Source organism: Chenopodium album, chromosome 9 (genome assembly GCF_948465745.1).
Source record: "Chenopodium album chromosome 9, dcCheAlbu1.1, whole genome shotgun sequence".
Taxonomy (NCBI): domain Eukaryota; kingdom Viridiplantae; phylum Streptophyta; class Magnoliopsida; order Caryophyllales; family Amaranthaceae; genus Chenopodium; species Chenopodium album.
In genome coordinates, this window is record NC_137842.1 from 71,148,849 (window position 1) to 71,206,306 (window position 57,458).

Consider the following 57,458-nt stretch of genomic DNA (forward strand, 5'->3'; position numbering starts at 1 on the left):
AATAATGCATGGAATTTATACCCATAAATATATTTGTTTATGTATTTTTCTCATTAAAAAGTTGTCAAGAACTAAATTTGTAATGTAAGGTTAAATTGAATGAGATTTTGGGTATAACTAGCTATTGCGCCCGCGTTAGCTGCCCTAGTCAATAGAAATTTTGGACAAAGATGAAATTCCACAAAGGTAAGCAAGGAGGGAATAGTTTCCAAAAGGTACTAAACATGCCTTTATTCGAACTTAGCGACACGAGAACTCGTGAAGGACAGACTTGAAAGAGTCTTTAACTTATTAAGAGCATAATCATAAGACTATGTAGGTAACTATTCCGGCTTATGAGATATACTGTGGTAGTGAAAGCTTTCGAGCTATTGCGTATTACGGCTAATTTAGTGTTTCACGAGTGTACAAAATCTTTTACTTTAATAAGGTTGTTAAATATTTTAAATGAACTTATTTCTTAAAAGAGTTACTCTATATTTGTCTAAAATTAAGGTTTTCAAAATTTATTTTACTACTCCGATTTTAAACCTTTTTTTTTACAACCGTTACTACATGTAATTAAATGGGTTAAAATTCTTTTATAAAAAAAAAATGGTAGTAGCGGAGCGCAATTTCTACCTTACTCCTGGAGTACTGTGAGCATGATACTCCAGGGGTCAAACGATGTCGTTCTATTATCTATCCCTACCTTCTTCTTTGTTTTCCCCTTTTTCTTCTTGCTATACTTTGTTTCCTGTATTTTTTTTCAATTTCAGTGAATTTCTTCATCCCTATTTTCCTCTTTTTCTTTCTGCTATTCTTTTTTTTCCTCTATTTTCTTTCAATTTCTGTGAATTCAATCAATTTTTTTCTTTCAATTGCAATTTTTGAAAAATAAAAATAGCACTAATTTAAAATAGAATAACAGAAGATATGGTTTATTTGAATATCACATGTTTAGAACAAAATAACAATAGACTTTAAATAGAATAACATCAATTTGTGTACAAAGTAACACAAAGTTTAACCTAAAATAACACATAACTTGATAACTGAATAACTTAAACTTCTATTGAAAATAACATAAGATATTAAACAAAATAACAACTTTACTCAAAGGTTAAGTAGAATAATAAAGGATACATTAAAATAACAAAACAGCACAAATTTAGGATTTTATTAAGATAACACATAATAAAAATAAAATAACATTAGGCTTAAAACAAAATATCATCATTTATGTAACAAATTAAAAAAAATGGTATTTTAGAAAAACGTTAAATAATTCTGCCAAAACAAATCTACTTTCAAAAACTAAAACAACACATGATGATCAACCCAAAATAACATTAGATTTTAAGTAAAATAACATTAGATATTAAGCAAAATAACATCATTTTAAAGAATAATATTAACAAATTAAAACACATTTTAGAAATATAGATCTGACTTCACAATCAAAATAACATAATATGCGATGCTGAATAACATAAGCCTAGAAACAAAATTGATCAAAATAATAAGAACTTATCTATAATTTTTGTTTTCAAATATGCAATTTCATCTAGTTTTTCAATATCATTTAATTGGTTTACCATACTTGCTTGTTGTAATTGCAAATTTCATGTTATAAATGTACAATTGCAAAATAATTTATAGATAAAATTAAACAAATACTTACTTCCCTTGATATGCATTTCGCTAATTTATGTTGTTTTTGGACATGATCTTGAAGTTGAATCTGGCCTTTAATGGACAAGAAATTTGCAGGAATAGTTCAAATGGAGAGAGAAAGTGAAAGTAGTGGAGTAGAAATGAAATGATTTAATTTTTTTCATCTACCTTTCTTTTATATATGGAGTTAGTTTCATGTTATTTGCTTTTCCTAAGTTGCTATTTTGTCAAATTAGCCTTGCATGCTTTAATTTCGTTTACTGGGTTTTAATCCCATATATTAGATTGGGCTGGGCCCTGGAGTACAAGAGTACCTAATACTAATTGCAGTAATTTAAGATGAAATACACAGGAAATACAGAAGAATGTTTCCTCTTCATCGTGTTCTTGAATATAGCGTACTCTAATTTCTCCATTGTAGCGGCTTGTGAGCTTTCTTTCCTCCATTGAAGCAGTTTCTGAGGTTAGATGTTTTCTTTTTTTTTAAATCATCGAATAATCAATTTAGGGTTCTTCTAAAATGAATTATTGAACTATTATAACTGAAAGATTTTAACTTTAGTTTTTAGAATTTTGCTATTCATATTCTTTGGCAAAAAGACATAATCTTGATAAATGAGTCAAATTTTGTTGCTATTTGTCCAGGTTTTTTATTTTTAATAATGGCTGGTGATTCGAAGGCTAAAACTGGGGACCCAAAGGCTGGTGAGTTTGTGATTCTTCGATGCTAATTGCTATGTATTTAGTTATTAATGGAGGGTTAATGTAGTTGTTAATAATCTGGAATTGTAGCCGGGAAGAAGAAGAAGAAGGAGGTGAAGAAAGAAACTGGATTAGGGTTAACTTTCAAGAAGGATGAGAATTTTGGGGAGTGGTATTCTGAGGTATTTTGATTTATAATTCTATATTAGGGTAAATTTATACTAGTATCTGGTAATTTGAGTTCTTGGGTTGAAATGCTATGTGTGATTGATAATGCAGGTTGTTGTGAATTCGGAAATGATAGAGTATTATGATATTTCCGGGTGTTACATTCTGAGGCCGTGGACTATGGCGATTTGGGAGGCTATGCAAGTGAGTAGCTATCATCTTTGATTTCAATAAGATGCCGAAACTTGTTGTAGAAAGAAACTGTGAATGCCTTTAGCAATCGACTTACTTTAGTGGTTGGGATATTTTATTGATGAATGAGTTAGGGTTTTGTGAGCTTGTCAATTTGTAAAACGAACTTTTATTGAATGTTTGGCTGCAATATAGCATTACTACTCCAAATTTGGATAGGACTATAGGAGGTAGGGTTCCTGGTTGCCTTTTCAATTATATTTTTGCTGCTGTTTGTGTTTATACATTTCAAAGTTATGTTGCAAGCTCTTTTAAGGAAGGACTATGGTGACTTAGTGTATTAGCGTGATGTATTAATTTAAGGATTATGTACATGATATGTTATTAGAAGTATTTGAGAAGGATATAAATAAAGTTATTTATTTATTTTCTGAAATTTGCCAGAGTGATTGAGGGATGGATTCAGTTTTTGGTTGAAGTGAACTAATTAGATGGTCTAGGAGTTTTTTTTTTTATCATGCTGGACAAAATTTTAGGGTCAATTTGAAATATTCTTAGTTGCACTAAGAATCAAAGGTCGTTGCCTTACTTAAAGCTACTCCAGTCTCAATGCCTCATTGCCTCCTTGATCTCATGTTGTTTTTGAATGATAATTGCTGCTTGATTGAAGCTTCACTGAATATCTGCCAACAACCATTGGGGAAATTTCTACTTTTCTCAATCTAGAGAGTAGAGTCAGTAGAGTTAGGGTATGAAACAAGCTGATTTTAGGCTTTTACTGTCACCTTTAAAAGTTGATTGCAGGATAAACGAGCTCATATCAACTGAGAAAAAGGATCATTAAGCTTTGATACGTTTAGATTAGTTTAATTCAACTCCTGACTTGTCGATAAAGCTCAATGTAGGTATAAGTTTTCAGGGTTAAAGAACAAGTCTTTGCTGAGGACTATTGATTTAATTATAGAGATACGGACATCTTCCCTAATTATTATGTCATTCTATATTTTCAAAATCTTAGGAATTTTTTGATGCGGAAATCAAGAAGATGAAGATTAAAAATTGCTACTTCCCACTGTTCGTCTCTCCTGGTGTTTTGGAGAAGGAAAAAGATCACATTGAAGGTTTTGCCCCTGAGGTAAGTTTATATGAGCGCATTTATTTTATTGAGCAATAGCTTTCAAAGGAATGCTGGCTTTGTTGCTAGTTTGGACCAGGCCGGCAGAGCTGTTATTAAATTTTTTTGGGGGGTTTTTATGCTCATTGTTGAACTTTTTGGAATATTGCATGCTTCTAATAGATTTTTTTTTCATCAGGTTGCATGGGTAACAAATTCTGGGCAATCTGACTTGGAGGTGCCTATTGCTATTCGTCCCACTAGTGAGACTGTTATGTACCCATATTATTCAAAGTGGATTAGGGGACACCGTGACTTGCCTCTAAGACTGAATCAGTGGTGTAATGTTGTTCGTTGGGAATTTAGCAATCCTACTCCTTTTATCAGGTAGTATAATGTATACTTTTCTACAAAATGCCTTTTAGTTCCATTAAGTAATACATATATTTTTTTCGTGTCTTTTTAAAGACTAATATAAAGATCCATATAGTGGTTGAAAAAAAAAAGAAGCTATCCTGTAGGTCTGATAATTATTGAAAGTTTGAAACTATTATGAAGCGTGTTGGAGTTATACTTTTCAGCTACCATTTATTTTTCAATGTTACTATCTACTAACTTGTGATTGTAATATCAAGGCCACTATATCTGCAAAGTGTATGTATGTAAGTAATTAAGTATAGAAAGCAGTATTCTTTTAGTCAAGAATTTTGATTTTCCATTTTGAGCTGTTATAATTTGTATAGTCAAGAGCAAGTCTAGATGACATTCTATCAGGTAGTTGGAAGAAAGATTCGGACATACTTCTTTGAATGATATACAAAGGGTCAAAGGCTATTTTTAATCTGTTAAAAACAAAGGTAGAAGTACTATAGAAAGGATAATAGCTAATTTGTTTGTCAGGAACAAAAGTATTTTCTAAGAAATCGGTCTTGTGAGAGAGAAAAGTAGGTCTTAATAATCTTTGTTACATGCAAATGATCTTCTATATAAAAGCTTATATATGCTTGTTCTTGTGTTTGTAGGAGTCGTGAATTTCTCTGGCAAGAAGGCCATACAGCTTTTGCAACACAGGAAGAGGCAGATGCTGAGGTATGAGCACATGATAGTGTACTTTGCTAACTATTGCAAGTTTAACTAAATACTTTATTGTATTGGCTTATTGGCATTGGCAAATGATGTATAAGATTAATAAGAAATCAAGACCTGAATTGCAATTTACTGCCCTGAGTGGATTAATAATTTAATACTTCCAGCAGCCCCTAACCCCCCACCCCACCCCCACCCCCACCCCCTAGAATTCTGACTTAGGTCATATGCTCCAATTCTCAATACATTTGCAAGCCAATTCACTGTAGTATGTGATCCAGTTCATCTAGATTTGCTTGCTGAAAAACTTGGGGCTTTTGTCATTTTGGATCTATTATCTAGTCGGCTATAAGTTATCTTCTCTGGTTAGCTTTGTCATGGGGATAATGGATGTAGCAAAAAATCAAGAGAACAAATAATCTAGATCATAAAGGCATTATATTAAACAGAATGAAAATGTAGTTTTATGGCTATTGGTTATTGGAGTGATGTGATTCCGTCAATACCCGTTAATTATGCTGGGCTGCTGGCTACCTGTGCTCAGGCATGTTGTACCGTTGCAGGGAGGGAGTGGTGGAGAGACAGGGAGTTGGGTTAGTTTGAGTTGGGAAGGAAAAAGTAACTTTAAAAAAAGTACTATTTTTTTTAATATTTTAATTCTATTATTTTTTAAAAGTAATCTTATCTATTATTAGAGATTTAGCTATCAATTTTCTAGACAAAAATCCTTTCTCAATTTCTCTCACCTCAGCCTATACAGGGCCTGGGCCATGTCATCTGACACCATATTATGATCTGAATAACCATGTTGACCAGAACCCCCAAATGTATGATAAACTCCCAACAAGTGTATTGCAATCTTGTCCTCATTACACATAACAAAGCGTACTACGTTAATAGGTAACCTGGTCCCAACTACAATCTGTTTGTGCTGTTCTTTGAACTACTTTTTTCAAGAGTTTGTCACATCCTGTGAAAGCTGATAGAGTTTGGTGTTTTCTCTGTATACAAATTCTGTTGGATGTTGGAGAGTAACTAGTAACATCCTTTTGTACATTTCTTTTTTCTTTTCAAATCACATGGTTTTAAAGTGGTCTTGATCATCCATTAGTCTCCAAAACAAAAACTTGATGTTACCACATATTTTGATTGCTGCTTTAGGTTCTTGATATATTGGAACTCTACCGGCGAATATATGAAGAATTTTTGGCTGTTCCGGTGGTCAAGGGCAAGAAAAGTGAAATGGAGAAGTTTGCAGGTGGATATTACACGACAAGTGTTGAAGTATGTGAGAGTTGAAGCTGCTTTTTATTTGAGTTTTTATTTGTTGATTATTGGAATCACAATGAGTGTTGTATTATGTAATTTGGGACGTATTTTTGTCTTGTTGCATTAAAAATCCTAAATTGTATATCATTTTCCTATTCCAGGCATTTATTCCAAACACTGGACGTGGTGTTCAAGGTGCAACCTCACATTGTTTGGGTCAAAATTTTGCAAAGATGTTTGAAATCACTTATGAAAATGAGAAAGGAGAGAAGGCAATGGTGTGGCAGAACTCATGGGCATACAGTACCAGAACGGTTTGCTTTCCACTATTTGCTATTTTTGTTTTAAGTTGTTTGATTGGAGCTTTTGTGCAACTTCCCCATCTACAGCATCATGGTACTATTCTGTTGGAACACTGTAGACTGTTTCCAAGAGATAGGAAGGGCTGAGAGCTAGTCAGCTAATGTATACTAATTTGATCATTGAGGATCTTATCATACATTCTCAATGTGGAACAATACCAATGAGGGTTTTTAAGGAGGCAAGAGGCGGTGAAATTGTTTGTTGAATATGATCCCTTTAATTGACGAAAGGCCTTTTCAAATCTTAATTTATATTCCTTTTATTTGCAGATAGGGGTTATGGTGATGACACATGGTGATGACAAAGGCTTAGTTTTGCCACCTAAAGTAGCAGCTGTCCAAGTCATTGTGGTGCCTGTTCCTTTCAAAGATGCCGATACACAAGGAATTTTCGATGCTTGTGCTTCTACTGTCAAAACTTTGAGTGAAGCAGGCATTCGGGCTGAGTGTGATCTTAGGGATAACTATTCTCCAGGCTGGAAGTACTCACACTGGGAGATGAAAGGTGTTCCATTGAGGCTTGAGATTGGACCAAAGGATTTGGCCAATAGTCAGGTAATCTGATGCATGTCTCTTTCAAGTTGTTATATTTCATGATCTATGTATTTCTTATCTAAAAATTACTATTTTTGGTTTATCCGATCAATGGTTTATGTGATGGTACGGAGAATTGTTGAGAGTGTTTTTCTCTTATTATGTGTTTCATTACCATATGTGCCGATAGAGCTGTCAAAAGTTGACCCGACCCGAAATACTGCTCAAACCCGATTATTAACCGACCCATCTGAACCCGAAAAAATGGTGACCCTAACCTGACCTCACCCGACCTGAAACCAACCCTAGACCCGAGTTGACCCGAGTATGTGAGACCCGAACCCGAACATGATCTGACCTAGAGATGACCCGACCCGAATGTAACCCGTAAATTATTAACCTGAACCAAACCCGACTTGAAACGAAATTGACCCAAACCCGTTTTAACCCGTCAAAACTTGAATTTAACCCGACTTGTTACTAACCTGACCTAAATTCAACCCGATCCGTTCCTAACCCAACCCGAATTTAACTCAACCTTTTACAAACCCGACCCGAAATCAACCTGACTTGTTATTGACCTGATCCAAATTCAACCCGGCTTGTTATTGACCCGACCCGAATTTTACCAGACCTATTAGGCTATTACTAACCCGACCCTAAAATTCAACCCGATTTGTTACTAACCCGACTCAAAATCAACACGACTTGTTATTGACCTGACCTAAATTCAACCCAAATTGTTCCTGACCCGATTTCAAATCACCTTAAATGAAATTTAGACCACTTTATTATTGTTGATCAAAGCATTTTGTCTAGGGAGACCAAGTCGGTCCACGCCAGCAAAAGAAAGGAGCATTATCCTCAAATTTAAGAGTTAAATATAGTATATATTTGTTGTATGGTCAAAGGAGATAATTATCTTCCTAAATTATAGACTATAGTTCCCTAGTATATTGTCATATATATTATAGTCAAAGGAAATAATTAGCTTTATAAAAATGATAATTATCTATTTATAGTTAGTTGAACCCGAATATGACCTGACTTGGAAATGACCCGACCTGATTGTAACCAGCAAATTATTGACTTGAACATAACACAACTTGAATCCGAGAATGACCCGACTTGGAAATGACCCAACCTAATTATAACCCGCAAATTATTGATTTGAACCGAACCCGACTTAAACTCGAGAATGACCCGACTTGAAAATGACTCGACCTGATTATAACCCGTAAATTATTAACTTGACCAAAACCAACCCTACTCAAACCTGAGAATGACCCGACCTGATTATAACCCGCAAAATATTCACTTGAACCGTCCCAACTCGAACTTGAGAATTACCCTAACCCATTTTAACCCGTGAAAACCCGAATTAAACCCGACATATTGTCCACCAGACTCGAATGTAACCCCACCTTTTTATTAACCCGACCTAAACCTGACCCAAACCCGATAAGAAGTATGAACTAATATGACCCGACTCAAGCATGACCCAACCCAAACCCCACCCGCATAGGTTATGGAATTAATCCGAATTGACCCGACCCACTCTTATTGTCCCAAACCTGACCCGCTTAACCGAATTGACAGCTCTACCCGAAACCTCCAAAATTTCTCAAAAAGCTTGAATTTTTTTTTTTACCTTTTTTCACCGGGAAATAAAAATTATCGAAATATCTACCATGGTCCCTAATACGCCATGGGAGTCTAATTGGCTCGGTGAAACCATCCAATTTGCCATGAAACGACCAATTTAACGGTTTACAACTTGCACCGATTTCATTAACTCACGCCTACCACGAACATTTATGACAACACATAATGATTATATATGGTTCCAAACGGCATTATATGACCAAGAGATATATCCCCTAAAATATCAAGGCTTTTCGTCAACGGGCCCAAAACCTCCAAAATTTCTTAAAAAGCGAGGATAGTATACTTTAATTTTGGAATTTTTTGACTTTTTCTCGCCTGGATATAAAAATTGCCGAAATGTTTACCAAGGTCCCTAATACCCTCCTTGAGTCCATTTGGGTGGGTGGAACTATCCAATTTGCCTTTAATTGACCAATTTACCGGTTTACAACTTGTACCGATTTCATTAATTCAAGCCTACCACAAACATTTATGACAACAAATAATGATCATATATGGTTCTAAACGACATTATATGACCCCGAGATGTATTCCCTAGAATTTCAAGACTTTTTGACATCGGGCCCTAAAGACTCTCAAAAAGCGTGGATATAGTCTTCAATTTATGAATTTTTTGACTTTTTTTCGTCTGGAAAATAATTGCCGAAATGTTTATCATGGTGTCTAATACCCTCCGGAAGTCTAATTGGGTGGGTTTAACCATCCAATTTGCCTTTAAACTGCCAATTTACCGGTTTACAACTTGCGCCGATTTCATTAAATCAAGTCTACCACAAACATTTATGACAACATATGATGGTCATATATGGTTCCAAACGACATTATATGACCCCGAGATGCATCCCCTATAATCTAAGGGTTTTCGACACCGGGCCCCGAAACCTCTAAAGCCTTCATATTTGGATTTTTTTTTTTTTTTTTTTTTTTTTTTTTTTTTTTACTTTTTTTCGCTCGGAAACAAAAATGCCGAAATGTTTATCATTGTCCCTAATACCCTTCGGCAGTCCAATTGGGTGGTTGGAACTATCCTATTTGCCTTTAAACAGCCAATTTACCGGTTTACAACTTGCACTGATTTAAGTCTAATATGAACATTTATGACAACATATAATAATCATATATGGTTCTAAATGAAATTATATGACCCCTGATGTATTCCACAAAATCTCAAAATATTTCGACACCGGGGTCTCGAAACATCCCAAATTTCTCAAAAAGTATGGATATCAATTTTGGAATTTTTTTGACTTTTTTTCGCCCGGAAATAATAATTGCCGAAATGTTTACTATGGCCCTAATACCCTCCGGGAGTCCAATTAGGTTGGTGGAACAATCCAATTTGCCTTTAAACGACAAATTTACCGGTTTAAAACTTGCACCGATTTCATTAACTCAAGCCTACCACGAACATTTATGACAACAAATAATGATCATATATGGTTCCAAACGGCATTATATCAATCAATCAATCAAAGCCTTAATCCCAAAAGTGGGGTCGGCATTATATGACCTAGAAATATATCCCTAGATTTTCAAGACTTTTCGCCACCAGGCCTCGAAACGTCTAAAATTTCTCAAAAAGTGTAAATATTAGCCTTCAATTTTGGAATTTTTTTAACTTTTTTTCCCCAGCAAATAAAAATTGCCGAAATGCTTACCATGGTACCAAATACCCTCCGGGAGTCCAATTGGGTGGGTGGAACCATCAAAGTTGCCTTTAAACGACCAACTTCCCAATTTACAACTTTCACCGATTTCATAAATTCAAGCCTAACTCGAAAATTTATTACAACTTATAATGATCATATATGGTTCCAAACGACATTATATGACCCCGAGATATATCCCCTAGAATTTCAAGACTTTTCGATACCAGGCTCCGAATCCTCCAAAATTTCTCAAAAAGCGTGGATATTAGCCTTCAATTTTGAAATTTTTGACTTTTTTACGCATGGAAATAAAAATTGCCGAAATGTTTCCCATGATCCCTAATACCGTCTTGGAGTTCCATTGGGTGGGTGGAACCATCCAAATTGCTTTTAAACGACCAATTTACCGGTTTACAAATAGCACCGATTCCATTAACTCAAGCCTACAACGAACATTCATGACAACAAATAGTGATAATAAATGGTTCCAAATGGCATTATGTGACCCCGAGATGTATCCCCTAGAATTTCAAGACTTTTCGACACCGGGCATTGGGTCCTCAAAAATTTCTCAAAAAGCGTGGATATTAGCCTTCAATTATTGAAAATTTTGACTTTTTTTCTTCCAGAAGTTAAAATTAACGAAATGTTTACCATTGTCCCTAATATCATCCAGGGTCCAATTGGGTCGGTGGAACAGTCCAAATAGCCTTTAAAAGGCCAATTTACCGGTTTACAATTTGCACGGATTTCATTAACTTAAGCCTACTACAAACATTTACGACAACATATAATGATCGTATATGGTTCCAAACGGCATTATATAACCCCGAGATGTATCCCCTAAAATAGCAAGACTTTTCTAAACCGGGCCCCGAAACCTTCGAAATTTCTCAAAAAGCGTGGATAGTAGTATCCTTCAATTTTGGAATTTTTGACTTTTTTTCTCCCGGAAATAAAAATTGCCTAAATGTTTACCGTGGTCCTGAATACCCTCCAACAATCCAATTGGGTGGGTGGAACCATCCAATTTTCCTTTAAAAAACCAATTTACCGGTTTACAACTTGCATCGATTTCATTAACTCAAGCCTACCACGAACATTCATGACAAGAAATAATTATTACATATGGTTTCAAACGACATTATGTGACACCGGGATGTATTCCTCAGAATTTCAAGACTTTTAGAAACCGAGCTCCGAAGGCTCCAAAATTTCTCTAAAAGGTGGATATTAGCCTTCAATTTTTGAATTTTTTTACTTTTTTACACTTGAAATAAAAATTGCCGAAATGTTTATCATGCTCCCTAATACCCTCCAACAGTCCAATTGGGTGGGTGGAACCATCCAATTTTCCTTTAAAAAACCAATTTACCGGTTTACAACTTGCATTGATTTCATTAACTCAAGCCTACCACGAACATTTATGACAACAAATAATTATTACATATGGTTTCAAACGACATTATGTGACCTCGAGATGTATCCCCTAAAATCTTATTTCTTTTCGACACCGGGTCCCAAAACCTTCAAAATTTCTCAAAAAGCTTGGATATTAGGCTTCAATTTTGAAATTTTTTGACTTTTTTTCGCACGGAAATAAAAATTGCTAAAACGTTTACTATGGTCCCTATTACCCCTAGGGAGTCCGATTGGATGGGTGGAACCATCCGATTGACCTTAAAACGACCAATTTACCGGTTTACAACCTGCACCGATTTCATTAACTCAAGCCTAACACAAACATTTCTGACAACAAATAATGATCATATATGGTGCTAAACGACATTATATGACCACGAGATGTATTCCCTAAAATATCAAGACTTTTCTACACTCGGCCCCGAAACCTTCCAATTTTTTTAAAAAACGAGGATATTAGCCTTCAATTTTGGAATTTTTTTACTTATTTTCGCATGGAAAAAAAAATTGCCGAAATGTTTATCATGGTCCCTAATATCCTTCGGGAGTCCAATTAGGTGGGTGGAACCATTCAATTTGCCTTTAAACGACCAATTTTTCGGTTTACAACTAGTACGGATTTCATTAACTCATGCCTACCACGAACATCTATGACAACATATAATGATCATATATGGTTCCAAACGGCATTATATGACCCTCATATATATTCCCCAAAATCTCAAAACTTTGCGACACCAGGCCCCTAAACCTCCAAAATTTCTCAAAAAGCTTGGACATTAGCTTTCAATTTTGGAAATTTTTGACTTTTTTTTGGCTCGAAAATAAAAATTGTAGAAATGTTTACCATGGTCCTTAATACCCTTCGGTAGTCCAATTAGGTGGGTGGAACTATCCAATTTGCCTTTAAACGGCCAATTTACTGTTTACAACTTGCACCAATTTCATTAACTCAAGCCTACCACGAACATTTATGACAACAAGTAATGATCATATATGGTTCCAAACAACAGTATATGACCCCGAGATGTATTCCTTAGAATCTCAAGGCTTTTCGATACCGGGCCCTGAAACCTCCAAAAATTTTCAAAAAGCGTGGATATTAGCCTTTATTTTTAGAATTTTTAGACTTTTTTCTCCCGGAAATAATAATTGCCGAAATGTTTACCATGATCCCTAATACCCTTTGTGAGTCCAATTTGGGTGGGTGGAACCATCCAATTTGCCTTTAAACAGCCTATTTACATGTTTATAACTTGCACCGATTTCATTAATCAAGCCTACCACGAACATTTATGACAACATATATTGATCATAAATGGTTTCAAACAGCATTATATGACCCTGAGATGTATCTCCTGGAATTTCAAGACTTTTCGACACCAGGCCCCGAATCCTCAAAAAAAATTTCAAAACACGTGAATATTAGGCTTCAATTTTGAAATTTTTGACTTTTTTTGGCCCGGAAATAAAAATTGTTGAAATGTTTACCATGATCCCTAATACCGTTCGGGAGTCCCATTGGGTGGGTGGAGCCATTCAATTTGCATTTAAACGACCAATTTACCGTCTTACAACTTGGGTCGATTTTATTAATTCAAGCCTACCACAAAAATTTATGACAACAAATAATGATCATATATGGTTCCAAACGGCATTATATGACCTTGAGATGTATCTCCTGGAATTTTAAGAATTTTAAGACTTTTCGACACTGGACCCCAAAATCTTTAAAATTTCTCAAAAAACGTGGATATCAGTCTTCAATTTTGGAACTTTTTGACTTTTTTTTTGCCAGGTGAAATGTTTACCGTGGTCTCTTTCCAATTGGGTTGGTGGAACCATCCAATTTGTATTTAAACGGCCAATTTACCGGTTTACAACTTGTACGGATTTCATTAACTCAAGTATACTACGAACATTTATGACAACATATAATGATCATAAATGGTTCCAAACGGCATTATATGATCCTGAGATATATCTCTTAGAATTTGAAGAGTTTTCAAACACCGGGTCCCGAATCTTCTAAAATTTTAAAAAAGCGTGGATATTAGCCTTCAATTTTGAAATTTTTGACTTTTTTTTTTGCTCGAAAATAAAAATCGCCGAAATGTTTCCCATGATCTCTAATACCATCCGGAAGTCCCATTGGGTCGGTGGAACCATCCAATTTGCCTTTAATCGACTAATTTACCTGATTACAACTTGCACCAATTTCATTAACTCATGCCTACCATGAACATTTATGACAACAAATAATGTTCGTATATGGTTCTAAACGACATTATATGACCCTGAGATTTATTCTCTAGAATTTCATGACTTTTCGACACCGGGTTCCGAAACCTACAATATTTCTCAAAAAGCGTGGATATTAGTATTCAATTTTGGGAGTTTTTGACTTTTTCGCCAGGAAATTAAAATTGTCGAAATGTTTACCATGGTCCATAATATCCTCCGGGAGTCCAATTGGGATGGCGGAACCATCCAATTTGCCTTTAAACGACCAATTTACCGGTTTATCACTTGCACAGATTTCATTAATTAAGCATACTACGAACAATTATGACAACATATAATGATCATATGTGGTTCCAAACGGCATTATATGACCCCGAGATATGTCCCCTAAAATATTAAGACTTTCTACACTGGGCTCCGAAACCTCCAAAATTTCTCAAAAAGCGTGGATATTAGCCTTCAGTTTTGGAATCTTTGGACTTTTTTTTGCACGGAAATATAAATTGGCGAAATGTTTACCATGGTCCTTAATATCTTTCGGGAGTCCAATTGGGTGTGTGGAACCATCCAATTTGTTGTTAAACGGCCGATTTACCGGTTTAGAACTTGCACCGATTATTGACTTGAACCGAACCCGACTCGAACCCGACTCGAATTACCCTAACCCGTGAAAACCCGAATTAAACCCGACCTATTGTTCACCCAACCCGAATGTAACCCGACCTATTATTAACCCGACCTAAACCCGAGCCAAACCCGATGAGAAGTATGACCCGACATAACTCGACTCAAGCATGACCCAACCTAAACCCGACCCGCATAGGCTATGGAATTAATCCGAATTGACTTGACCCGACTCACTCTTACCCGACTCAAAGCCGACCTGTTTACCCGAATTGACAGCTCTATGTGCCAAGTCCCTCTGCCCCTTTTTTGCTGGAATAGTTTGCAAACATTACAGATATTTGGTCACTGAGGATCTGAAATAGCATTGTAAATGAACAAAAATCTTTCAAGTTCCCTTGGGGTGGAATTGAATAAACTTCAATTTGATTTGTTTTAGTGACAGCTTGTGGTGGCTGGTGCAGTAATGTGATGGACTATTTGTTACAGAAAGTTATGGATTTTTGTGTTTTTGAGAAGAACATTGTATTGATTTATTGTGTAGAAATATGATTTTGTGGTCAATGTTCTGATATGGTTGTGACTTGTGAGGCATTCTGAATGGTAAATGGCCCCATTGGACCAACTTCAGCATGGTTGTATAGCTGCTGTGACAAAATGTTTGTTTGAGGGGCAATGAATACTAGCACTGCTCCCTTTTTTTTTTCTTTCTTTTTCCTTTCTATATCATCACTGAAATCAAATCGTTCAAAGTACAGGTACTAGTCCCTTTGGCCTTTTTAACTCATGTCTTGCTGGCAAAGGAGTGCCTTGTTAAAATGTCTGCTTTTTTTTTTTATTATTATTATTATTATTATTATTATTTTTATTTTCATTTTTTTTTTTTGTAAAAATATTGACAACTTGATTTCCCAGGATAACTTTAGTAGTGGTGCATCACTTGTGGTTCTAATACAGCCATTGCCACAACAGTTTTATTGTCAGTTTCATAATTTTAGAAGCTAACAAATTTATCAACTTTTAGGCTCGTGCTGTTCGACGTGACAATTCGGCCAAGAAGGATTTGCCAATGACAAATCTGGTCGATCAGGTGAGAGAATTATTGGACACAATTCAACAAAACTTGTTTGATGTTGCAAAGGAGAAGAGAGATGCCTGTGTTAAACAAGTTAGGACGTGGGAAGAGTTTGTTGAAGCATTAGCACAAAAGAAACTTATATTAGCTCCTTGGTGTGATGAAGAGGTAACATGGATTTTACTTGATATTTGAGTTCATATTTTCTGAAAGTTCTTCACTTTATCTTCATTCTTCTGATTTTTTCAAGTTAGTATAGATGTTACTTTCTCATGATTGGAATAATCATCTTGATCACGTTCTTTGCATGGAGTATTTGATGGTTTGATGTAATCTAATTGATTCAACTTAAGTAAAATCTAATACATGGTGTCCCCCCCCCCCCCCCCCTCCCAAAAAAAAAAAAAACACAGAAAGAAAAGCTCAAGATCCACCAAATGTGATTTTGAAAGTGCTGCAACTTAGATTGTTTTTTCGTCTCTTCAGGAAGTTGAGAAAGATGTCAAAGCGCGGACAAAAGGAGAGATAGGGGCCGCGAAGACTTTGTGCTCACCATTTGATCAGCCAGCACTGGAAGAAGGTACAAGCTCTTTTCTTGTCATTTCTTTAGACAACTTTATGGCTGATTCTAAGCTCCTGCACTGTAGTGACTCGTCTGATCTTAGAACTGATTATTTTTTTTCTACATTGGTGCTCATTTAATTATAGTGTTCTTTTGCTGTCTTAATATAGTGGAAGTGATTTATACCATTTCTCAGGTACCCTTTGCTTCGCTTCTGGAAAGCCAGCTAAGAAGTGGTCGTATTGGGGCAGAAGTTACTAAATTATGATCATTGTTATTTTGGACATACTGAAGGATGGATTGAAGATTTACAACTTTTTTTCTTTCTTTCTTTTTGTACGGCATCTCTCCCAGTGTTTCAAAGTCTACTAGACTGTCTAACCCAAATTCGAGTTAGGATAAGTCCCAAGTGTTGCTACATTTGCAGGGATTACACTTGCGACGTTCGATTAGGCTAAAACAATTGTTACCAACTGGTCCAAGCATTCTTAGAAACATGTCCATCATCCTTATCAACACACATTAACCTGTACATATTTGTTGTTTAAATTCATCTTCTCCATTCATTTACTCCCTAGATATGGTTGCTATAACTTATTTCATTACTTCATCGTCAAATTTTGATTTTAAGAAAACCTTTAAACCTGATTTTATTTAAACATAATATGAGCGTCCTTACCCTTTAACCCTTTCTGGCAAATAACTTCAGAATCATGAAAGTTTTCCTACGTAGTATTGGTCAAAGGCATTTTGTTATTTTAGAAACATGTTCAGATTATAGTACTAGTATATGACATGTTTCTAATAGAGTACAAGAAACATGTATAGATTACCAGTATAAAAGAAGGCAACAATATCGGTTTTAGAGAAGCTTATCCTATATATTGTAATTACAATTAGAGCTGTTTGTATTGGTACAAAATGTATGAAAAATGAAGTGAAAAATTCAAAGAATTTAGATTCCATTAAAAATGAGACATCTCTGCTGTACAACAAAAGAAGTGAAAACTGAGTCCGTGTGATTGATGAGAATGCAAGAGCTTGCTTCAGAAAAAGATATCAGATTGCTTCGATTGTGCTTTAAGGTCTTTCAATTTCTTCAAAATGTTGGTGAAATAATCTTGCAAGTATTTTTCCAAAGTAACGATGTCTTTTGGATCCACTCCAAGAAGTTGATAGGTCTCTGCCATTGGAGCTGAGAACACCATGTCGCTCGAGAGTACCTAACAGTTTCCAAGTAGGTGGTTAATTGCCTCAGTACTGATTTCAAGTAACAGCAAACTGTAAATGCAAAGCAAAATTATAATAGCTGATCTTATCAGTTATCTCCATTAATTTCTGTATTTTTTATTCCCCATTTGGTGACTATTTCCATGTTTGTGGAGTTTATTAAACCCTTTTATCAGATAATACGATTAAAGAAAAAAGAACGAAAGTGAAAGACAAATTGAATCTACTACAAGTTCCCATGCATTTGAATCCACCAGAATAAGTGAGAGCAACTGAGCAAGATAGGGCCATGTTGCCACCCTTACTGACAAACAATAATAAAATTACCCCAGAAATGTTTTTACCTCTGAAAAGGCCAATCTATCGGCAACGTCACTAGTCCACTGAAAGAATCGAGTCAGCTGGCGAGTTGTTTTTAAGACGGAAACAGGGACTGTCGTCACATTGGCATCCTGTCCTGCTAGCCTCTCACATAGCGTTATCACCTAGTAACAGCAAGACCTTTTTCAGTAAATATCATCCCACATAAAAATTTAAAAAGGAACTCATTCATATCATTGAGGATTTGAGTCCAACCAATTTATTCAATAACAATAGAGTTTCTTATTATGCAATTTTCTTTGGGGTGATCTTGTAAAAAAAATGCGTAATTTGAAAAGAGAATGGGGAGATAAAGAAGGCATTGCTACCGCAAGCAAGGATGAGAGTACAAATAAAGAATCACCTACTGACCATTGATGAAACTCACAGACAACTAATGTTCTCAAACCAAAGACATAATTTAAGTACCTCTTGTGTTGTCCATGCACGAGGTCCAGCAAACGTGAGAAGCTTCCCTTTAAGATTCTCATTGCGCAAGGCAATGAATGTTAGTCGAGCTATATCCTGGGAAATAAGGTTAATTAAGTTAAAATGATCAAAAGAATCTTGTCTAGTAGAATACAAGAGATGTGGGAATCAAGTAATCGACTCCTCTGTAAAAAGACCTGAGTGTCCATATAAGCTATCCTTGTTGGGGCATCAGTTCCCCAGACAGACTTCTCTTCTAATATTGGCACAGCATACTGCCCAATAAGGCCCTGAAAATTGGAAGAACAGTGGCAAAGTTAAAACTGATGGCTGCGAAAGTCAACTTGGTATGGGCACTTGCACTTCCGAAGCCAGGTTTAAAAAGATGTAGAGGTATACATTTTTACAGTATTCTTGCCAAAAATAACTCATTTTCAGAATACCACAAGTAAAAATAATATTCTATCAATATTTCAAATTTCGTAATAGTAAGGGGAAGAGATAATAGTCCCAAAAATGTCATTAGGGCTAATTTCTACCAAATACTTTTCTATGTCCAAGTTTTAGATAAAGAATAGTAGTATAATAGTTGGTGTGTCAAAGGTACAGAGACCAAACAATTCTACGTAAACAATTACTTGAAAATTAAAGCCATCCAGTTGATTTATAATCTTGCCATATGAAAATTTAATCATCCTCTTAAGCTTTACTCTTTTCTGACTTTACCTGCATGAAGCCGCATAATCTTATTGTAATATGGTTCAATCCAGAATCTTGAAGAAATTTCTCAGTGCAATACTTGATCTCCATTAAAGGTACTTCAGGATGCTTGTCACAGTTGTGAATAGAAAAGAACACATACTTTTGGATTCCCATTGCTTTTGCACATTGTATGAGAGCAACTTTGCCTTCCCAATCTACCTAAATTGACCAAGAAACTCAGTTAAGGTTGAAAGTCCATAAAGGTATGCAGGGGGGAAATGATAGCTCATGAAGTCAAACATCAGACTCTACAGCTAATTACAAGCTTCGTACATTAGATGCCAATTTCTTAAACACAGCTATTTATCTGTCTGTTACTAGACACAAAGCAGAACAGGATAGTATTGCTTTTAAAAGTGCCTAATATCCCTTTACTCAATATGCATGTAAAAAAATTTAAATCAGCAAACTAGACCACTAAGCAGAGAAAGGAAGGGAGTTGCGTCTGGCAAGAAAATCCTAATTCAGTCCAGATTTTGGGAAAAATATTTTAATACGGGATGAGTAAATCAACAGTCAACTCCAAAAGTCCAAAGGCACCAAAACTCTTGTTTCACGAGCAAATAAACAGTTGGTAAAACCCTTGGATACATACTGTTTTAATAGGCTCTTCAGGACGTCCAGTGGCACAATCGATAATCGTATGAACCCCCACCAGTGTTGCTGGTATTGTCTCTGGTTTGCTCAGGTCTGCCTGTGCAAACATTAATCTGTTATCAGTGTACAAAGAATAGGAGCATAACTTAAAAATTAGGTTGTGCTGACTAAATTACGTATTTTAATAAGAAAGAAACTCCAATATAAGTTCCAGCACCAATTTGTTTTTTGGGGGGAGGGTAGGGAGGACCTTGTCTTCCCTGGGGAAAACTCAGAAAAGTGAGTCCTTCCAAAAGATAGGCAAGTCATTTATTATATGAAATAGAGTGTCTTACATTGACAACAATTGCACCCCAGTCACGAAGGAAATCAGCAGGAGCAGGTCGAGGCCTCACAAGACAGCGTACATCATAGCCTTCATCCAGTGCCCGTCTTACAACTTGCCTTCCAAGAGTCCCAGTAGCACCAACAACCAATATACTAGTCGGCCTGACAGGTGTACCAGGAGCATAATTAGTCGATGCAGCTGGCTGCGCGGTGCACTTAATTAAGGGCGGGGCATAAGATCTTCCTGAAATAAATGTCACTCGTATTGAGCCTGATATTAAAGCACTCTCTTGCATTTTAAAGTTAAAAGTAAATCCCAACAATTCATGATTTTACTTCATCTTCTTCTGCTGTAATGCTTATAAGCTAACACCCACGAGTCCACGATCAATGTCTATAACATCATTATAACAGCTTTGATTCCCATTCCGTCTTCCTACCAACAACCTAGAGTGAATTTCAGTAGCTAACAGCACTCCACTTCACATCTTAAAATTACCAATAGACTGATCGTTTGAAATTTTTATAGTAGTCGTTTGAAATATGACTACCACAACTGATCATATTGTTTAATCATTACAATACTATGATAGTCATATTTCAAACGACCACTCTAGAAACATCCTGAGAAATAATGTCACTAGTTGTAGACATGCTCAACATAATGATCTACACTTAACCACTAATCCTCTAATCCACATAAGCCAGATATAACAACCGACACGACAAAGCGTAAGCACGATAGACAATTGTTTAGCGAGCCACAAGGGCGGGTGATGAGAATCAATCCCAGGATTTCTAGAACCGGGAGGGAAGCTATAAGCCTCTAACCAACCGAGCAGCTATCCTCACTCTCATCCACAAAATTTAAATATACTAAATTAAGACAATGTCAACTATGTAAATAAGAATAAAGGGAATAATTAATATAAAATTCGCATTCTCAATTCTAAAACAAAAACATATAATCAATCCCGACTACCACATTTTGCTATTCATATACAATTGAACGAAATTGAGATGAAACATTCAATTATTCAAACAAAAATAGCAAGGAAACTAAAAGGAAATGGAGTAAGAAGTACCAGAAAGAGAGGAGAGAGAAAAAGAAGGAGAAATTCGGAAGTTTTGAAAGCTAAGATTGGATTTCCATGACAACAAATTGGGGCACCCTAAATGGTGGTGGAGCTCCGGTGGAGTAGCTACTTGTGCAGGAAGTCTTCCCGCCATTGTTGCTCTCTCTTCGATTCTTCAGGTTATCTGCAGAGATGATGAGTTGTTCTGAAAAGTTAGAATTTGGAGAAGAGAAGAGAAGAAGAAACAAGTGGACGAAAAAGGGTCATCACATATACTGATATTAGTCTTGCCACGTCCCTCTCTTTCTATTCTTTCTGGATTACGTTTTTTTCTCTCTTATAAGGTTCAAGGCTAATTTAAAAGTGTCAATTGGGTCACTACACTTACTAGAATACTAGGTCGGCTTCAATCAGGTCTAGTCGAGTTCGAGTTTTATTAATTCCGATTTGAGTCGTGTTATATCATTGTGTCTATTCAAATATTCAGGTTGAATTTTTTAATTGGGTCTTTTTAGCTTTGGTTGAGTGTCATAAGAATTATCTAATCCTAAAATAGATTTATGTTTGTAATTTAGATATTGAAAAATGTATATAGAAAAATATAGTTCTATACTCTATACGAAGTACTCCGCTTATTTTCATCTTTAAATGCAAAAATGATCAAAATGTGCATTAGAGAAGACATAAAATGCAAATATTAACATTGACATAGTATTAAAATAACAAAATAGCCTAATAAAATTGAAAACTACCTAATGAAAAGGTAAATTAAAATCTTATGTAAATTTTTTCGTATAAGCAAGGATAATATGGACTACCATTTTAAGCTGTAGTTGTGTGGCATGGTAAACAAGCCCAAAAGAATAAGGTTTTGCTGAGCCAAAAGCTTAGAACAACACTACTAATAAAACCTTATTTTGCTAGATTAATCATTTAGTTTCTGAAGAAAAGGATTATATTCCAATATTTTCAATAAAATGCAAAGTATCATATTGAAGGTTTGAATGGCCCCTTCATAATAGTGTTAGTTATTGTTAGAGTGATCTTTCAAATTAATACGGAGTATTAATCATCAAAATAAGTAAGAGAAAAAAGATGCTTAATGTAGTACGGAGTAATTTTCACACCGATCTATTTTTGTATATAAAGATTATAAACATTTTACTGATTTACATGTATGTTTTCCAAAATAATAAAATGCTGTGTAAGTCACTAAGTCCTATAATTTCTCTTTGCTAGTCTATCCTGTATCAAATGCTACCTTGAGAAAAGTATAACCCCTTTTAACACTAGACCAGAACTAAAAGCAAAAAATTGATAAAATAAAAAACTGCCCTGAGAAAATTTTCACTTTGTATATTCAGTTGCCTCTAATGTACAAGCTTATCTTGAGGCTCAAACACTTTGTCATTTACAGAAACCGGGAAGTCGAAACTGGAACTTTCTTCTGTGCTAGCCAGGAAAGGCCATTCTGTACAAGTTGTATTCACAAATCACTGCTGTCTGCTGCTCAAATCAATGCAAGACAAATTCAGTTACGAATAGGATCAGGTGAAGAACAGAGAAGCTGCTAAGAAAAGTAATTTTTCTGAGCCATTTAATCTGAAAGGAACTCCTCTAGTTCTGGTTGATCCGATGTCAGGATAGTACTTGGATCTCTATTAATGCCACGAGGCAGTTCTCTTTCTGGGAGGTTATTTTCATTATCTAAATCTTCTTGATCAGCCAATTCTTGTTCATCCTCAATATTCTGGTAATCATTTATTTCACCTGTATCGAAACCTCCTGTGCTATATTCTTTCCCTTTCTGATACATGGTGGCTGGATTATCCTGAAGATCATAGACTGGAATGTTGGGCAAGGAGCTTTCACAAATGCAAGACGAAGGATTTTCATGGAACTCGCCTTTTCCTGGTTTTACCTCTTTTGGTTCACCCATAAAGCCGACCTGATGAGTTCTAATTCCCAAAGCAAACCCTTCCCACGTCATATTGTTCAGGTTCAAGAACAGACGGGATATCTTTTTAGCATTTGGGCGTATAGTAGGCTTGTGACCATAGTATCTCCTGAACCAGAGAAATACATGTTTTAGTTGCATGCTTTTCAACAACTTAATTATCTCCATAGTGACTAGCATGATTACACTGTTGTTAGCAAAGTTGATTTGAGGTAGAATACATACCTTCTTCCTGCTAAAATCCTGGCCATGTTACCATTGTTATTGGTAACAAATACATCACTCTCATCAGAAACGATGAAATCTAAAGCAGCCATCCGAGCAGAATATGGTGCAAATGGTGCCAGCTCCTCCTGACTGGCTAGAGTGTCTTTAGAATGGAAATTAGGGAAGAGCGCCCTAAGAGGTGCCAAAGTATCTTCTCCACCATAGAACTCTCCAGATGCCACGTATATATGTACATCACTGTTGTAGCCAAGTGCTCTCAGCATGAGACCAACTTCCTCTGGAGTGAGTGGGCATTTTCCCTGCCTTCTCTGCTTGTCAGGGTTACTTTTCTGTCCACATTTTCAATGGTTTTCTTAGAAATGGTTTAGCTAATTTCTGCATGTACAAACAGATATATGCACATTGAAACTCACATGTAATGTTTTCCACCGTTTTCGTATCGCACCAAGTTCTGCCTTTTCTTTCTCTCCTCCACCATAATCACAACCCGAGAATGCAAGCATGTCAGGCTCAAACCTGTGGCATAAGATACATATATATATCAACGGATTGACCTACATTATTTTTATAGTGAGATTCAGAATTTGGTCAAGGGCCACTAATGAGTAATGACTGTATGACCTAAACTATTCTTACAGTGAGGTTCGGAATTTGTTCAAGGACCACTAATGACTATCAACAAACAATGTCTAGCAGTTATGCAGTAGGACAGAACAACTACAAACACATATTTTAATACGAAGTATATAATAAAACAGATATAGAATTAGAAGGGGCAGATTCACTAAAAAGGGGGAAATTTTTTTAACATTAACATAGAAATGTGCAATCTGGTTGGCAATTATGACTTTAGGAGCAACATCCTTTTCATAATATAACTGACGGTCACAATAAACGTTTTTATGAATTTGAAAATAGAATCAGATATAGTACATTAGCACTATAACAGAATTCTAAAGATTTGCTACAATCTTACCTCAAGTGCAGGGCAATAAAATGTTCACTTCTCATCCTCATTCTTTCAACTAGCTTTCTTCCCATCTCAACAATGGGATCAGTGAACTTTAAAGCATGATAATTAACCCTACATCTTAGCTTTTGTAAATCTGTCTCCAGGACATTTGATAGCCTGTAATCAAATTTTGTCAGCTGTACAGCCTGCACAGCAAAGAAGTCAGTCATCAAAATCCATTAACTCAACAGCACACACGAAAGGCTACAAACTTTTAAGTTATAACATAACCCAATCACTTCAATATAGAAGTAATAACGCACAAACTATATTGATTATGAAAATGCTCCTTCATAAAATAGTTTATGCGCGCACACACACACACACACACACACACTACTTGAGTGATCAATTAAGTATGTTCCATGTTGTCAAATCACATAACTGAAATGGGAAGGGGAACTTTACATCAGAGAAGTTGACATATTTCCTCCAAAGAGAAATACACTTTGCAGAAAACAATACTCACATGCTTCTTTTTGAGAAGGGGTAAGATTCGATTCAGGTAGTATTTAGGACTGGACTTCCTAGGAACTCGAGTGCGGACTGGAGTAAGAACCTTTCCTCCGACCATTGGAAGCTGCTTTAGAATTTTGACATCATTTGAAAGAAATGATATAAACCAATCAACATCAAATATGTCGCCAAAATCACTGCATGCACAATAAAGCGGATAGAGTAAGACATAAGAAGATAGTGCTGATGTTTGTTTTCCTTTCTAGGCCAATGAACTAATCAGTTGATTGGTAAATGCTAGGAAAGAGTCAAAACAAACCTTGCATCCTTCCAGTAAGATTTCTGGTCCAGATTGGGAACGATAAGTGTGGCATTTAAGATATAGGCAGCAACAACGGCATCTGTAATCTGTTCCATTATGAGCATGAAACAGTTCATATTTGTTAGCAAAATTGCAGTTCAAGTGCTAAAGCATATCCAAAGCATGATTAATGAAAAGAGCACAATGGATTTAATAAGAAAGATTCTGATGACAATTCTTTTCTCAAAACTGGAGCAAATTGAGTAAATAGTGTCATAGTAAGCTACATGGTTTATTATCCTATAATATCATCGGGCTGTACTTCCTTAAGAAGCATAAGCATCCAATGAGCTAGTCAAGACAAGGTTTGGTGGGGACTATGATTAACAACAGGTTTTAATAGAAATTTTAGGTTAGCTTATCTGATTAGAAGACTAGCCAAAAGTTGATCCCTTCCTCTAATGTGACAATTATTGTACAGAATTGTCAATAGCGCGAAAATAGCATGCCCTACCCATGTGTTCTAGAAATTCAAAAATTGAAGAAGTATCCAAAATGGGATGGTCCCAACAATTCTAATCTTATTCGTTTAACCTTAGTCTTTGATGGCTTAAGACTCGAAAACAACTGAAAACATGAACGAATCTAAAAATAAGACAAGCTCAAATAAACAACAAAAATGACTGATGCAAACTGTAGCACATTCTCCGCTCTTCAAAGACCTTTTACTTTTCGTTTAAGTCCTTTGTTTGAGATCATCCTAATCTATTTTATTCCACTTTGGCAAGAAAAAATCCTCTATTACCATTACAACTTTCATTTTCCTTATCCATAATGCCAGTAAAGGGACTCACGTAGTCATATTCCAACGACCCCATTTTCCCTTAGTTACATTGATACTGTAACTAAGAAGCCGATTACGGACTGAGGAAGTACTTAACTTCCAAATATGTGATATCATACAAAACTTTAAACTCCTTTTATTGAAAAGCAGCTAGAATAACCAATTCCTTAAGCAAAATTGAAGCTCCTTACACGCTATCCTCTTATACCAACCAAAAGAGGTACTCCATACTAATTTCAGACTATGATTGCATACAAAAACTTTTTTTTTACATTGCACACGTAAAACTTTAGGTATTTATAATTGACTTTTGATAACCAATTAACCACTAATATTAATATGGCATTCGTCTCACTCTCACATCAACCTAACTACTTACCGAATATTACTAATTTTTACTGGTTACAATAGATTAACAACATGATCATCTTCACGTACATGTAAAATAATTCATCGTCTCTAAAAGTTCTTCCTGTTTGGACACTTCTAGACATGTGGCGATTATCAATAATTAAATAAATTGCAAAAATAAAACAAAAAAACTCACCCCTGTTCTTTGTTGATTTAATCCTCCGCTTGTCGAAATCAACAAGTATCTATCAGGTTCAGTCTTCTCATCCGCCGCTAAATTAAACAGAAATTAAAAACATAAAATCAAAATCAATAAACAGTGAAAATTTAATTAAAAAATTGAGTTTAAAGATTTTGAAACTAGTTAATAATCACGAAATTAATCAAGTAGAGCTATTGATTTTATTACCAAATAAAAAAAGTAACAACTAAAAATTTTCCATATTAAGAGGAGGAGAGAGAAAGTGAGATTTTACAGAGAAATTTATTGCTGACATTACTGCAACCATAGTATAATCCCGACGAATTCGTGCTCCAAAGATCACGTCGTAGACTTACAACGCCACTCTGTAATCCATATTTCACAAAAAAAAAAATTCAAAATTTCAAAAATAAAAAACTACAATTATATTAAAACTATGAAACGTGTTGCAATCAACTTACCTTCGTATAGTCATCAATCAAATCATCATCCTGAAATCAAATTAATTCATCAGACCAAAAAAAAAATCAATTTATAAAAAAAAAAGTAAAAATAGAGAGAGAATGAGTACAAGGTGGTGGTGGTTATGGCGGCGGTCGGAAAAAGGAAGAGAGAGGAGAGAGAAAGAGACAACAAAAACAAAGAGTAAACCAAACAAAACAGGCAAAAAAATCCGGCGATGACGATGATGATGATAACGATAACGGTAACTATTCCGGCGAATGATGAAGACACTACCACCGGCGGCGGCGGAGATGCCAGTTTTCTTCGGCGAAGAAGAAGAGAGAGAATGACGGATTAACGAGAGAAAACAGAGCAATGGTTGTTGAAATTGATGTTTGTTATTATTATTGTTACCAATATTCCTCTGTAACACCATTTTCGTTGTTTCTCTCTCTTCTTTCAATTTTTCCGACGGAAAATAACGCCGGAGTTTTTTTGCGTTGGGTTTTGGGTTTTTTAAATTTATTTTTTAAAGTTGAGAAAGTTTTATTTTTGGGAGGGTTGGAATTTATATATAGTAGTGAGTCTCTGAGTATGTCTTTCCGTGCTACAGGGGTTTTGCAGATATTAGAGTGAGTCTAATCATAAAATGACAAATTTAGATTAACATTATCTTTTTATTTATTTATTTAATTTAATAAATAAATGAGTTCTCTATTACAGTGTAATGTTGTGGTGAGATAATATAATTGTTTGTTGAGGATTCTTTGCTTAATGTGTGCTGGCTTCGGCTGCTATACTAACCTCATTTTTGTGTGTTTTTCAATGAATTTATTCATAATTATATTGCCTAATCACCTGCCTCATCTGATTTATATGGTTATTATGGATACCTTAGTTTGGACTAATGAAATTTTTAAGTGATTGTAGTGGTTATGAGGAGAACTAATATGCTCATACTTCATGATTAATAATTACCAATTTTTTGTAGGTTACAATCTCATAATCAAAGCGAAAATGTCATGGCAATTATTAATGAATGTCACTACCGTGTTTAGTGTTAGCATGCTTGTTAATCTTCTCTCTATACCTTATAATAATATGTGTATTTGTGTCTAAGTTGTTACTACTCATCAATCTTATGCAATAACAACTAATTATTCGTCACTATCACATAATCCCTTTTAGTGATAATTTTAATTATCGCTTTACGAATATATTGTTCTACAAAAAATTAATAAAGACGTATGTTAACTCACCTTCCATATCCCTCGCTCTTTGCGTGTTATTTCTATCATCACTTGTGCCAATTGGCCAATGTCAATGATTTATTAAAAAATTAGCTACTAATAACTTAGATTGCCTATTCCTAAAACATTAAATTCAAAAACCAATTATCAATGATATAGTAATGTTAGAGATATAATATATCAATATGTGTGATATATTTTCCGTATAGATATTGTTATGATGAGAATGATATACTACGTATTTAATATTATCTTATGTTAAGATATTATTTTTTCCTCAAAAAAAAAAAAAAAAAAAATTTGTTAAGATATTATTTAGAGTATATTTTTGTTTATCTTTATGATCCTAGATTTTGTATAAATACTCTACCTATTTGATAATCAAGCCTTTCAATCTCTCATTCTCTAAATTTGTCAATTTATAAGTTCCTTGAGAGAGGTATAAGATCAAATGAAGAAATTAACTTACCATTTGTAAATTGTAACTAATTAAAAAAAAAAAAAAAAGACTTAATCTTAATAGATAATTACTGCACAATCTAAAAATAATTATATGTAGAGTTTCTAACCATTATGCTAATCAAAAGATAAAGCAGGTTAATATCATATCGAGTAACAAAATTTTGTTCATTTATTAGAACTGTATGACTAAAATATTCCCCACCTTATTTCATTTCATTAAGTATAAACAAGTTCAAATCATTTTTTTTTTTTTGAAGCAAACAGTTTAAGATTAGTAATTTGTATAAATTGTGTTAACTTGATTCATGATTAATAATGATTATCATAATACATCGACTAACTAGTCACCGAGTCCCATTCAAACAATAAGTTATGATATGTTCCAACAATATGGTTCATACGAATTTTTTCACTATTACGGAGTATATAATTTCAACATACATCTCATCTTAATCCAAGTTTAAAAATATCTACCTTTACAACAAAAATAAACTACACTAATCATGGATCCTTTTATGTGAGATAATGAGAATTATAAAACATAATCACACCAATAATACAAATTCCCTTTTATGTGAGACATTGAAAATTATAAGTCATAATTATTACTCCAATTATACAAATTCAAAATGTTAATTATTCAAATTATCAAATGGTAATCCATAAAAGTTGTACTGGTAACGTTTATGGTCTCCTTTGAGGTGGGGTCTAAACTCTAAAGCACTAATTAAGTACGTTTTGATTTCTTTGTAATTACTACACCCCTAAACTTTTCAACAGATTTTTGTTTAAGTTTCCCGGCAATCCAGCAATATCTTTGTAATTTTGTAACTGTCCTTTGCTCCCTTCACGTCACGTGCTTTAAACGTGCCTTCAAGCTTTTAGGCTTTAACATTTTTTCCCACAATTAATTGCAAATTGTTGGATTTTTTCCACGTCATTGACAACTCAAAGACCAAAATACCCTCCTATTTTACTGCTAACAGAGTCGCAGAGCAATACACATGCACTACCTGGGCGCGTTAGGTAGAATCTTTCTTCTTCTTCTCCTTTTTTTTGTTTTGTTTTTTTGGATTTTATTCTAGCTTTTGTGTTTGAATAATTCTATGTTATCTTGGTTGTTAATTAATCTATTACTCCGTAATATTTTTGTGCAACTTGTGAATCTTATTTTGCAATTTGGTTTCGATCAATTATTTAACAAGGTTTGGTGCTTTGGTAATCACTTCAATAACGAGTAATGCTGAGAATTTTAAAGTTTCAACATTTGAAAATATAATATATGCATATGTATAGAGATTGTATCACACCGACGTACTTCTGGCTTTAAGTGATACAAGTATATTTAATCTTTTATACACTTTTTAATGCGATGTAGTTATGATTTATGTTAGAGATAGGATATCATTAGTACCGGAAAAATATATGTGTGATATATTTTCCGTATTGATCTTATTAGAAGAATGATATATTTAAGCTTACTTTATCTTAAGATATTATTTGAAAATATATCTTAAGATTTATGGTTAGACTGGTATATCTTTTAGCAATATTATTTTCTATCTTATGAGCTTGGATAGGACATATTAAATTACACTTCTTACATGCATTGGTTCTTTTCAAAGATTTACACTCAAACAATAACCCGAAACATTGTTTAGACATAAAAACTTGGTATATTACTTGAATTAAATCTGTCCTATGTTCAATTATAAGGATCATCTAACAATGTTAGCCCCATCAAATGAATAAACTATACATAAGGGATAGATTAAGTTATTTCCAGTCAATATCGGCAATCTACTACGGAGTAATGATTATGAATTGAATATGCAATTAATTAATACATTTTTCAAAACTATACCTTTTTTTAATTAAGGTCCCAAAATAATATTCAATAAAGTTGGAATTTGACAAAATCATCATCTTTTGTTATCATTAGACGCAACTAGGAAAATCCTTAATTTGGTAATACGAGTATAATACAGAGTATCACAGGTTGTATACATAAAAATGTCATATATATTCTACCAAGTTTTTCATGTATTACTCATAAATTTGTTGCCTGCACTTTGCAAGATGAAAAGGAAAAAATAAAAATCTGAAAATTTACTCATCTTAATAATCAAGAAAATAAGTCAGAAAAACAGGTGGTAGAAGAAAAGGATGGTTAAAACAATAAAACTTGGCACTTTAATAAGTGGAAAAAATGATGATTTTGGTGGTAGTTAGCTAAAAATTTAAAAGCCTTTAAAATCTCAAAAAACATGAAAAAGTGGTGCCCACTAATGGTTACATTCCATGCATGAAGTTTAATTAGTAGGCCAGGCCGGCAAATTCGTTAGCTAATCAAGATGGTAATGACAAACTAATCCTTTAATTAATGATCCGTACTTGGGTACTTGATATATAAGTTGACCAATGACCATAGAATCATAGATGCAACACATTACTTGTTTGTTGACTTTTAAAATGGTGAGAGCCGTTAGACTTTTTTTTTCTCAACCTCTTTGACCTATTCACTTCAGCTTAATTTCACTTCGATTTAGCTCAGTTCAGTAAATGTGAATCAACCCTTAAAGATAACTCAGTTTGATTTTTATGATGTATTAGTAATGTCTTTGCTTGAGGGAGTGTGTAAAATTTACTTGAGTATTATATTATTATATTGTGTATATGTATGAAGTGTTATTTTTCATAAATTAACGATGATCAAAAGCTTAGTTTGGTTCTGAATGAGGTAATCTTTTAGGGATAATGAAATCCCTCTAGCTTTTTAGTTGCTTCCTAATGACCTACATGCATATATGGTACTTGATCATAACATTATATAATCATCTTTTATGTGCAACTTATAAAGAGTTAATAATAGAGTTAATATTATATTGTGTACAGCAGGCCAGATAATCAGTAATTGGGATGTAAACCCCCTAAGTTCGGATTATTTCAGAATAATCTAAAGTTGAAATTATTTTAGCAAAATTCATGAAAGTTAAGATTATTATTTCTAATTTTTCCAAATAAATAAATAAATAAATAAGCCAAGGCTTTGTTTATTTTGAAAAACAAAATCATCTTTTAAACATAAAGGTAAGAGATTAGTTCCTTTATATTTGTTTCCTTAGAAAAATTTATACTCCATAGAAAAAAGTAAGATCCGTTCTCTCTAGAACTGAAATTATTTTTATAGATTTTGTATTATATTTCTTCTTCATAGCTAATGATTTTTTATTGTTCTGAACTTATATTTTTATTTATAACTGAAATTATTTTTACTAAATATTATTATTATTTTAAAGTGAAGGAAATAGGGTCTAACACTTTGACTCAAAAGTATTAGGAAGGATAATACTTTTTTTTTTTAAAAAAAAAACAAAAAGTGTTGAAGGAAGTAAAAATCAATCAAACAACAAACTAATAGTAAAACAAAACGTTGCTGACATCATCCTTTCTTCAAATCGTACACATGTCACTCTAACATAAATTTTTTTCCCGCCAATTTGCTATGATGATGTCATTAGTTTTATTTTTTATTTTTATCTAATAAACCTTTCATATGCTTTATCCTTACCGAGTCCTTTTTTCACAGGTATATTTATCACAAATTTTTATATGCGGTCTGTTATACCGTGCGACAGGGGTTACTCGAGTTTCTTGGTCAGAGGTTACTTGAGTTTTGGTTACTTGAGTTTTCGGGGTTACTTGAGTTTCTCGATCAGGGGTTATTCGAGTTTTCCGGGGTTATTTGAGTTTCTCGGTCTAGGTTACTCGAGTTTTCGGGGTTAATTGAGTTTCTCAGTCAGGGATTACTTGAGTTTCCGAGGTTACTTGTGTTTCTCGAGTTTTTCGATAAAGGGTGACTCAAGTTACTCGGTCAAGGGTTATTCGAGTCACAATTTTTTGAATGCGGCCTGGCCGAGAAACTCGAGTAACCCCTTACCGAGTAAACCTTAACCGAGTGAACCCCTCGAGGAACCCCTGTCCGAACGTCTCAAGTAACCCATGATCGAGAAACTCAAGTAACCCATGACCGAAAAACTCAAGTAACCCCATGATTGAAAAACTCAAGCAACCCCTGACCGATTAACTTAAGTAACCCCTGACTGAAAACTCAAGTGCCCCCTGACCAAGTAACTCAAGTAATCCATGACCTAGTAAATCAAGTAACCCCTGATTGAAAAAGTTAAGTAACCCATGTATGAAAAACACAAGTAACCCCTAACAAAAAAACTCGGTTAACCCCTGCTGCATGGTGTGGCCTGGTACACCAAAAAATTGCTGATATTAATATACTTACAGTAGAAATTACTTATCATGTACTTCATATAAAAAAAAATTATAGAGTAGAAAATTTTATTTCTCCGTATTGTTGCACACTTGCACGGGAACTAAACTAGTATAGATAATAAAATGTTTTCCATAAAACACAAGTGAAGCATAATAAACCTCCTCCCATCATAAACCCCTGTTACAAAACAAACGAGGCCGTGATGAGAGGCCCAAGTTCGTATAACATGAATTTTGGTCCCGTCATAAACCCTGTCCACATTTCCATTATTCAGTTGAAGGTTTGGATCACAAACTCAATCACACATTCACACTAGTCACTAAACTTCATTTTTATATAATTTTTTTCTCTCTCCTCAAATCACCATTGTTGTTGTCCTAAATACTTTCAATTCCTCCATTGAAATCGTCGCAACTTCTCCGTTTTCCTTGGATTGAATCGTTACACCTGCAAATTCAAGGTTTTTTTTTTTACTAATTTGATTTAGGTTTTTGCCGATTCATCGATCGCATATTCTCCAGGTATTTCCTCTCGCTTAAATCGCCTTTTTTAACCTACCTGAATCGTTTAATTGCTGTCATATTCATGGTTTATTGTTTCAAAGCTCGAATTAATGTCTTGTAACTTAAATAACAACCTGAATTGTATTTTTTTTTGTTAATAATTATCTGATAAATTGGCAGATGACGATACAAACTTATGGTTAAAATTGAAATTATTTGGTGTTGATAAAAAAATCGCTTATTATCTGATGTCTTTTTCTTCTTTAATCTCTAGTTTTAGTTGTTGATTAGATTAGTGTAAAGTATTAATGTATTATTTCATGAAATTGATGATTTTATATTTTCAATTCCAGTGTCTATATTATGATATGCTTTTGATTTTGATTAGTAATGGCAATTTAGTTTCATTTATCTTTGACAGATTTTGCACATTGAAAAATTCCTTTATTCTAAGGTTTGAATGATACATTCTGTTTAATATATTGAAAAATTTAATTCTTATTAGATATGGTTCTATACTTCAATTTGTATGTGATCTTCTTATTCTACTTTGTGGGATTGGTGGCCTCTTAATCTTTGTTACTGTCTTCCCATGTTTGTATTAGTGTTTGCCGAATCGATAAGCTAAATAATGTTGTTTCCCTCTCTTTCAATCAGCCAAAGAAAAGGGAACATCAAATAACTTATAGGAGAAAAAGTGTGGAAAGAAATGAGTGAGAGTAAGAGTGAAGATGGGAAGCTATATCCATCTGTAAGCACTGAATTGGATTCGGACCGACCCAACATCGAAGATTATCTTTCTGAATCCCTCCCCGAGCCTCATGGCAAGCTTCGTTTGTACTTATCTCTCTCTGTCCTCTTTATTTTTCCTTCTGATCAACTTTTTTTAAAAAATGAATATATGTATTTATTTGTTTGTGGGTTGAATTGACTCAATTTTAGGAGGGACTTGATTGATCTTTCTCCCGCTCTTACCGAGGCTGCTGGCGCCATTGTTGATGTGAGTGATTTAGTTTTATATTGAACATATAGTATGAACAAACATATTTGAACCCTTTTTATATCTTGTACAATGGTTGCTTGCTTTGTCTCCTTCGGTATTACTTTGCCTCCCCCCCCCCCCCCCCCCCCCCCCTCCCTTATCTTGTTTTCTTGTGATTTTCTTTCTAGTAAAACTTTGACTGTGCTGCTGTGATTTAGTAAATCTTGTTTGTTGCAGGAAGGCTGTTTCTATCATAATATTATTTATAACACGTCACACATAAGTTAGATTCTTTGGGATAAAAATTAATGAGAAGCAAACCTTTGACTTTCAATGTCATCTTCTAAGTATCATATGCTTGGGTTATGGCTTCTTTTGACTATCATTTTTGTTTAATATGTACTCAGGACTCTTTTACGCGTTGCTTCAAGTCAAATCCTCCAGAGCCCTGGAACTGGAATATCTATCTATTTCCGCTGTGGTGTTGTGGAGTTGTTATGAGATACTTGATTATTTTCCCAATAAGGTTAGCTTTCAAATCAATTACTTGGAACCACTGTTTCTTAAACTATGTGTCAATAAATGTTTCAAGTAAGTTTGGAATTTGTTTCTTTGATCCGACTCCCACTTAAGAGGTGGTTATGCAAGTCTTGAGGAATTACCGTTAAAGGTTAGATTAAAATATTTGTCTAGACGAACATGTAGAATATGCAATTAAGGCGGGTAGATCATGAGCATGTAAAACAATGTGCTCCTAAATTTGTCTAGATAAACATGTTAATTATGCTTTGAGTGTCAGTTTGTGTAGGTGGCCATACTGAAGTGAGATATATGAAAATTTGAGTGGAAAGTGACACAATTTGATGGTGAATTCGGTGTTGGTGACTTGTGATTCATGAGATTATTGTAAAGATAAACAGAAGGCATGCTGTGACACTTCGAATTTTGGGCATTCTTTTGGTGCAAAGAAATTATCTTTCTATCAATCATCTATTGTACTATTTTTATTTACTTATAAATAATTCTAAATATGTCAAGAGGAAGTGAATAGATTTATAGAAAGGAAAGTCCAGTATTTTATGATCATCCAAACTGTAGTTAGATGCTGTATTGCTTTGAGACTCTTTGCACTCTAAGTTTGTTGCTGATAGGTTAATAAGAGTTATGTAGTTGTAATAGAGCTATTAAGCCTTGTGACTACTCTACATTGTGCTACTCTCTAGCTGACGCTTGTTAAATGTATTTCCGCAGGGTTCTAGTTTTGACACTTGGATGGATAATATTCCTTTCTCTCTACATGCCTGTTCATTTCTTATTGAAAGGGCAAAATAAGCTGAGGAAGAAATTAGAGGTACATTTATTTATATGTTTATATTTTTTTATTGGGGGTGAAGTTTAAGCACTAATATATGTTTGTTCCAAAAGTATGTGACTATATCTTGGGACTTAATATATATTCTTTTGTACTTCGAAACTTAGTTGCCCTAGAAAAAGAACAATGTTGCATACTTGCATGTCGTGATAGCAGTGCTGCTTATACTGCATATTTCAAACAACAGCAACAGTCATTTTAGGTGCATGTAATATTGTAATGGCATGATACCTGATATAGGACCTAAGATTAACTTTTGCTAACAGAATAAAATGGCTGTACCAAATAGTAAACTAGTGCTCTATTTACACAACTGGAAGTTTGTAACGCATCCCCACTTACAGATTTAATACTTGCAAAATAGTGAACCGCCATAACTTTATAATTACGTGTATGATTTTTTCCGCTCAAATATATTGATTTTAGGATTTTGTTTGGAATTGGATTGTTTATAATATGTGTTTATTGAAAGAGAAAGAGTAAAGTGTTGGAGATTGCTTAGTTGTCAGCCCCATGGTTTTGAGTCACGGAAATTGTTGCAATCACAGTAATGGCCGCTGAACCACTTTCGTGGGCAATGCAGACGGTTTGTGGTCTGATACTGCATTTGCAATAAGCTCCAAAATCCTTAAAATGCTTTGCAATGTGGCCGAGTTAATACCAGGGTCAAGTCATTGTCTTTGTTATGTTTTCCTTAAATTTAGGATTTTTTAGTTGTTAGTTAGAATATCCACAAATAGCTTGTATTCAGCATATTACAATGTAGAGATAAGAAACTTTTTTCTCTCTAGCCTGAGCTAAACTTGAGTAGCAATGGCCACTTCTCTTTTTCAACAATCTTCTACTCTAAAATCCTCTAATTTTAACACGAAGTAAAAAAGTAATTTTTTTAAAGTTGAGAGGAGAGAAAAAAAGGTTTGTGTATGAAGTTAAAAAGTGGGCACTCTAGTTGTTTCAATTATTAGTGTTTGGGGAAGTGAAAATGTTTGTGGCTGTAAATGAAATGTGTTTAAAAGGTTCTCTATATTTTTGAATTGGTAGTTCTGAAAATACCTGCTATGACAATTTATGTTTCATTTGATTTCCTATCAGAGATCTCTTGTGGAGCTTATTTGCAGTTTCTTTGTTGCATCATGGACTGGGGTTATTAAGTATCATGGGCCACGACCGAGTGTGAGATCTAAGCAGGTGATAAATTCTGTGCAGTTTTGTTTTCATCAACGTTTTTCCCGTATTATACACTCAAAATTGATCTTTTGCTTTTGTTTCAAACAGATTTTCGTGGCCAATCACACATCCATGATTGATTTCATTGTTTTAGAACAAATGACTGCATTTGCTGTCATTATGCAAAAGCATCCTGGCTGGGTTGGTAAGGATTTCAAAGCAATGGATATGCTAACAATTCTCTTTGCGTGTTCCACCTTTTAGAATTTGATTTTTTTGGTATGCTCTCACAGATTCTGCTTTTCTATATATTATTAGAAACTTGATGCTCAAAAGGATACATGTTAATGAATGATGTATGATTAGAAACTAACAGGTAATTTTGTTGATATGCTGCAACTTGAAGAGTTTCAGAACTGGAGCATTTCACGTTTACAGCTTAAGATTTAATAATATCATAATATATGGCAAAGCTTCAATCAGATATTGAATAAGCTGAGTCTAACACAGATGAATTAAAATATAGTGTTTTTTCATTGTATTGTCATATTATTAGAAACTTGATGCTCAAAAGGATACATGTTAATGAATGATGTATGATTAGAAACTAACAGGTAATTTTGTTGATATGCTGCAACTTGAAGAGTTTCAGAACTGGAGCATTTCACGTTTACAGCTTAAGATTTAATAATATCATAATATATGGCAAAGCTTCAATCAGATATTGAATAAGCTGAGTCTAACACAGATGAATTAAAATATAGTGTTTTTTCATTGTATTGTCCTATTTAAAAAGGGTAAATGAGTAAATCTATGTAGTGACATTTTACTGTTGTCCTTTTCGTGCAGGATTGCTGCAGAGTACTATTTTAGAAAGTCTTGGATGTATTTGGTTCAATCGTGCAGAAGTAAACGACCGTGCTGTTGTACAAAGAAAGTGCGTGTCTGGAAACATCCATGTTTTTATATCTTACCTAGGCTTTTCTAAATTTCAAGTTTACATTTGCAGGTTGAGGGACCATGTGCATGGGGCTGACAATAACCCACTTCTGATATTTCCTGAAGGAACTTGTGTTAATAACGAGTATACAGTTATGTTCAAGAAGGTAAAGAATACTTTAGTACTCCGTATAAGTTTTGGATGTCTCTGTTGTTAACTTTTGGATGAAATTTGTTGGCAGCAACTTGTTCTTTGATGCTTAACTATTTTTTTCCTGTTTTTTTCATCATTTAGGGTGCATTTGAGCTTGACTGCCCTGTTTGTCCTGTAGCTATCAAGTACAACAAGATTTTTGTTGATGCCTTCTGGAACAGTAAGAAGTAAGAGCTGCTGTGAGCTTCTTTCTTGATTCTGGATGTTACATAAGGATATTTTCTATTGCTGCATTGATTGTGTCTTTCATTCTTTCCTTTTTGTTTAAATTATCTGTCCTCTCAAATTCTTCAGGCATCATTTAAGTATCTCTGCCACCTTAGAAATTAGAATTGTTCTTATTCTAAACCAGCTAGTCACGATGTTTATAGGTGGTTGGTTGGTTGCTTCTTTGTGAGTGTTTCTTGTGACTGCAACCTGTGACTCCATTAGAAACATCCATAATTTCTAGTGTCCAACCTATTCCCATGACCTTGGTGGGGTAGAGGCCAGGAAAAAGGATCAGATTAAAGAAGAAAGAAAGAAAATTGGCAGATACTTGATCTCTATGCTGAGCCCTAATCCCCTAAATGTCCATTTGTAATATGCCTGCTAATAGACATAGTTTAAAAAATAAGTCTGATTTTAGTGTGCAAGTAAATGCCAGTTAATGTGTGGTTATTTTAGAGGATTCTATGTATATGCAGGCAATCATTTACAACACATCTGCTTCAGCTAATGACATCTTGGGCCGTTGTTTGTGATGTTTGGTATCTAGAGCCCCAAACAATAAAATCGGGAGAGACTCCCATTGAATTTGCTGAGAGGTGAATGAATATTTCTATCTCCTTCATTTTGTATAAGCATGAGATGTTGGATTCATTTTTTGTGTAATGTATTTCTCTTTTTGCAGGGTTAGAGACATGATCTCTCATAGAGCAGGCTTGAAAAAGGTTCCTTGGGATGGTTACCTGAAGTATCTACGCCCCAGCCCTAGGTTCACAGAGAGCAAGTAAGTCCCCCCCCCCCCCCCCCCCCCCCTCTCTCTCTCTCTCTCTCTTCAGTAAGGCCAATATTAGTAAAGCAAAGAATTTTATACTATTTGCCCTCTCCATACACAGGGATTCAACTACTTTAACATTGCTTCCTCTTGGCCACCCTCTCCTTTATGTTCCCGTCTTTCTTATTTTAAGGGCACGAGGGTCTTTTTATTATAATTTTTTTGTGTGGTGTTGTGAGTGGAGGGGAGAGAAGGGGGGGGGGGGGGGGGTGTTGTAATCTATAAACTTACAAAGAGGCTTGCTTAGTTAAAAAATGGCTTGTGTCCATATTGGACTAGTGCAATCTCTCTTTGGTACTTAAGTAGTGCTTTGTTGGTACCCGGTTAAGTACATATATACTTATTAATCGGTACCATTATATAGGGGTTGCTGGCCATCCTGGGCAAAGACATCCTCATTTATCAAGGGGGGCAGTAAAAGAAAAAAAGAGAATGAAGGTGGATGGAAGTTACGGGATGAGGTAGTGCCTGTTATCAGGATGGAGAATTGAGGGTAATCTTGGAGGTTGTGAAGGCATCATCTCTACGATGCTACCTGACCCTTCTATCGTCGCCTGTCATCAATGCTTCCCCCCCCCCCCCCCCCCCCCCACACACACACACACACACACACACACAAAAAAAAAAAAAAACTACTAATTACTAAGTTTCTCTTGGGTTTTGGTGGTTGGATAGCTGCTTTATTCATAACAAACTTAATATATATCTATCTCTAATTACCAAGTACAAAATATTGATGTTGAATGTTTCGTATGCACAGGCAAAAAAGCTTTGCTGAATCAATATTGCGACGTTTTCATGAGAAGTGAAAAGCTCTTACTCAAGCTCTAGCTCTGCCTTTCGGTTAGCTCCTCCTTTCAACAACTTGTTACTGTATTTAGCCATCAACTGATTTGTTCCTCTTGATCCTTATTATAGAACATAGAGTTTTTAGATGTGATGTTGCATGTAGCTATCTTTTCTTTGATACACTTGGTAGGAAGTTTTTGATTTGACAGAAATGATTGATTATAATTTTCTAATTAAACTTATAAACTTTGATTCGCAAATGCTGGTACTTGTTTACAACACCAAGAAGAAAAAAAAAAACAAATCAATGCTTGTGCCATGTTTTCATTATTTATATTTTGATACTTTTTCTTTTTAATTTGTCTTGGTTTTTACTATTGGTGTTGTCTATAAATAATTCTTTCTTAATTTAGTTGTTATGTAAATGCAGTTAATATAAATTGTTTCAATATATATATATATATATATATATGCATTGCTACACTTTTTTGGTAGTAAATGATAACAAGTGTAGTTTGCAGATAAATTTGTCTAGTTATGCATAATTTTGTTATTCACTGATTCGATCCAAACCAAAATGGACTTGATCCAAACATGAATGAATTGGTCTCAAAATGACAGCGTAATAAGCCATGACCTGACTGAGCAGCTTGACTTGAAAGAAAACTCTAGACATCTTGAATGAATGAGTGTTGATGTGAAGTCGCAGTAGAAGCTTGGACAATCCTAGCATAATGAACTCTGAATTAGTTCCTTCCCAATGATTATGTGCTATATACTAAGATTTCTGTGGCTACTAGGTAGGGCACAAACCCATCTGCAAGAAGCCAGAAAATATTATTTATGGGTGGCCATTAAATATGGCATGTTTTTTGGGTTTTTCTTAGGAATAAGCTGCGAGGCTTTATGATTCTTCTCTTGTCAAATCTGTGATTCCTTATTAGCAAACGAATCTCCAAGCAAAGCACGCAATAACATGCACTGCTGAAGAATTTGGAAATTGTTTTTTCTGGGCTCTTGATCTGTGGTACTTAGATAGGTGAGATTGTTTCCAGTTTATTTCTCTTAAATTGTGCTGTTGTCATCTGTTGATTATAAGCTCGAGGTATTGCAGTGTCAGAATGTCAGATAGAGAGTTGCAACTTGCCATTTAGTATATGATTAAGTATTTACCCATAGTACGGAGTAAATTCTTGAAAATCTGATTTGAGGATAGTTTAAGATTTATGGAGTAATTTCTAGGTGGAAAATCGTGTAAAACTGTAGGTCATTGATAGTCAAGGTTGTGGAGATCCCTTTCCTCTGTATCTGTCATATTTCCTGACTTGTTAATTTGTTATCTATACTCCATATTCAATATCAAATTTTGACAGTTGACACTAATGTACGGAGGAGATGTTAGAGTTAACGGTACCCATTTGTACCTGGTTAATTTCGTTTTACAAGACAAATCTTCGGTTTTGATAGGTTTTTCGAAGGAAAGAAAATATTCTCCCTGCAGCCACAACCTTGACTATCAATGACCTACAGTTTTTTTTTGCATAAATAGCTCAATAATTAATATGAGTTGCTAGATAAGTACATATATAATACTTTGTATATTATACCACCAAAACCAACTGATCGTTAACTTATCTGTAGTTTTTTCATTTGAATTCTGACTAGTCAATCTGTGAAACTCCTTACATTAATTAAGAAGTCGTGAAAAACTAAATATGGCCATCCTTGGATACTCTCTATTTAGTTTTGTGCCAGAAGATTAATTTTAAAATCTTTCTGGTAACGTTTTACTTTAATCTACCTTGTACTCGTAGTTTTTTACTCTAATCTTTCTGGTTATTTAGGCTGATTCAATCTTTACAGGTCCTATCTATCGTTAATTCTGACAGGTCTGATCTATGATTAACTCTAAAGTTCTAAATCTCCGGTAAATGCTGTGTACTAAGATCAAAAGCTTGTCTTTTGGATAAGTAACTAACTGATACGAAGTATTAAAAGTGTACCTATGCTTTATTTAAAGTGTGAACAACCTAAGCATTTGACTTTCGGAAACCAGAATGAAGGAGAGTGTGTTCAAGTGGCATACGCTATGCCGAAAACTCTGGGTTTGACTTCTATTTAGTCAACGCCAGGACGCCATTATTGTCCAAATCATGAAATTTCTAATTCCTAAATTTTCTCTGTTCTATCGTACGACCCTTGTTGTTGGGGTGTCACATGATTATCATAATCTTAATTTAATTATAGTTTAATAGAGAAAATATTATATAAATGCATAATTATCAATAATATAATTGTAAACAATATTATTAATCTCTTGAGACTGTGGTGAAGCAATTCGCCTTGACTAAATTAATTTAATAAGTTAAATGTAGTGAAATTATTACAAGCTTTGCTGTAAGTCATTATTTGTATGAAGTAGGATGGATTATCATGTATGTAAGATTATTAAACGGCGACTAAACTAATTAATCTATGATGAAATGATTAGTATGCCCTTCATAAGATAAAAAAATTTTCATGTGAAAGTGCCAACTTTTCCACTTACGCTACTTGGTTCCAACACGCCGTTGTAAGTATGAAAGAATATGGAAGAGTTATAAAACAATGGAATTTGTCAATTTGACCCAACTTGTTTTCAAAAAGAAGTTCGACTCTTCTTTCAACCTTCCAATTTTTGTGCCCTCGTGACTGTCTTTGTCCTTGTTTTTATGTAGGAAAAATGGATTAAGATAACAAATGTTTTCAAAAAAAAAATAAAAAAATGTAAGATAACGAATGATTGTGAATAGCATAATATTAATTACACTGATTTATGTGTAATTGTGTAAGCTTTCTTCTAAAATGATGTTGAATAACTATGGCCATCAAGGCATCAAAAACGGGGAGCTAAATTAAGATTTATAGAGTGTCATATGGAGTAGCATAAAATAGATTACTCCATAGTTCAATATCAATAGTTGTATACTTACATTATTTTAGCTATATTTACAATATTATTTATTTTTTCAGCATAATTATTGGAGTACCAGCAGTCCAGCTCGTCTTGTGTATGGCTGGCTATAAATATAGCCCATTTATAAAAGAATAAAGTAATTTTTATAACACTAAGTGAGTAGCTCCTGTAACCTAGACAAAATAACCCCTATAATATAACTCTAACGAAGTAATCCCATATTGACAGGCCAGACAATGTGACCAACTCCATATTATAGTCTATACGCGTGGCCACCCTATGTATAAGAATTTGTGTTTGAACATATATATGGCTTTGAATGTATCCCAACTTAAGCAGTGATAAATAAGAAAATTCAAATATTAGGCTAGTGTATATGTCGACATGTGATAACTCTGATAAGGGATGCTATTATTAGAACAAGGTGTAATTTACTCTAATACCCACCAAAACACTATTTTATCACTATCATAGACTTAAACAACATGATTAGTCAAAGTCCACTCTTTTCTTTCGCCCTTCAACCAACTAGACAAACAAACCCAAACACCACATTAAATTCATCCCACCTTTTAATCAAAGCTCCAACTTGAAACCTCCTATCTTTCATTCTTTCTCCCTCTTTATAACAAAAAACACAAAACCAACACTCCCACCTACAATAACAACAACAATGACTATCCTCCTCATCCCACTCTCCTTCCTCCTCCTCCTCTCACCACCAATCATCTCTGCGCAAGCACCGCCACCGGTATTCAAGTGCACGACAAAGTCCACTTGTCGTGCACTAGCCGGCTACATCTCCCCGAACACAACCACCATCGGTCACATCCAATCACTCTTCCAAGTCAAAACACTCCGTTCTATCTTGGGAGTCAACAACCTCCCTTCAAACACTCCTCCAAGTCATACAGTGACTGCGAACTCAACCATCAAAATCCCTTTCCCTTGCCATTGTCGCAACGGGACAGGGATCTCTAACCGTGTTCCTAACTACACTGTTGTCAAAGATGACGGTCTTTTTCATATTGCTAGTCAAGTGTTTTCTGGACTCGTTGATTACCCTCAAATTGTGACTGCTAATGGGATTAAGGATCCTAATCTCATTATTATTGGTCAGAAGTTGTGGATCCCACTTCCTTGTAGCTGTGATGACGTGGAGGGTCAGGAGGTGGTTCATTATGCACACGTGGTGGCTCCTGATAGTAGTGTCAGTCAAATTGCGGCCGAGTTTGGGATGACTTCGGAAAGTTTGATGAAAGTGAACAGTATTTCTGATCCTAAGAGTCTCATTGCTGGTCAAGTCCTTGATGTCCCTATTAAAGGTTCTTTTTCTCTTCTCTCTCAATTTTATTAAAACCGTCTATTAATAATGTAATTTGACTTAGTAACGTGATAATTAAATTCAAAACAGACTACTCAATTGATATTTTAGTTTCATTTTAATTTTCTAATCAACCAATAATTAATATCATCAAATGTGCAAAATTTATGTTATGGTCTGGTTTGGCTTCCTTTTTGTACACTTGGGTACATATAAAGTTCTCAGTCATATAAACACTACTTACATACATTATGTTTATCTAATACATTCAGGTGTATAATAGAAGGCGGGATGTATTTTAATATATAAGTGTATTGACACATAACACAAGAAAAACAGGAAATAGAAAAAAAATAAAATAAAACATTGGTAATTATGTATTTTAAGTTGGTGTTTAAGGACATTTTAATCTAAAACATAGCAAAGGGATAGATTCGAATACGAGAAGAAGTGACAAAGTAAAGAAATAGTTCCGAAATTGGATTTTGTAGTCAGAAAAAGGCTGCTATGTCTACCCACGGCTTGCATTTTGCATGTGCACGTGCTTTGCTATTGAGTTCTGCCTAATTTCGAATTAATTCTACCATAAAACAACAAATTTGGGCCATAATAAACAATTATACTAACATTTGAATTATATTTATTTAATTACTCCAAGGTTTAACAACGGCATTATATACAAAGTAATAATAAAAAAACAACTATGGTTTCAAAAAAAAAAAAAAAAAAAAAAAAAAATTACTATAATTGTCTGTTACATAGGTGGGTTTTTGTCTTTTACTACATACATAGATGATAGGTGGATATATAATGAGAGTATGTTTGAATTTTTACTGACGGGCTATAGTATAATATTCAGAAAATTAGTGGGCAAGTTGGGGTTAGGCCCACTATTATTCAACCCACTTTATATATGCTTTACATGGGCCCATGGTTTACTTACGCATTCTCTTGTTCCCATGGTTTTACACTTGTGTGTTGCGGCTAATGACTCTTTCAAACTCATGAGAATTCAGGCTTTCTTATACATAATTGATTGCGCCATGTAAGATATAATAGAGGAGTTGTTTTCGCCTTTTTGGTGGATAGAATTGTACTCCGTAACATGTAAATAAGATTGAGAGGCCCAGAGAGTAGTATATTTTCACAAGAAAAATAATATTTGGAAAAGTATAAAAAAAAAAAAAGCTAAATAAACATAAATCAAATAGTGGAATGACATGTATAGGGAATATTTTTGCAGCATTTATATTTTATAATGCCATATTGTTGAAACTGCCAAAATGAAACTGTTTTTTTGGGACATCTCTAGCTGACTAGAATATGATAAGATGTACTCGTACAGTAAATTAATGCCTAGCACTCAAGTTTATGTATGAACATATAACTGTGAAAGTAGATGTGAACTTTCATTAATAATAATCCATGATTATACAATTTGATCAAATTTGATAGAGCTAAAGCAATAAGCAAGCGAGAACTCATTATTCTAACAACTCCTTTTGCATGCCCCTGGTTTACAATAATTTTATTGTACATCGAACATTTTTGCGAAAAGTGACCCTTTTTCTTTATAAAAGTGACCCTTTTTCTTTACAAAAGTGACCCTTTTTATTACAAAAGTGACCCCTATTTTCACAAAAGTGACCTTTTTTTTTACAAAAGTTACCCTTTTTTTACACAAAAGTGACCCTTTTTTTACACAAAAGTGACCCTTTTTTTTCACAAAAACAGAGTATCAAAATAAAAAAAATAAACAAAAAATGCAAAAGTTAACCCAATGGCTCTACTTTCATCCCGTATCTTTATCTCTCCTCAAAACTAAACATTTCCACCATTAACAAACCTTCAAATTCTCTCTCCTCCATCAAAACCTCAACCCCCTTCTCCCTCTCCGTTACCAACTGCAAGTCCTCATATTTTTCCCTTCATAGTTGTCGTCATCGTCACCTCTGCCGCCATAGTCATCACCACCTCCGCCGCTGCCATGTTTGCCACCATCAAAGTAGATGAGGTGAAATGATAGATACCCACAATAAGGTATAATGTATATGCAATTGGGGTCGAGGCATTCGGAGTTGTTGTAATCCCGGACTTCAAACTCGACAAATCGGGGGATGGGAGGAGGTCAGAAGCGCTGGAATTGGGGTGGTCAGCAAGGTCGAAATCGGAGGGGGACGCCGGATTCTTGGGAGAAGCTAAGGGAGTGGTGGTTTGGCGGTGAGTGTTTCAGCCTGATTTACACTAATTAGTGTAAACCGGATGTTTTTAAATATTTGCAATTGATCGGAGTATCAATAACTTAATTGTGTACTTAAGTTCACACGCGAAGTTTATAATTGAATAAAGCAATGAATTGTTCTGAATAGAAGATGGTGTGTTAAAGTTATACTCTCCATAATTCTAGAGTCATTTTCACAACCCTTCACTACAAGTCTACAATCCTCCAAAATCTCAATACTGAAATTATATACTAACATTTTGATCAAAGAGGTCTTCATATGTTGCATTCATTTCAATTCGCTTCATTTTTTCTTCAGCTCCATGATAATTTTATTTTTTTTAACAAAAATATCTGATGCAGCTTGTAGTTCAAGTATAAACAACAGCTCCTCTGATTCCTCGTTGCTAGTCGCCAATGGCACTTACGTTTTTACTGCCAACAACTGTGTAAGGTGCAGCTGTGACAAAACAAATAACTATACGTAAGTTCATTCATTGTATCATATTGGTTCAATTTAATCAACTATTTACCCTGCTTGCATAAACTTCAACTAATCTAGCTGTGTACTTACATTTTCTATGATGCTTGTATGGCTTGTTTTAGGCTGAATTGTCAACCATCAGGACTTAAAGCAGTGAATTGGCCTACATGTCCTGCTATGAAGTGTCCTGATTCGAATTTGTTACTTAGTAACTCGACTACTTCAAGCTGCAGCCGTACAACTTGTGCCTATGCTGGTTACAACAAACAAACCGTTCTCACTACCCTTGCTGTTGAAAACACTTGTCCTGGTAATCTTCAAATTTCTGTACTGTCTAATAAACATTTGATCATACACATTCATACGCGCTCTTGATGGAAAACAACCAATTTCTTTGATTATTGAATCAAGGAGCGTATATAAACTGATTTAATCAATTCAACCTGCTATACTTCAGGCCTTAATAATACAAATATTGTATAGCTTAATGTATATTTGCAGTGATTTTGTACTTGATAAAGTTGCTGATGTTTAGCTCTGTCTTTGCCTCAACGTTGTAATGCAGCCCCGGGATCAAGTGAGGACAGCAACGGATCTCGTTTGAGAGGTTGGAGTTTGGCTATTGTTTTGCTCAGTCTTCAGATGATCATGCTGCAGACATTTCTGTGATTCGTTTATACTTGGGAGTATTTTGTGTGGCTTAGTACATTAGAAGTTAGATTTTGTTTTTGTTTACTTGGTAAATTTTTTTCCTTCCTTTTTGTTTTTGGTTTGTTTGAGGGTAATGGGGTGTTGGTTGAAGAAATTGGATGTAATTTGTAAGTGTTGTAGTTGATGAATTGTCTGGCATTAATATCTGAATCAATAATAATGCTTTGGAATCCAATTGTTTTCTTAATTACGATTATTTAGTTTAACTATGACGGTAGTCAACTTCTGCTGTGACTTGGTGTAAAATTACTCTATATACTACGTATAACACTGCTTGTTTTATCAAGTATCAAATTTAGAAACCCATACAGATAAAATTAGGCTTAAGGCATATGAATATGGAATGGGCAAAACACGTATCTTGTGTTTGATAAGCTGCTAATTTCAATTCAAACTCATTCCTCAAATTACAAGATGTATGTTATCAAGTTTAGAAACTAAAGGTGTAGTTAGAGCTAAGACCCTAATCTGTTCACCTTATTTTCACTTATTTCAAGAAAAATAAGTTCAGATAAGGGTTAATCAGAGTTACACAAGTTCAATTTATAACTAAAATAAGTTCAGATAGAACGCACCCAAAATTGTCAAGTTTTCAAGCTTGACACACAATACCATCCTATTGAGTACTTTGATTTCCGATTCCAAACCTATACTGCTATATCGATTGGTGTCAAAACTTAAAACTTGACCCAACCTAAAAAAAACCAATTTAAATTTCGTTTCACATGAACACAACTATTTAACATGACTCAAGTCTGAAATTTAACTCGACCGAATTCGACTTCACCCAGACATCCAAATTAACACCTCTAATACGCCCATACCCCGTGGACCGTGCAGCCATGCTATTTTGAGAACAAGGACATCAAAATACAGACCCACAAGCAGCCCATCGAAAAGAACTCCTACCGCCTACGTGTTGCTGGAACACAAATCGAGTAAAAAAATAAAAATTCAATCTTTAAGCGAAAATAACCGCTTCCCCTGCAATTTCTTCATTCTTCACTCTCATCCACCCTAAAAATTCCAACCCAGGTATTTTTCTCTCTCTGTTTGTTTATTTTACTGCTTCTTTTTCCTTCAATTTTTAATTTTTATGCTCGGAGAATTTTGCTCGTAATATTTTCGTTGATGGGTATTACTGTATCTCTTTCATCAATGTTATTGTTATGAGAATTTGCCATTCTAGGTGCAGGAATTTGAAAGCAATTTAATTTCTTGTAAAGATTAAAGAACGTAATTTGTTGCTTTTGTTTGATTTAGTTCGTATGCATTATTTTTCCTCTTGTATTTCGTCTTTCATAATTTTCGTTGTAATTTGTTGATGTTTAATGTTTACTCTACTTAATTTTTAACTGATTAAAACTGTTTTGCACTGATTAATTATGATTAAGGCTGAATTTTAATTTTTATTATGATAATAATACTGATTAACCCTTAATTTTTACTAATTACGGAGTTTCACTTGTTCAATTCATCTTGTTTTTTCTTATCTTGGGGTATATTTATGTCCTTTTTCTTAATTTGGATTGTTTCATTGATTCCTTAATTCTGCTATCATCATTATTCAATTTAAATATATTTGTGGGTGGGGGTTTCTTGTAAATGTGGGTTTTTGTTTGTGTGTTGTTTTTGCAAGTGGCAGTAAGGCAAAATTATGTCCTTAGGTGGTCCATACATGGGGTGTAGCTATACATTAATGCCACAGCTAGTGTTAGTAATGTACTAAAACTACTAATGTAGATGCTAACGAGTTTCGAATTTGGACTTGAATTCGATATCATGCCCGTGTTGTTTAACACTATAATTACATTGTAGTTAGCTATATGCTTCAAGTGGGCATTGCTTGATATGAGTAGTGATCTTCCTTCTTCAGTGATTTGTGAAAAGATGTATCAAGAGTTTTTCGAAACACATAATGGTGTAGGTGCACAAATTTCTGTACATTATATTGATTTTGATTTTTATTTAATGAATTGTGTAGAATTATATGGGTTGAGAAGATTGATTATAAACAGCTTCAAGGATGACAGCTGCACAACTTTGTGGTGGTAAAATCTCAACAGCATTTTCTAGCACTAGGAGAAGATGGAGCAAGGCAGCCGGGTCAAGTTCTATGGGCCGATCATGTGGATTTCGTACTTCAGTTTCATTGGCTAATCGAAAGAGTCCTGAAGATGTGTCGGGACTCTGCTATATGTCTGCTGACAGAAGAAAGCTGTCTCAGGAAACTATTATTCGTCGTAGAAAGCCTTTTCAGAATGTGACATATAGTCTGTTGGGTTCAGATTGCAGTGTTGAGCCTTGTGATGTGGAGGAGGAGCCTCATGATTTAGTGGAGAGTGCTGCAGAAGAGATTACTTTGGAAAATTATGATGGTGTTAATGGTTTAAGGTTTGAAATATTATTAAGCTTCGAATTTTTGATTGATTTACGTCAGTGTGTGTGTATATATTTAACGGCATGACTTTTTATTGTATGTAGACCTATGTAAAAAAAAAACCAATTTCATTTTATATACCTCTGTTTCTTTTTATCTATGCTATCTCACTGTTCTATTATAGATATTTTGTTTATTAAAACCTTGTAAGGCTTGTCATGTTGATATATGTTTGGTTCTTTTTATGGCTCTCAAAACCCTTGCTTTAGCAATTTTTTCTGTTCAGCAATGTAAGGTCTATATGGCTGTCAAAAGTCAACCCTTGCTTTAATCTTCATGATTCCATTACATGTTTTAATTACCATTATTAGCTGCTGAAACATTTCATGCTTTCGAATAATTCTTCTGTTTTAAGTTTTTTGGTGTATAAACCCCCTGGGATAGTTCCTTTCGTCTCAAGAGTATTATAAGTGCAATTAGTTCTTTTTTCTATGTATTTGTTGTTAATACCACATTACCACTATTTGAGCCCTGCATCTAATAAATTTTATGTGTTATAAAACCACTTCTTTACGATTATGATTATTTAGAAACTGTTGTTGAATTCAATCTTCCTGATTCCAGTGCATTTTTCTAGGAAAAAGTACAATAAAATCATACAAAGTATGTAGTATATTTCTTTTTATATGTTAGTTTGACTGCTGGGTTATTTAATGACTTTGCAGTGAGCCTTTAATTCAGCCCTCTAAACAATTGCCTCCACCGAATGTGAAACGAGAGCTTATAATGCTTTCTTTGCCGGCATTAGCTAGCCAGGCCATTGATCCTTTGGCGCAGCTGATGGAGACAGCTTATATTGGCAGTTTAGGTTAATATCCAATTTCTCATGTTGAATTATCTATGTTCTTTTTGTGAGTTTAATAATTTTCAACTTTATATTACGGAGTAAAACTTAATATTCGTGGTGAATTGTGATCTAAATTAGTAGAGCATTATGTGTGCAGGTCCTGTAGAACTTGCATCTGCTGGTGTTTCTATGTCGATCTTTAACATCATTTCAAAGCTATTCAACATACCACTTCTTAGTGTTGCAACTTCATTTGTAGCCGAAGATATAGCAAAGTCTTCTTTAGGTATAGTATTCTGAATAGTCATTCTGATCATTATTGTAGCTATTGAATTGTTTTGTAATGCTTGATTATGATGTATTATGTTTGCACCTACTAGATGGTCATGAAGAATTTGAAAGAAAGCAGTTATCATCAGTTTCTACAGCATTATTCCTTGCTTTAAGCATTGGCATCATTGAGGCTCTAGCTTTACTTTTTGGAAGTGGATCATTCCTCAGTTTAATGGGTGTCTCACCAGTAAGTTTTAGATACTTGTGGTTTGGTTTAAACTTACAAATATAACTTATGAGCCCTTTGTTATCTTTGCTGGCCATTATCTGGTATATCCTTGGCACTAAACTGCAGAAGTATTGCTTACTGGCATAATTTATTGTTCTGTTGCAATCTCCCTGCAGGTTTCCCCCATGCGACTACAAGCAGAAAGATTTTTGTCACTTAGAGCTCTTGGTGCCCCCGCAGTTGTACTTTCTTTGGCTCTTCAGGGTGTCCTAAGGGGCTTTAAGGACACAAAAACCCCTGTATACTGCTTAGGCATGTTTTCAAACTTCAGTATTGCTTATGTATTCTTATTGTTTTATCCCCTGGTTGCTTTTTTTGTTTTTAATTGGTGTCATTCTTATCTCCTAATTTTATTCTTTTTACTCTTTTAAATTTATTTTTTTTCCTACTTTCCTCTTTTGACTTCTTATGTGTGTGTTGAATTTTTGGTGATCCTTATGCAGGTGTCGCTAATCTTGCAGCTGTTTTTCTGTTCCCACTTTTTATAAATTATTTTCAGATGGGTGTCACTGGAGCAGCCACTGCCACTGTTGTGTCTCAGTATGTATATTATTCCTGAAGTCTGTTAGTCCCTTTTTTTAAAAAAACAAATATAAAAATAAAAATTGGTGATCATGCTGTTTTTTTGTGCTCCAGATACATTGGTAGCTTCTTGATGATTTGGTATCTTAGCAAGAGAGTAGTATTATTACCTCCAAAATTTGGAGACCTGAAGTTTGGGGTCTATTTAAAGTCTGGTGAGTGTCAGAAAAATTTCATATTTTATTACTATTTATGATTCGTTGTCTAGTTCTTAATTTGTAATAACCTTTTATTCAATAACCACCATTACAAACTTCTCAAATTAGTCTGCTTAGTTGGCCATGCTACTTTTAAAGTTTTAAGTGTTGCATGCTTGGAGTATTGTCTGCTCCCTTACATTATCTTTTTTTACAGGTGGATTTCTTATTGGAAGAACTCTAGCTGTTTTGATAACTATGACGATTGGGACCTCAATGGCTGCTCGTCAAGGTCCTCTTGCAATGGCTGCTCATCAAATCTGTATGCAAGTGTGGCTGGCTGTCTCTCTTTTAACTGATGCATTAGCGGCATCTGGTCAGGTATGGGCTTTAATAGCTTCATCCATCTGGGAGGTTCCATGTCCAGGCTATATGCTCATCAATCATCTACTTTGACTTAGAGAAAAGAAAAAGATGTTCTACCTCCATCCTAAAGTGTTTATATATGATGACTCACAAATATTGAAAATGTGACTACCGTGTGGGGTATTTAGCCAAATATGGAAATCTGCATCGATGAATATGCAGTAAATAGTAATATGTAATAAGGATGGGACATTAAAATAGAAAGGAATGTCACCTTTTGGATGGTTGGAGTGATTCAAATGGATTTAAAACAATTAATATATGATCTTTAAACAGTTTGTTAACTATTAGCATTTATGCTGTAAGATCGAGTTCACTCACATCACTTTTCATTTCAGGCCTTGGTTGCTACTTCCTTGTCAAGCGGTGACTACGATACGGTGAAAGAGCTAACTAATTTTATTTTGAAGGTAGAATTTCATCTTTTACTTTTTTAATATTGCATGTTTGACATCTAATTCTCATGTCTGTATATTTGTCATGTGGATGTTACCATTAATGGTGCTTCCGCGCTTGTTCTAACTCCTTCCAGATTGGGATAGTTACTGGTGGTGCTTTAGCTGTAATTTTGGGATCTTCTTTTGGTTCTTTAGCGAATTTGTTCACAAAGGATCCTGCAGTACTACAGATTGTAAAATCTGGCACTTGGGTAAGCACCAATTTTCATATTACCCGAGTTTATTTGCCTAAATAATAGGTAGCAGCAATGTAGCCTCTCATAATCGGCCAATTTTCAACAGTTTGTCAGTGCAAGCCAGCCACTCAACTCTTTAGCTTTTATCTTTGATGGTCTGCATTATGGAGCGTCAGACTTCTCATATGCTGCTTATTCCATGGTAAGGTGATAGGACTTTTTGGTTTAGAAGCATTTGTCTCTTAGTCTACTTACATTTCTGAATTTTAGATGTTGGTAGGGGCAATTTCGTCGTCTGTCCTTCTCTATGCTCCCTCAGTGATGAAACTTCCTGGTGTCTGGCTTGGATTGACCCTCTTCATGGGCTTGCGCATGGCTGCCGGATACTTAAGGTACGTTTATTATGAATTGCTTTCTCATGATCTGAAGTGATCTCTGATGACCTTAAGTTTGAGAGCTTTGGTTACCATAATCTGCAAAAATGATTGATTAACAATATCAGTTTGTTAAGCTTGTATATAGACACAAATACAATATTTTATCAATTCTTGCTTCAGTTTTAGCAAGCTCATCTTTCATGGCAGATGCCTGGTCTCAATCTCTATGTTTGTATATGTTGATGTTATTTCTATGTTTTGATAATATTGTTTTTGCTACAAATCCCCAGAATACTCTCAAGGAATGGTCCATGGTGGTTCTTGCACAGAAACTCGCAGCAAATTCCGGTACGTGGTTGATCACTGTCATATTATCTTTTGATCTTATAGTCTTAATTTTGCTCACACGGGCCCAAGTTGGTAGCCGTGTTTTCTGCTTTTTTGACAAACAATATTAGGTGTGTTGTGTATTGCTGTAATTTTGACAGCAACTCTTATTACTTCCCGTTAATCCGTATTTAGATACCAATTTACCTAATTGTTGCCTGCATTATTTCAGGGCATTAATTAACTTGACTGAAACAGTTGGCAAAAATGACCCGAGTGATACAAACATTCGACTCTTCAAAATTTTCCTTAGGTAATTACTGTACAGTCCTTTCCGTAAATTGGTTTTAGTACGTGGATAGATAAAAGGCATTACAAATTAGTAAACTTACAGACAATTATAGCAGTGCAAAGTTTTGATAATGTGCTACACTGTAATAACAAACTTGAATTTTTGTTACATTCAGAAAGGATTAGTTAGTTTCATGTTCTCAGTAGATTGTTGCTCCAGACATCTACAAATGTCTAATCTATGCGTTTTTTTTCCCTGCGCCTGTTATCCTTTGTTTTCGGTAAGCTTGACAGCGAGCATAATGGCATTTGTAAGTCATTCAGTTATGCGTCAAGCTCTTTTCTTGCATAATGCCTATTTTTAAGATTCAGTACTACATTGTGCTTAAAAATTTGGGTCAATTATGGGCCATTGTTGTTGTTGTTGTTTTTTTTTTTTTTTTTTTCAAAAGCTAAGTGTTCCTTTTTAACTCAAGTTATGGAATGATGATACTTGTATAAATTATCTTTGGAATAGCATTATATGTTGTGATTTAGATTAGCCTATGTTTTCCCACTTAATATTGATAAAAAAAAGTTCCACTAAACTAACAGACAAAGGAGGAAGACATTTGCATATCTTGATATCTATTCTAATACATGTATACATATCCTAGTCCACTAATTGTCATTTACTTTGTATTTTAAATTTTGTCAGTTGGTAATATAATTGATCTTATTTGAGCATTTTTTTTAAAAAAAAAAACTTGGTTCAGCTTGACTGTACACCATTGTTTTTCTTCTACAGTTTGAATTTTGTTTTTATGTTTTTGTGGGATTAAGAATTAATCAAGTCGGAGTAACTAATTGTTTAATTAAGTGCTCCGCGTATTGTACTACATTGGGTCGTTATCTTACACAAGTACTTGTGGTTGGTTAGGGTTATTTTTGAAAGTGCGGAGTATTTGGTTGAATTTGATGTCCATGTGATTTTAGGATGATCTTTCATATTTTGATAAGATTGATAATAATACCGCGTAAAATTGATCTTTCATATAGATTAATCCATACTTGCAATAGGGTTCTTAGAACGGCAATTATAATTGAGATTAAGAATACGACAATTAAACACACAATAGTTAAAATGCAAAACAGGGTCTAAATGCATCATACAACTTGAGCTGCAACACTCCTAAAAGCCACCTAGCCTACCAATTCACATGTTTTACACATAATTGGTAATTGCATATTTAGAAGTCCAACACACTTGTAAAAATGAACGTTAATTACAATGAATACAGCCGTCCATTCAGCTAAATGGGTCGGGTTTAGGTCGGGTAAAAGTGGGTCGGGTCAACTCGGGTAAGGTCAATTCGATTAATTTCATAAACTATGCGGGTCGGGTTCGGGGTGGGTCATACTTGAGTCGGGTCACGTCGGGTCATACCTCTTATCGAGTTTGGGTCGGGTTAATAACAGGTCGGGTTACATTTGGGTCGGGTGAATAATAGGTCGGGTTTAATTCAAGTTTTCACGGGTTAAGGTAATTCTCGGGTTCGAGTCGGGTTCGGTTCAAGTCAATAATCTACAGGTTAGAATCAGGTCGGGTCATTCTCAGGTTTGAGTCGGGTTCGGTTCAAGTCAATAATTTTCGGATTATAATTAGGTCGGGTCACTTTCAAGTCAGGTCATTCTCGAGTTCAAGTCAAGTTCGATTCAAGTCAATAATTTGCGGGTTATAATCAGGTTGGGTTATTTCCAAGTCGGGTCATTCTCGGATTCAAGTTGGGTTATGTTCAAGCCAATAATTTGTAGGTTATAATCAGGTCGGGTATTTTCCAAGACAGGTCATGTTCGGGTTCAACTAATTATAAATAAATAATTATCATTTTTATCAAGCTAATTATTTCCTTTAACTATAATATATATGACAATGTACTACGGAAGTATAGTCTATATTTAGGAAGATAATTAACTTCTTTGACCATACAACAAATATATACTATATTTAACTCTTAAATGTGAGGATGATACTCCTATCTTTTGCTGGCATGGACCGACTTCGTCTCCCTAGACACAATGCTTTGATCATCAATAATAAGGTGGTCTAAATTGCATTTAAGGTGATTTGAAACCAAGTCAGGAACAATTTGGGTTGAATTTAGGTCGGGTCAATAAAAAATCGTGTTAATTTCGAGTCGGTTAGTAACAGATTATGTTGAATTTTTGGGTCGGGTAAGTAATAGGTCTGGTAAAATTCGGGTTGGGTCAATAACAAGTCGGGTTGAATTTGGGTCAGGTCAATAACAAGTCGGATTGATTTCGGGTCGGGTTTCTAACAGGTTAGGTTAAATTCGGGCCAGGTTAGGAACGGGTCGGGTTGAAATCAGGTCAAATTATTAACAAGTCGGGTTCAATTCGGGTTTTGACGGGTTAACAAGGGTTTGGATCAATTTCAGTTCAAGTCGGGTTCGGTGCAAGTTAATTAAATTGGTCGTTGTAAAACGATAAATCGGTGCAAGTTATAAACCGGTAAATTGGCCGTTTAAAAGCAAATTGGATGGTTCAACACACCCAATTGGACTCTCGGAGTGTATTACGAACCATGGTAAACATTTCAACAATTTTTATTTCCGGGCGAAATAAAAGTCAAAAAATTCAAAAATTAAAGGCTAATATCCACGTTTTTTGAGAAATTTTGGAGGTTTCGCGGCCCGTTGCCGAAAAGTCTTGAAATTCTTTGGGATACATCTCGGAGTCATATAATTCCGTTTGGAACCATATATGATCATTATTTGTTGTCATAAATGTTCGTCATAGGCTTGAATTAATGAAATCGATGCAAATTATAAACTGGTAAATTGGTCGTTTAAAAAGCGAATTGGATGGTTTCACCCTTCCAATTGGACTCCCAGAGGGTATTAGGGACCATGTTAAACATTTCGGCAATTTTTATTTCCGTGCGAAAAAAAGTCAAAAAATCCCAAAATTGAAGGCTTATATCCACGCTTTTTGAGAAATTTTGGAGGTTTCGGGACCCGGTGTCGAAAAAGCTTGAGATTTTAGGAGATACATCTCGGGGGTCATATAATGCTGTTTGGAACCATATCTGATCATTATATGTTGTCATAAATGTTATTGGTAGGCTTGAATTATTGAAATCGGTGCAAGTTGTAAATCGACAAATTGGTCGTTTAAAGACAAATTGAATGGTTCCATCCAACCAATTGGACTCCCAGAGGGTATTATGGACAATGGTAAACATTTCAACAATTTTTATTTCCGGGCGAAAATAAAGTAAAAAAATCAAAA

At 34.6% G+C, this 57,458-nt stretch overlaps 6 protein-coding genes and 1 non-coding gene across 9 annotated transcripts; 5 read left to right on the forward strand and 2 right to left on the reverse strand.

Moving 5' to 3' along the window:
* Positions 1-1,971: 1,971 nt before the first annotated feature.
* LOC145559139 (proline--tRNA ligase, cytoplasmic-like) lies at positions 1,972-16,929 on the forward strand. Its single transcript, XM_081620563.1, has 13 exons — positions 1,972-2,119; positions 2,302-2,361; positions 2,449-2,540; positions 2,638-2,730; positions 3,737-3,853; positions 4,032-4,219; positions 4,855-4,921; positions 6,080-6,202; positions 6,349-6,501; positions 6,820-7,104; positions 15,715-15,933; positions 16,252-16,345; positions 16,524-16,929. The coding sequence occupies exons 2-13, from the start codon at positions 2,319-2,321 to the stop codon at positions 16,586-16,588; spliced, it is 1,539 nt and encodes a 512-aa protein (XP_081476689.1). The 5' UTR covers positions 1,972-2,119; positions 2,302-2,318; the 3' UTR covers positions 16,589-16,929.
* A 227-nt stretch (positions 16,930-17,156) lies between these two features.
* Positions 17,157-21,362, reverse strand: LOC145560449 (protein HIGH CHLOROPHYLL FLUORESCENCE PHENOTYPE 244, chloroplastic-like). The gene is made up of 8 exons (XM_081621703.1): positions 21,118-21,362; positions 20,041-20,276; positions 19,704-19,802; positions 19,073-19,267; positions 18,544-18,636; positions 18,347-18,442; positions 17,902-18,042; positions 17,157-17,550 (listed from the first exon to the last, which is right to left on the reverse strand). The coding sequence occupies exons 1-8, from the start codon at positions 21,260-21,262 to the stop codon at positions 17,374-17,376; spliced, it is 1,182 nt and encodes a 393-aa protein (XP_081477829.1). The 5' UTR covers positions 21,263-21,362; the 3' UTR covers positions 17,157-17,373.
* Positions 21,363-22,213: 851 nt separating this feature from the next.
* Positions 22,214-27,448, reverse strand: LOC145559141 (O-fucosyltransferase 16-like). Its single transcript, XM_081620564.1, has 10 exons — positions 27,031-27,448; positions 26,921-26,950; positions 26,734-26,824; positions 26,454-26,530; positions 25,081-25,169; positions 24,775-24,958; positions 24,270-24,451; positions 23,707-23,809; positions 23,291-23,622; positions 22,214-23,174 (listed from the first exon to the last, which is right to left on the reverse strand). The coding sequence occupies exons 1-10, from the start codon at positions 27,337-27,339 to the stop codon at positions 22,706-22,708; spliced, it is 1,866 nt and encodes a 621-aa protein (XP_081476690.1). The 5' UTR covers positions 27,340-27,448; the 3' UTR covers positions 22,214-22,705.
* A 5,714-nt stretch (positions 27,449-33,162) lies between these two features.
* Positions 33,163-42,196, forward strand: LOC145559142 (glycerol-3-phosphate acyltransferase 9-like). Of its 3 annotated transcripts, none has more exons than XM_081620566.1 (14): positions 33,163-33,424; positions 34,064-34,243; positions 34,349-34,406; positions 34,796-34,914; positions 35,640-35,739; positions 36,853-36,948; positions 37,036-37,132; positions 37,777-37,864; positions 37,937-38,033; positions 38,162-38,247; positions 38,767-38,886; positions 38,973-39,071; positions 39,880-39,962; positions 41,772-42,196. In XM_081620566.1, exons 2-13 carry the CDS (start codon positions 34,116-34,118, stop codon positions 39,926-39,928), a joined length of 1,137 nt encoding a protein of 378 aa, XP_081476692.1. In that variant the 5' UTR covers positions 33,163-33,424; positions 34,064-34,115; the 3' UTR covers positions 39,929-39,962; positions 41,772-42,196. The 3 variants fall into 3 exon arrangements, with proteins under 3 accessions (XP_081476692.1, XP_081476694.1, XP_081476691.1); XM_081620568.1 differs by having other exon boundaries at positions 41,798-42,195; XM_081620565.1 differs by lacking the exon at positions 41,772-42,196 and having other exon boundaries at positions 33,164-33,424; positions 39,880-40,187.
* On the forward strand, positions 33,579-33,662 carry LOC145561205 (small nucleolar RNA R16). Its single transcript, XR_014093765.1, has one exon. It is a non-coding gene; the product is annotated as a small nucleolar RNA R16 (small nucleolar RNA).
* Positions 42,197-43,370: 1,174 nt separating the features above from the next.
* On the forward strand, positions 43,371-47,791 carry LOC145559144 (lysM domain-containing GPI-anchored protein 2-like). The gene is made up of 4 exons (XM_081620570.1): positions 43,371-44,189; positions 46,773-46,893; positions 47,016-47,203; positions 47,459-47,791. Exons 1-4 carry the CDS (start codon positions 43,538-43,540, stop codon positions 47,560-47,562), a joined length of 1,065 nt encoding a protein of 354 aa, XP_081476696.1. The 5' UTR covers positions 43,371-43,537; the 3' UTR covers positions 47,563-47,791.
* A 668-nt stretch (positions 47,792-48,459) lies between these two features.
* LOC145559143 (protein DETOXIFICATION 45, chloroplastic-like) lies at positions 48,460-54,373 on the forward strand. The gene is made up of 15 exons (XM_081620569.1): positions 48,460-48,639; positions 49,589-49,998; positions 50,710-50,852; positions 50,989-51,117; positions 51,212-51,351; positions 51,510-51,645; positions 51,837-51,933; positions 52,030-52,130; positions 52,330-52,493; positions 52,877-52,948; positions 53,071-53,187; positions 53,279-53,374; positions 53,443-53,564; positions 53,840-53,897; positions 54,109-54,373. The coding sequence occupies exons 2-15, from the start codon at positions 49,631-49,633 to the stop codon at positions 54,118-54,120; spliced, it is 1,755 nt and encodes a 584-aa protein (XP_081476695.1). The 5' UTR covers positions 48,460-48,639; positions 49,589-49,630; the 3' UTR covers positions 54,121-54,373.
* The last annotated feature ends 3,085 nt before the right edge of the window (positions 54,374-57,458 follow it).

Excerpts from the sequence above, each read along its gene's own strand:
- LOC145559143 (XM_081620569.1), top strand. The coding sequence starts at position 49,631 with ATGACAGCTGCACAACTTTGTGGTGGTAAAATCTCAACAGCATTTTCT. Across the intron at positions 52,494-52,876 it reads CATTAGCGGCATCTGGTCAG|GCCTTGGTTGCTACTTCCTT; the intron begins GTATGGGCTTTA and ends TTTTCATTTCAG. Across the intron at positions 52,949-53,070 it reads TAACTAATTTTATTTTGAAG|ATTGGGATAGTTACTGGTGG; the intron begins GTAGAATTTCAT and ends AACTCCTTCCAG.
- LOC145559141 (XM_081620564.1), bottom strand. The coding sequence starts at position 27,339 with ATGGTGTTACAGAGGAATATTGGTAACAATAATAATAACAAACATCAA. Across the intron at positions 25,170-26,453 it reads TAAATCAACAAAGAACAGGG|ATTACAGATGCCGTTGTTGC; the intron begins GTGAGTTTTTTT and ends ATAATGGAACAG. Across the intron at positions 24,452-24,774 it reads CCCTTCTCAAAAAGAAGCAT|GCTGTACAGCTGACAAAATT; the intron begins GTGAGTATTGTT and ends TTTGCTGTGCAG.
- LOC145559144 (XM_081620570.1), top strand. The coding sequence starts at position 43,538 with ATGACTATCCTCCTCATCCCACTCTCCTTCCTCCTCCTCCTCTCACCA. Across the intron at positions 46,894-47,015 it reads GACAAAACAAATAACTATAC|GCTGAATTGTCAACCATCAG; the intron begins GTAAGTTCATTC and ends GGCTTGTTTTAG. Across the intron at positions 47,204-47,458 it reads TGTTGAAAACACTTGTCCTG|CCCCGGGATCAAGTGAGGAC; the intron begins GTAATCTTCAAA and ends GTTGTAATGCAG.
- LOC145559142 (XM_081620566.1), top strand. The coding sequence starts at position 34,116 with ATGAGTGAGAGTAAGAGTGAAGATGGGAAGCTATATCCATCTGTAAGC. Across the intron at positions 34,915-35,639 it reads TTGATTATTTTCCCAATAAG|GGTTCTAGTTTTGACACTTG; the intron begins GTTAGCTTTCAA and ends GTATTTCCGCAG. Across the intron at positions 38,034-38,161 it reads ATACAGTTATGTTCAAGAAG|GGTGCATTTGAGCTTGACTG; the intron begins GTAAAGAATACT and ends TTCATCATTTAG.
- LOC145559139 (XM_081620563.1), top strand. The coding sequence starts at position 2,319 with ATGGCTGGTGATTCGAAGGCTAAAACTGGGGACCCAAAGGCTG. Across the intron at positions 4,220-4,854 it reads AATCCTACTCCTTTTATCAG|GAGTCGTGAATTTCTCTGGC; the intron begins GTAGTATAATGT and ends TTGTGTTTGTAG. Across the intron at positions 6,203-6,348 it reads ATTACACGACAAGTGTTGAA|GCATTTATTCCAAACACTGG; the intron begins GTATGTGAGAGT and ends TTCCTATTCCAG.
- LOC145560449 (XM_081621703.1), bottom strand. The coding sequence starts at position 21,262 with ATGGCGGGAAGACTTCCTGCACAAGTAGCTACTCCACCGGAGCTCCAC. Across the intron at positions 19,268-19,703 it reads CTGAAGAGCCTATTAAAACA|GTAGATTGGGAAGGCAAAGT; the intron begins GTATGTATCCAA and ends TGGTCAATTTAG. Across the intron at positions 18,043-18,346 it reads GTGCATGGACAACACAAGAG|GTGATAACGCTATGTGAGAG; the intron begins GTACTTAAATTA and ends TGCTGTTACTAG.